The sequence below is a fragment of the Lasioglossum baleicum genome, chromosome 5 (genome assembly GCF_051020765.1).
Source record: "Lasioglossum baleicum chromosome 5, iyLasBale1, whole genome shotgun sequence".
NCBI classification, from domain to species: domain Eukaryota; kingdom Metazoa; phylum Arthropoda; class Insecta; order Hymenoptera; family Halictidae; genus Lasioglossum; species Lasioglossum baleicum.
Genome location: NC_134933.1, coordinates 4415779 through 4487867, shown reverse-complemented (window position 1 = coordinate 4487867; position 72089 = coordinate 4415779). Strand labels below are relative to the sequence as shown.

The window sequence follows — 72089 nt, the reverse complement described above, 5'->3', positions numbered from 1 at the left end:
ATTGTTTTTGTCGTCCCCACCATGGGGTCGCGTCGAATATTTCTCCGCGCGAGCAAAAACACAACAGTTGCGCGGGACTCAACTCAATTGCCATGTCAAAACGATGTGAAATGGGATTGATGTAATTTGGTTAGGCGCCCGGCCCCGTTCCACTTGTTCTTCCCGTGTTCCGTGTCTCTCTTCCACCCCCGTCTCGCCCCCGTTTCACGTACAACCCCCGCGGTGTACCGTTTATACGCCGACAAAACTGTCCTTCTCTCTGTCTCCCTCTCTGTACCGGGTGGTCCGTGACAAATGACTCGATTCAAGGCTGATTCTAATGACTTATGAAGTCAAGCCAAATGACCGACGACTCACCCTCTTACTTACACCCTCAACCCCGCTTCCACCCCTCGGACTTTCGATAACTTTCGAAGCTACGCGCCGGCACCGGACAAATCGAATAATTTCATCCCCGGCACCGTTTAGCCGCTCCGCAACGACGATTTATCACGTTTATTGTTCGATTCGCTGCGACATAAGGGAGCAAAAGCATGATTGCTCCACGATGCCATCCTGAGAGGCGATTATGATTGCTGCTCGTTACGGGAGCCGGTCCCATTATCTTTTCTTATCATATTTGCCGCGGGCGATCTCGGAGATGTGAAAAGTAAAGCTTGTTTTATCTGATGAACGAGTTACTCGTTCGATTTCGCTTATGGCTCCTGTATAATTCGAATTCCTTTGTCGTTAATTCTTCACTGAAGGGCACAAAGAACAATTCTGTTTATTCTTTATCTCGATTCAAACGAAAAGTGAGTAAGCCTAATTTAACATACTACTACTAGATAAATTCATCTTCCAAATAATTCGTCATCATTAATAATTTCCAATGATTTTTTGGAAAAGTAGCTTACATATAATATTTGAAAAATTTGTGCAGGTTAACGGGAGAATTTAATTTTAATCGCGAGGTGGCGCATCGGTGTGTTTAATTAGATCTAATGCACGATTAATAGGACAATTGTCCGCGGTACCCGAACTGTAAGTGCTATTTGACGCCATCTTTCCTATTCTCTTTCTCTCTCGTCGAGACTTTCTGTTGCGTTTCCCCTTTTTATTCGGGCCTCCGTCGCTCATCCCGAGCTCGGCTAATTAGCCGCCGCCATTTTTCCATCGGGCAACCCATTATCGGCCATTGAGGCAAGTACCGGCAAGCCGGAATAGAAGTTTAATGAGGTTTACCGCGGGAACGGGGATGGTTTCGCGAGCACACCGAAAACAGGGGGGCACGTCGATTTCGGACCGTCGGAAATTTTCCGCGACCATCGTCGATATCGCGTTCCGATTACGGACAAATTTTATACTCGCCTCGCGCGCGCCAACGAAATCTTTCATCATCCTTCAACCCTTCGACAGCGAAGTCGAGGTCTACAATTTTGACAGAGTATCAAAATTCATTAAATAAACAATTACTGTAATGAAACAGTGATAGATCCTTAACATCACAATTATAAGAATGGCTCGCCGTCCGAGGGTTAAAAATTTCAATTTCAAATGTGACATTATGAATGAAACATTATTTTCCAGATTGCCTCTGTCTACTGCGATTATTTCACATCCGCAGCGTAAAACTTCAAAAGATCCTCGGGAGGCTATATTAATTCAGCGCGAGAAAGGAAAACAATATAAAGAAACGGTAGGATAGCCAGCGCAAGGGGTAGAAAAATTAGCAGGAAGCCGAGGCATCAGCGTTCGCGTGGAATCCGGGAGATCCGAGCGAAGACCGAGTAACGAAATCACGCTAACGGAGTTCATCCGGCTCGTTTATCTCGCGCGCGAGCTGCCAGGTTGCACGGGATCGAATTTCGCGATGCGTAAGCCGGCAGACAATTTTCTTTCGCGTTCCCCGTTCCCGGAGCCGTTCAAAGTGGTTCTCGCCCGAGCCCGAGCCTGCGTGGCATTGTGATCGGCTGGCGGGCTGTGGCGGGCTTTCGCATGTCGTTGTCGGCCCTGGTGGTCGTTTATGCGAACGGAGAATTTCCTTGTGTACGAGTCGTCGTCCGCCTGGCTATATAAATCGGATGTTCGACGGCGTTGTACGCGGGGATTCGTCGGTGGCGAGAGGCGAGGCAAGAAGAGGCGAGACGAGAGCGCCCTCCGCCAGCCATGTTTGCGGGTTTATAAATTGGGTTCGGCGCTGGGGATTTTTCTATTAGGACAAAATTGGTTCTTTCAACCGCCACCAGGGCGGTCGGCCCCTCCCCCGCCTCTCGAGGCTCGCCGAACTCGTCGAACCTCTCTGCGGAGCCCTCGGTCCTCACCCTCCAGCCACCCTTCTCTTTTCGAATCTCTCTTTCTCTCTCTTCTGTTCGGCGAGCGAGAGGGAGTCTCTCTTTCTCCCTTTTTCTCCCCTCTAGCACTCTGTCCTCCGTCTCTTTTTCACCCTTCGCACTCCGCGTCCCTCGCGGAGGCCCGCCACCAAGGGGTGGCTCGCCGGGGGTTGACGCGCGAGGGAAGGGGATGCTCGCGGCAGCTCTCAAAAGTCGATATTTCCGTCACCGGTGTTATCGGTGTTTCCTACATTCTGTGTCCAGCGTCACCATAAACGAGGTTACCGATCAAAGTGCCGCCGTCGTCGACGCTACCGCCGCGCCGAGGCCGCATCTCTCTCTCTCTCTCTCTCTCTCTCTCTCTCTCTCTCTGCCATCAGCATCAGCGCCATGGATTCGGCCGCCAATCGCTTTCTCGTCCGTGGGATCCGAGAGAGAAAGAGAAAGAGTGAGTGAGAGAGAGCGAGAGGGGGGCTGCGCGTGATGGAACGGAAGGCGTCATCCCGCCACCCCCGAAACGAACGTTTTCAACCGACTTACCGTTTTCCCCGGCTGAAACGCAATAATAAATCCCGAAAGTTACGCTCGGAGCACGCCGCTGGCTCGGCAAGGTTGTGGAGAACGGGGGGGGACGGGGGGGTGGTCGTGACGTCAGCCATCTTGATGAGAATATAATTGCACTCTGTAATTATGCCGGTACAGCTTTCATTGCGCATTAACCCTCGTTACGGCAGTTCTCATGGACTCGAACGGGCTCGCGAAAGCTAATTACAATGCTAATTACCCGATGGATTTTTCAATCGTCGGATTCGTTGTCCTATATCGGAAAAGCAATGCCATGCTACGTGCTACGAGCTGTGCTGAACCGAGCGAGTCGAGTCGAGTCGAGCCGACCCGCGCCGCGCCGCGCCGCGGCGAGGCGGACGGAAATCCGTTTTAATATGGCGCGTATCGTACGAGCGTTAAACGGGGAAACCTAATTAGCGACTTTCAGCGAATCCCTCGGCAGAAATTGCGAGAGATTGCCGGGCGAAATAACGGTAACTCGGTTAAACGTGCCACTTGGGGCGGTCTCGAAGTGCTGCTGATCAAACTATCCGTCCGCGAGCAGTTTGCGAGAAACACTCCGGAATCGGTTCTTATTAGTTTGCTTATTCAACGGGCTGGCTCGGACGGGCTCTACCCTCTCGCTGCCACCCTCTTCTTCTTTCGTGCAGGGAATTCGCAAGGTAACCCGTTTGAGACGAACCTCGCAGTTTCGGCGCAATGTCTGCTGGAAAGTTGAAGACAGATCATTTCATTATGCAGACAATTACGCAGGTCTCCACGTATTTCTTATTACTCGACTGCGAATTTTATGCATTTATGACAGAAACGAGTAGATCAAACGCAACTCCATAAATATTTAACGAAGTTACAAATATTATTGTTTGCTTGCTTTCTGTGTGTTGGAATTAATGTAGACAGGTTTTGATTTGAATAAAGGATCAGCAGTCTAATTATAATAATATGGAAAATACTCCTAGAATACAAAACTTGCTGCAACAAAATGTGACGTCAAGTTATATTAGAAATAGAATTTAAAATAGGTCCGCAAAGGGTTTCAATCGAATTCCGAGCATTTCGTATTCCTCCTCCGTAAGAACTTACAATCCATCAAAATAGAAATTCGATCTGCGAGCGGTGTAATTGAATATTCGCGGCCGTTACAGGGAAAACGGCGTCGCTCGCGATGCCTGCTGCGAGGATCGTGCGGGAGCGAAGCGCCGCGACATACAAACGACCGGAATTCAGCAGGACACAATGGTCTCGTCGATCTTTCGACAGGGTGTCGCGCAAAACGGCCAAAATCGCGGCGAAAGCTCTGCGACGCGACACAACGCGACGCGACGCGACGCCTGCGTTATCGCCCCCGTTTCACCACTGCGAAGGCGAGACAAAAGAGAGAAAGAGAGAACGCGAGAGCAAGGGAGATAGAGATTCGGAGCGAGAGAGTCGTGCGAAGTGGGAGAGACAACGATTTGGCCTGTACAAAAAGCACAAAATTAAATTTCGGTCCCCTCGCGCACGCAATATACGAGCCTCGGTATATTCCGGCCGGGAAGGGACGCGAGGTCCTCTCCAATGGCGTTTAGCGGTACGTTAACTATCATTCGGTCTCGCCCTGGGGCCAATTCGCTAACCCGTGTTTACCGATGCCCAGGGCGCTGTTAAATAAACTACGGGGACGAGACCCCGGGTCAGACAGTCGTACACGACCGGTTAAAAGCGTATCTGCGAGCGGGGAATACCTCGAGGAAATCAGACGAGATCATTTCGCCTGCCACCGTCGTCTTGTACTGTGAAACATTTTTTTTTATTGAAATTTCTCACGACCTCAAGCACATGCTGCACTGTGTCAAAACGATTAATCGATATTTACACGCCCGGAAAAGTTACAAGCACGAATATACAAAAATCTCGTTAGATTCCTTTTTGAAGTTCATGCGTGGATCTGTGTCCAATTTTGTTGGACAAACTCACGAACAATCTCAAGAACTGTTGGTTTAATATTATAGTTTCACCATCCCCACACGGGTAATTTTAATTGAAACTCACACTCAAAAGTTTTTAAACCAACCACTAGATGAAAAATTTCGTATTAATTCCACAAAGAAGATTGCAGATCAGAGTTTTTCTCCGAAACAATTTATTCTCCATCGGGATATCAAGCAAAAGCATAAACAGGGTTACTCGTGTGCTTGCCGAAGCGTGAACAATTTGATTGGTGCCCCGATCTTCCGTTTCGTTAGGCAAAAGCATTAATTCCATCAAAAGCGGACCAATCGAAGGAGCGCAACGAGGAGAAGAGCGCGCTCGCGATTAGGCGTTATCAAATTCGAAATCGATTACTCGGCACATTGTCGCAAAATCGGATCGCTGCAGATGGACCGAGGTCGATGCCTGCTGCGTGCATATGTGCAAGATACACGGCAGAAATACGCGAGGCGTGTGCTGGAAGTTGCGACGTATTTATCCCTGTTGGATACCTTTGTAGCCGACACGGGAGTACCCTTTCGAGCCATGTGTTCCCTTTGCCTGAAAGTCTACTCTTGCCTTTTCCCTTCCTCTGCTTCTCTCTCCCTTCTCTCTTCCTCTCTGACCATTATTACTTGTTGCCAACGGTGATCCGTGCTGGCAATAATTGCAACGGGATTTTCGTCGACGGGTATCATTATGGGATCACCGACCTGGATAACAGGAGCTACCACCGATACACTTTGACTCTCCACCGCGGATATTTCAACCCCCAGCTTTACAATTTCTTTCGTCGCGCGTTCGTCCAAGCTGTTTTCTTCTTCACCATTAACACGTTCACTGTCGGATTACCGTCCCGAAAAATCCACAAATTAAACTCTTTTAATGAGACCGATAACTGCACCGAGGATCTTTATGAAAAATAAACATTATCTTCATCAATTCTATAAGTTCTTTCTATTTTTCTACCACTTGGAATTTTATTTACCAACGTTTTTTTGTCGTAAATGCATAAAATTTGTGGAAATTACGTAACCCATTGTCCTACGATTTTCTGTACAGCTACAATGGCTAAACTTCCTCTCCGAATTATTTCGTAAAAGAAGCGAATAATACTTACATACATCTAGTAAACTCCGTTCGAAATTTTCATCACGAGCCTGACTCATCATTATACGACAAAGAGTTATTGGGGTGAACCTTCTTGATACGAGGGTAGTCCCAGAAGTACCCGACCTTGACATATAGCTGGCGGTTGTTATTTGAAAACTTACTATAGCCAAAAGTACAATGTTTATAAAGCTTAAGTTGGAAGTCTGAAGATGCTACGTTGTTTAGTATTTGTTTAACAGCCACCAATAGCAGTTAGCGAGAAAGAAAGTGTTGTTCCATCAGGACAATGCACCAGTTCACACATTCGGTATCGCGGTGGCCAAAATCAATGAGTTAAAGTTCGAATTGCTTCCTCACGCACCCTATTCGCCAGATTTAGCCCCCTCAGACTATTTTCTCTTTCCAACCTTGAAAAAATGGCTCGGTGGTAAAAGATTTGCCAACAATGAAGAGGTGGAGTCTGCGGTTGATGGCTATTTTGAGGAGCTCGACCTGATCTCACTATAAACAGCGTATCGAACCTATTGAACATCGCTAGGAAAAGTGTATCGAGCTAAAAGGAGACCACGTTGAGAAATAAAGTTATTTTTTCCCCAATTTTTTGTGTTTTCTTTGTTAGGTTGGGTACGTCTGGGACTACCCTCGTACATCGCAGTACCTAACCGAGCCAAAAGCAGCTGATTCGGTGGCCGGCGTACTTCAATCGTGTCCATCAGTGACGCAGGGTTCTATCGGGCGCGTTCACCCGTAGTCTCTCGTCATCGGACAATGATATGCCACTCTGTGGTGGCTGGGTTAATTAATTAGCCATGGTGACGTCCCGATGAGCTCGTCTCGGCCGTCCTATATTGACGAGACGCCCCCGTGGTCTCATTCGGGATAGAGAAAGACGACTAGACCCGAATCTGAGGCAAAGATAGAGGCTACGGAGAGAGAAAGAGAGATAGAGAGAGAGAGAGAAAGATGTAACTTGCGAACAAGCGAGCTAGATACAGCGTCGGAGATGGTTGACTTGATGAAATCATGCCGCGAGAATTAAACGGGGGATACCCGTGGCGTGTGTCGTCGTCGTTGTCGGCGGCGGCGGCCGCGTGTGGAGCTGGAGGACTCGGCTCGAGCTCCAATTGGCGGGAGCAAGACAACGGTAGGAGTTGACTGCAGTGTATACACAGTTAATTAAGCCGGAGTACCATGGCCGGGGGTGGGCGAGGGGCTAGGAGGGCAGAGGAGACCAGTAGAACGGTAGACAGAGAGGAACACGAGCGGCGGCGCAAAGAGGAAACGGCGGAGGCCGAACAAGGAAAGGAGGCAAACGCAGTTGGCAGGAGCGAGAGAGGGACGAACAATTTTGTCCTGTGGGCTGCGAAGGTAATTTGCTCTCTGGATGTGCAGTCTCAGCGGCTCTCAACCGGATATCGCGAAGCGCGTCCGTCGGCAACGACGCACAATGGTCCAAAATCGTCACGGCAAAAAGTCGAATTTTCAATTTTGTTCGAAATCACTGAAACTTAAGGCTTACACGCCTAAATGTTCGCACTACATGCTGTTCGTTCTTATATTTTCTTCTGTTCATTCTTTCGTTAATGTTCATAGATTATTATAATTTGTTTTGATTTAAAGAGATCGGAGTAATTTACGTACTGCAAGACACATATGAATAGTGGTTATACGTCAAGTCATGTCTGACCAGCCTTACCAAACCGGTGTGTATTCTCCTCGGAATGCTTCCCCCACTACCGCTAACTGCGGCTCGTTTCTCGTAGTAGGAATAATGTGACGTCACAAATCTCCTCGTGCTATTGGTATGTGTCTAGTGGACAAAATAGGGCACAAATCAACTAATAATTAAAATGACTAATAGTCTGATCGATTGTTAGTCATTAGTTAAAACTTTTTGATTAGTAATCGCTAGTTATGATTAATCATTAGTTAGTTTAAATGATCAGTCATCAATCTTTAGTCATCAGTCGCAATCGTGCGATCAACATACATTAATATATATACTCAAACTATATCGGAATTTGCTGTGATCAAACGTGTCATGTGATCTGTATTTTATATGTTTATAAACTAATAGGATATTTTTTTGTTAGTACAATGTCTTATGTTAACTTATAGCCATTGCGTATTTAGTCATTAGTTATGTCATTATAGTCAGCATCCAATATTCACCCTTAATAAAAATTTAGTCATTATTCATTAGCCGTTACGCTCAAATACTTATGTAGTCATTACTCATTAGACACGCTCAAGTATTTACTTAGTCATTAGTCACTTTTGTAGAACGTACGAAGTTAATAGTCAATAATCATAATTGTGACTAGAGTTTGCCCAACTCTGCTAGTGCAAAGAGTCGCGAGCGAAGAATCAGATGGTGGAGTGTGAAGCGTACAGACTGTACGCTGGCAACGCTGTGTCAGACACAGTCGCACTAAATATTGTACCGACGATAGAATTTCTATGTCATAATGGATAATGTATAAATATCAATGCTACGAATTTTTTCCGCGTTTCGACGATTTCGAACCACTGTGCGACGTGAACGTCGTGCCGCGTGTCGACGAGCTGTTGTCGATCGGTGATTTCGAAATCCCGTTCGGCGCACCGTGTCGTTTAAAAGGAAAGTTATCGTCCCTTTGTCGATCCGCCGCTTTGATGACGCCCTTGGTCATTGATATTACCCCGTAAACAAGAACGACCCTTCGATCGCCGATGTTTTTTTCCGTGGCGGACCCGGTTTTCCCGGTTTTCCCGCTTTGCCGGCCGGGATTATTGCACGATTGTCACGCGCTTTCGAAGATATTACGAACGCGAAATTGGGTTTCCAGCCGGGCCTCCAATCTACGACCGCTCCCGAACTCCATTTGGAAAATAATATCAGCGCCAGCTTTTTCCACGAGTTTTATAAACGCCATTGCGCTGCGGACCACTGCATGCGCGAATCTTCGGCGATTTGATTCGATACTCAACGCTTTGATGGAGCCGCAGCTTTTTTAGCTTCCGAAAAGAAAGACGGACGAAAAAGGCAATACAAGTCTGATGTATCTATTAATGATATCTATAATGGCATCAATAATTTATTGTCGTGTATTCGTGTCGTCCACCGAGCCGATCCCGCTCCTTTGTGGCCGATCGTTTTCAGTTTTCGGGAGCGGCTTAAGCGTTCGAGATCTGTAAGAGCGTCTCGAGAGGCTCCCGCTGCGAGTTTTCCCAAAACCTGTCGCGCGATTCTGTGCGGTCAACAATGCCGATGCTCAAACAACACCACCCGCGGCTACTGTGGGCCAAACAAACTTTTCTTCGAGCTCCCGGAGACCGAAACATATCGACACGCTTTTCGAACCCATTCATTCACGCTTGTCCCGGTTTCGCACCTCGCCGACGAGCGTTACCAGCAAGCGGATCGAGGAAAATTGGAGCGGATCCTGCCGCTCTAAAACGTCCTCAATGGTCGATACAACGAAATTAGACTTATCTCGGTGATCAAGGATCACCTACAGCGCAGCTGCCACAGTCCGTCGTTGTGGGATCCACGTCTGCGTGAATGGACCCTACCCGATTCTCTTTTATTATCCCACCGGCCTCGAAGAATCATGTCCGATTTGCAAACTGTTTTCTCCGTGTTGCTCCTTTCGACGGCCGAGACACGCGCCATTGTGAACGGCCGATCGCCGATCTACAAGGCGCTCCACAATGAAGATCGCAGGAGAACCATGAACAGAATTTTCCGGTGGCTGTATACTGTTTAGGCAATTTCCAGTTTGCTCCCTTTATTGGGGACAGAATGGGGGACGGCCTTCGGGAGAATCGAAATCTTGGTCAGACTGCTTGTGGAATTATAGACGGTCTCTTTTAGCGATCCAGGCGAAATCTTAGACGATCCAGATTGTTTCCCAACTTTTTATTCCTTTGAACAAATGAAGAACTAGATGATAGAGAATAAAAGATGGTTAAAAGAATGTTTAAGAAAGGAACAACATTTTTTAATGTTTTCGGATGGTTTAACCCCCTCTTCGATCTGTACTTGCGTAACCACTATTTAGCAGAATAAATGTATACTCTGTCTTCAAGTATGACTTATTTTCTTGGTAAAACATTTTTTCGGCTCATCTAAACCGTGAAATGATGTAACGCGTTTTCCGCGGGGTTCAGCCCAAGATCAAGCAAGTTAGGCTGATTGGCATCGATAGCGAAGAACGAGGACCAAGAGGAATGTTCGAGGATCCGCTTATCTGCCGAGCAGGCTCGAGCTGTATCAGCTGCTCCCTCGAAACCGTCGAGCAGGTTGAAACGATGAGCTACCTGAGTTTTTCGGGGGAGACGACGAATCTTCCGGAGGATCCGTTGAGCTCTCGGTCGCCCGGATCAGCGTTCAGGAAATTAGCTAAAACTGGAGCTAAGTGCTCTGCCCGTGGCCTGTAACCGGGCCGTGGCACGGAATAAACGCGTCGATCTAACTCCTCGGCCCGGTCCCCTGGATCCTACGGGCAGATATTTATCGCGGTAAGTGGGATCCGGTTAAATGCAACTTCTGATCTGATTTCTACGGGGCCTAAAAGCCTTTTCTCTCCCTCGTTCTCTCGTGCTGGGCACCACGAGCTAGATCTCGTGACCGAGATTGCGCCGCCATGCCAGTGGAAAGCGGCGCGGCGCCGCTCGACGCGCGTTCCTTGTTAACGCGTGTAAATGCGACAAGAGACAAGGAACACGTGGGAACAATCGCGTACAAAAGCCTCCCGTGTGTAGTGGATCGACGATCTACCCGGTTTTATGACGCGATCCATTGTAACCGTTCGTACCCGTCGCTAAACTGCATTCCGGAGTGCCTCGTTGCAGATGGTTCCACGGATCTATCATACCGTTATTGTCTACAATTATTCCCGATGAATACACTGTCGAGTTCAGGGACTTGAAACTCTTTTTATACTTACACAATCGGCGGCTATATTAAATGGAGGCTTAAGATTTAGTTCAATATTTTCTTAGTAATAAACATCAACGATACTTTTTTCTTGACTTTCATTCTATAATCAGTGCCTCCGTTAACGAAATAACTTATCCATTTTGTACAAATTGATCTATAAAAATAGAAATATTGTCCACTGCTACAAAATTCGACAAAGTCTATACCCAGATCCGTCACATTCCCGAGGTTGAAGATCGAGATCTCTCCATCTCGACAGATTTCGATCTCGATTCACTTTTTCGGGTGTTTTTTTCACGTATATGGTTTTGGCGACAAAGAGACGCAACTAACAATAAGTAGAGGTTTTCGCTCGTTCAGAATGTGGCGTCCGGAACATCGAAATTGTTTCTTTTCGGTTCGCACACCGAAAAACCAGCGCACAAAACAAATCCCCGTTTCCCATTCCGCATTCGATTCCGCGTATCGTCGTTACCATTTGGCGTTTTAGCCCAGGGGGAAGTGTACGCCCACAAAACCGCGACACAAAAGATATCCGCCTGTAGCGAAACAGTAGCTGCTCAAAATCGATCCAACTAAATCGAGGCAAATTATACGTTGCGGACGAATTCATCGTTCTTCCGTTACAGAGAAAGCCTCCCGGTTCGTTCGGGACACGTCCCGATTATAATTGCTCCGCGATATAGTGCGTTGGGTTTGCCGGACCTCCTCCTAAACGGTAGCTGTTAGCTACGATTGAACTTTTCTGAATGGCCTGCGGCGAATGCTATCGCTCGTCGCTGTGATGCAACTACACGACCGAAATACGTGTAATCTGCCTTAACGGCCTGTCGAAATGGTCCAGTTGTAACATTCTGCCTTTCTTAGAACCTCATTTATTATTAGGTCGTTCGTAAAGTAATTTCGTTTGGCCTGTAGACTAGGGTGGACCTTAGCTATACTTGATGAAAATTATTTTTTGCAAAATTTTTTCCAGGGTACCCCCCAGAATTGTGACAACTGTTGAGAAAATGATCTGGAAAAAATTTGGGGCCGATTGGATCATGGGAAACCGGCGCTCAACGAATTTGAAAATTTTTTTTTTCTTAAATCTTGACATAAATATACGTTGTAATATATAGTTGAATTTGTCTTTTTTTTCTCTATAAGAATCCATATATAGCATAATCAGTTGTTAATAGAAAAAACATCCGTGACCTTGAAAACTTGAAAAAGTGACCTTGAAAAAAAATTTTTTTTCTCTGATGCTATATTCACCTCCTTATATACTACAACTTTTGTTTGAAGAGTTTTTTCATATTATATATACATAACTGACATAGATATAATAGAGTTTATTTTAAACGTTCGTAAAAGTAATCTTGTAGAAGAAAGATGAACCAAAGGACTTACCCAGGTGTTTAAGATACATTTTAAATTTTATCTGAAATATATAATAGTTGTATTTCTGATAATACTACAGTTTCTTAAATAGTTAATTCGTATATTTTTTAGAATTTTAGTTTTGAATGCCTTCCAAGTATAACTGTTCCGTCGTAAAGAACCGTAGTCCTTCAGAAAGTTCGTATATCCTTTGTAAAGAATAGCAGCACGGAGATTTGCCTTTCGCACCATTTTATGACACGTTCGTGTTCAAACGTAAAGAATTGTATTAATTCGCAAAGAACCGTTGCACCGTGATCCTCCGTCAAACCTTTATTTTATGACTAGCTCGCGATTATAAGGACCTTTCCGAAGATTAAGCAAACTAGCTATTTGGTTACCATCCTAGATGTTAAGTAGTTAGGTGTCGCCCTACTCTACCCTCAGGCTAACTCTCCCTTAGAATCATCGGTAGAAGTCTTGAACAATTATAGATGTCCTGATTGGAAAATCCAAAATCCAGCAAACCAATCAGGATATCTTGTTGCTTATGACAATCGATAAAAAGCCGCCCTCTCGATCCATAGAGGAGCCTCGAAAGTCAAGTTCACGTTCAGTTCAGTCCAAGCACTCGAACAAATTCGTGAACCGACGCGTCCGCAAGCAAATAGTTAAGAGAACAGTACGTTCTGGTTCTGAGTCTTCGGCGTGGTGACATTCAAATACGTGGTGAAAGTAAATTTCAAATGGAAGGTACGAGGAAAAAATTATTTTTACTCGGGCACGCAGGAACCCAAATTATAGGTGCAAAATTGCCATCCAACGGGCAAGTTTTAAGAGTGCTATTTCACAATTTGCGCAATGTGAAATTGAGTGTTCGCGGTAGTGCTCACTTAGTTATCCAGGAAGTTCAAGTGTTTTGGCAGAAAGCTAAAATTCCCATGGAAGTATTTAAGAATTGCATCGAAAAATTGGAATCATTGTATAAAGAATGGGTGAACTTGCATAAAATGTTTGGGCCACATCTAGGATGGTAACCAAATAGCTAGTTTGCTTAATCTTCGAAAAGGTCCTTATAATCGCGAGCTAGTCATAAAATAAAGGTTTGACGGAGGATCACGGTGCAACTTTCCCAACGACCTAATACATCTATTTTTGTAGATAGTATTTACAAATATCATTTGATTCTTCATAATCCTTTTAACCGATTGACTCCTCAATCGTGTGTGAACACTTAAAGAGACGTAACGTAAGACAAATAAAATAGACTAAAATATTTTGCTACAATAGAATACGAATCGTCTAATCTTTATGATAGCGTGAATATGTCGTACGCTGATCTCTTGTCTCTCACGTGTAGAGCTATTAAGCGACAGCGCTGTTCCTATTCAAACAAGCAGACAGAAAGACGTGAATTTTGCGAAGCGCCCGATAGCCCACGCGTATTATTCGAACTCTCATCCATCCGGGCCTCGCACAACCCGTTAAACCAATTCTAAATAACGCTGCGAGCCAGTAGCACCGCTGGTTCAATTATTCAACAATTAGACAGCATTCATTAGCATAAAAGCGTGGAGGAAACCGCGGGCCCGGAAGCGAACATAATTCGGCGAAGAACAACGAGATTATACGAGCGGGCGACGGACGCAAGAGGATCGAGACGAAGCAATTACCACGAGAGAGCGAGGAGTCGTCGCGATCCCCTCTACGCGACAACCATGCAACCGCGGTGCGCGAGGGTTAAACGGCTTAACGACCGTGAACGACTGTCTTCGAAAAATTGCTGGCGCAGGAGCCGGGGGGCTTGGCGCACGCACATCACGGATCACGGCGGGTAGAGGAGCGGGTAGCGCGCGCAAAAGTCGCGGGTGCACGCGAGACGCGGCGCCGCCGGATCCAGAAGCGTAGGAGAAGCTCCGCGTAAGCGGTAAGCTTTACCTCATTTCTGGCAATTACAGGGAATGCCAGAATCCGCCGCAAGAATCAAGCCGCGCCGGTCGGTGAGCATGTGTGCCGTCTCTGTCTCTGTGTATGCGGCGTCTATGTTCGGCCGAGCTGCTACCCCTCCTTATGTGTGTGCGCGCGCACAAACCCGTCATAAACCCTATAACCCTCGCACACAGGCGATCCGCACACGCGCACCGAGTCGACTCGAGCCGAACAGAGCCGAGCCGGTGTACCCGCCGGTGTCACGGAAGCCCGACTAGAGTCCACCTCTTCTACCCCTGCGAATTAACCCCACCACCAGACCGCAAGGGAGGGTTAACCGGCGCCCCTCGCAATTGAGCACCACTGCCTCGCCATGTTCTCGGCTCGCGACGCCCATTGGCCCGCCGGACGAGCTGCGGCGCCTCCGATTCGCCGAGCAAAGCCACGCCTCGCCCAACGACGCCTGGACCACCTCTTTCGGTCGTCGTCGAGTAGTTGTGTGCAGCTACAACAAAGGCCACCCCGCCGAGCCAACAGCCGAGTAGTCCTCGTTGGCACGACGCACGCACAACAGTCTCGACCCTTGCCGGCGACTATTTTGCCAGCTTTTTCACCGCACCACCACGCTGGCTCGATGACCGTGCGAGGTGACCGTTCCCAAGCGGACTGCGTGGACCCCGTGGGCCAGGATCGAAGGCACAACATCCAGAATCCTCGAGGAGTATAGTGTGTAAAGGGGGTATCGAACAACTGGTTCAAAGACCAAAGCAGAAAAGACTATTTGGTGCAAACTACCGTCGCCGGTGTCGACGGAGGAGTTCTCGATGTGTCAAGGTGTTGTGCGTTGAGGATCAGCGATGAAACACGTTCCAGGGGTGTTTCTAGCCGAGTGTTGACTGGACTGTCGGATAAAAAAGGGAGGAGCGCTTAGAGAACGTCGTGGATGACTCGGTGGCAGCTGATTTTCCGAAATTTGCGTCGGTTCGAAGAGTCACCAGAGGAAACTGCCGCGTGGTTGCGTGGTAACGTCCCCAGGATGTTTGCTCAGGCTGGGAACGTGTGTCCAGGACAATCGGTTCGTGCGTCGGTTCAGTATTAGTGCGTAGAAATAAGGATCGCTCGGCAGATCCTGTCGGCGCCGGGATCAGTGGCCTAAGTAGTATCGGATCGAGGGTCGGACTTGGATTTTCGACGATGGACTCGCAACAGCTCGTCGACACCGCATCACAGAACAGCCAGGACATCGTCCTGCCGAAACCTGCCAGCAGCACGCCCAGGCACAGCATCGACGCTATCCTAGGACTGGCTAACAACAAGCGAACTCATCAAGAAATGGAGGATAGCGCTCGGGACACCCAGGAAAACACTGGTAATGTTTCTACTCGCCGTCGAATACTCAAACGTTCTTTTACAGCCATTCTTTATATCATATGTATTACCCTCTGGTATTCTGGAATACTTGAATGCTTTAGAGGTTATCCAACTAATTTGCACTACACCGTAATCTCCTTGGGACATATGCGATAAGCATAATTCGATTAATTAGCTGATGATACGATAGATTACTTATCCTTCGTTAAATACTAATGTTCCTGAGTGTTTTATAACTAGATTATGGGTTGTATGTTTTTACAGCTACATATTTCATGAATTTTTAATAGCTTTTACTTTGTTCGAGTCTCGTAAGATTTTTTAAAGAGGATACAAGTTCCTCTGTATCAGCTTTGTAAATTAGTGGACAACAATCTAGTCACAACTTGGGTCAATTAACTCGCGTTTCAACCTTCGTGTCCCTCTGTCGTGTTTTCTCTTAAAATATTTAATTATCGATTCAATGCAATCATGCAACAAGAATTTGGTTTAAAATGCTGCTTAACATCAGCGTGCAAATTCAAAGTGTTTGCACCGATTGGAATCATTTGAATATATTATGGTTGAACAATACTGTGAGAAGTAGTATGGCGCGCAGCATTCTGTCCGACGGGCACGCACGAGGCTCGCGCGTCTCGGTTGCAACCCCTAAGCTACAAACCAGGCCACAGGATCCCAAATCCCAAAACGGCTCAGATTACCCCTGGAGACTTATTAACAAAGCAGCTTCGATCAATCATTTCATCCAATTACCGGTCTCGATGTTATCCGTCGTTCGATTGCGGACTTTGATTTGACAAGCGTCGATTCCCGCAAGCTTAAAATTTCCTGGGAAATATCCAACAACAATTGCATCGCCTAATTTGTTTCGTAGACGTTGGAGCATATTAGATTGCACCGTTTTCGAAGTTTTCTTTCTTTTTGCTAACGTGGTTAATAAGTATTCGAGCATAGAGCTTGTCATTAACATTGACTGAATTTGAATTATTGATTCCTGTAATCCTTCTACTTAAAATATCTTGGAAAGTATGTAACAACATCGTCTAATTTCTTTCGTAGCCTTTGGGAGATTAGATTGCACTGTATATTGAATGTGTTCTTTCTTCTTGCTAATGTGATTATTAAATATTTGAAGGGAGAGCTCGTCATTAACTGTGACTCAATTTGATTTGTTGATTCCTGTAATCCTTCTACTTAAAATATCTTGGAAAGTATGTAACAACAAATGCATCGTCTAATTTCTTTCGTAGCCTTTGGGAGATTAGATTGCACTGTATATTGAATGTGTTCTTTTTTCTTGCTAATGTGATTAGTAAGTATTTGAAGGGAGAGCTCGTCATTAACTGTGACTTAACTTGATTTGTTGATTCCTGTAATGCTTCTACTTAAAATATCCTGGGAAGTATGTAACAACAATTGCGTCGTCTAATTTGTTTCCTAGGCTTTGGGAGATTAGATTATGGTGTCTCGAGAGGTTTCTTTTTGCGAACGCGGCTAATAAGTATTTGAGTCGATCAGAGAGCCTGTTATTAGCGACACCATAGTCCCGATCGCGATTAATAGCTCGCTAGTTAAGCAAATTGCGATGACGATGTAGATAATCCACTCGTGAAAACCTTAATGTATCTTGCTCGGCGATTCCCGTAGCGCGACGCTAATTAGAGGAACGCATTAGTAGCGCGTTCGGCACCGCTCGCTTTGAAATCGGCGCTAGAAATCAGGGAACAATCGCGCGTCGCGTCGCGTCGGCGGGCACGCCGCGAGTTTCCCAAGGGGCATTTTCTCCTCATAGATTAAGTCGCAGCTCGTTTGTATAATTTTTCATCTGATTTGAATATCCGACGCGGTCTGCCTTCTCCCGCGGGGGAATTAATAATCACGAACAAGCGGGAATAATGAATAGTTGCGAGCGATTATCTAATTACCGGAACACAAAGTGGACGTGTCTGTTTAGAACTATTGTTTCGTCGGACCGATCGAATTTCGATCGGCGTAATTGAATGTAGCTTATCGGCAGAGAATTATGTCTCGTTCTCAGCTCTCTCTCTCTTTCTTCTCTCCCTCTCTCGCGATTTATTAATTAAATTGGTGTCCATAGCAGCGCAATCTACTGATAGCGAAAGAATCGAAGTGAAATTATAGGCCAGTTTATGTTTCGTGCTCATTGCAGAACCGGTGGGGTTATTGATCGGGCTGTGTTGTACAATTTAGTCAAAGCTCAAGTTCTCTATGTACCAGATTTAATAAGCTAATACGATAGAGGGACATTTATCAGACGGAGCTGGTGGTAGTTTTGTTCGAGCACTTCATCCGCTTCGTCGTAATCCTATCAGAGAGATTTACGACGAATCTACTTCGCAATCAGCTTCCGGCTCTGCTGTACATAAAATTGCACGCTACCAGTTAGCACCGTCAAACTAGATTTCCCAATTGATAAAAGTTGAGAAGGTTATTTTAATAGTGCTCAGGCGGATCGAATAGAAAGTCAACGGTTCGGTTCTTGTAATTACACACAGAACTTTTGTAACAGTATCAATGGAAACTGTACATTGACTAACACAAATAAACAGATGTCACTTAAAGAACTTTAATTTGTCCTGGAATTAAATGAGGTTTTGCTACTGTTATTGCTGCTTCTTTGATGTGTACGCGAAACAAACTGAAAAAGAATCTACAAATCTTGTGAAGCACAACTTCAAAATGGCTACAGTTTAATACCGAGAACCCTGGAATTTTTTTATTCTACTCTTGACAAACTCGCATGCATCAACAAGTTCATGTTACTAGAGCAATTGCTATCCCATAAGAAGAAGCAGCTTCCGTTAATTGAATTAAACTGAAGATTGTTTAATCGAACGTAACACGGAGATAAGTACTTCGAAAGTATGTTTGAGAAAATTAATAAATGGCTAAACGACTGTCTAAATGACCTTAAATGAAGTCCATTAAGGTTCCATCGATACAACCATCGAAACTGTCCCCTTTTAGACAGTCTTTAACTGTCAAAGCAAATTCTTAAGTGATATCTAGTACATTAAAATACTATACATAATACGTACACTGAAATTATGGTTTAATTTGAGGGTTAAATGCAGTTACAGCAGATCGTCGACACTGAGCGGGTGAGCTGAGCTGTTTCAATTAGCACAAACAGTTTCTAGACTAACTATACCAATTAGTCGATCGGAAAACTTTGCGTTTGAACTTTCGGGAGGCAGGTTTTCGGCGATTCCTCTGTGTGTCGCCATTATAGCAACGGTGCTCGCAGCGTCGGTTTCGAATTTAATTGAAAAATCGTTAGTATCACGACAATCAGGCTGCCGGCGACATGCTAGCCGGGCCACGTTCTCTAATTAGTAGCCCCGTAGACGAAGTTAAACGTAAACCGGCGCGCGGCTGCATCGGCCCGTCGAAACGCATATACCCGATAATTCCAATTTCGAGGACCGGGTCGGGTCGGGTCGGGCCGTCGTCGCGGACGTCGTTGTTGTTGCTCGCAGCAGCGGTTCGACGGGAACGATCGCGACCACCGACTGTCGTTTATGATGTCACTGTTAGAAGTATCGTGCACGGCCGCACCCGTTATCGACGCAACACTTTCGGCCGGAAGGGTAAAAATCGACAAAACAATTTCGTACGGGCGCTGGCTCGCCTCGTACTCTTCCCCCCGGGGTTGCAACGAAAAAGAGACCAAAAGGGAAAAAAGAGGAGCGTTCGAGGGTTCGCCGTCGAGTGGATCGAAGAGGAACTCGACGGGAGGGATGAGGACAAGGGGGCGAGAAGGGGTTGGCGAGGAGGAACGGGGTTTACCGCGCGAAATCGTCAACCATTCCGATTGATGGGAATTAGCGTGATTCGACGCCTCGGCCGGTTAAGGCCCGCTCTCGATCCTCTGTTTGCGATATATTAAGCTTCGTGTAATCTCGTTGGTCGCGGCCGGTGTCGATGATCGATAACTAAGCGTTTTTGCATAATGCACTTAACCGTTTGTCCCTGATGGATTCCTTGCAGCCTCGCTGCATCCTACGGACGGATTCACTCTCGATATAGAGATAGAGAGAGAATCAGAGAGAGAGAGAGAGAGAGATCAGATGCGGGTCGAGACTTTGCGCGACGAACAGAGTCGTCATCGGTGAGTCTCCGATTTATTTGACTGCTGTTGGCGTGCGTTTCGGCCCGAACCTCCTCGCCTCCTTTCTTTCTGAGACGATTAACGTGTCGCGATCGGAATGCTCGATAGACCGGTCCTCCTTCGGCTGTGACGCGCGGAAGCGCGGACCCGGTTCAGATGGGCTCGATCGATTCGCCAGCAGAGGAGAATATCGTCTTTGGGCGCTTCATTGTACGCAGAAACGATATCGCGCACCCTCGCTGGAATACTGACGATACTCGAAAAACATCATTTCTGAGGAATTCCTGTGAGAATGTTGCAGAGACACTGTTGGACCAGTTCTGAAAATCTCATTCGTTTGTCTTCTTAATTTGTTCGGTGAAGAACAGTTGTGTCGCTCTTCTTGACCCCGTTCTATCAGCTTTACTTGTTCATCAACTTGGCTAACGAAATACTTACTCTGAATGTAAATTTTCTGATTACGTTATTTACTATTTATAATGCAAAAGAAATGAGAATTCTAATATAGGAAGAATTGTATGCTCAAATCACAAGAATTTTATTAGGTGTCTGGCAAGTTGGTTTCCTTTTCGAATAATGCTAACATTGGAATTCCGAATAATTATTTAAAGAAGAGAATGGTACGTATAAATAAGTGAAAGCTTAGGTAAGAAATGAAAACATTATCAGAAAAGTGGAGTGCGCGTTTAAATAAGCGAAAGTTTAGGAAGTAAAAATTAAACAGACTTTACGAGCATAATACATATATTAAACTCAATCTCATTCCTGCAAGTAAGTAGCAACGCACTTCTCGGCGATATAAATAGTATTCAGCAACTCGATGGGTATGCAAGAAGTAGACCGTCCCGGTAGAAATGATCAAACGTCGGAAGCGAAAATCTTGGAAGTAATTAATGAAGTTCGATCAGCGTTCATTATCTTGAGTGTTGTCACGAAAAGATTCCACGGGATATGTACAGTGACGACTATGATCGATCGTCATTTCCTACCGAGTTACCGATATATGTAGTACTGCAATATTCACAATATTTTGCATTCAAGTTTAAGAAAAACCGCAAACGATATAGCATGATTTGATCTTTTAAAAAGTAGGTATTGATTTCACAAATTCGATTATTTATTATCACAATGTAGAAGAAATATGTAGGGTAAACGTATATAGAATTGATAGTTTGTTCTGCAAATTAGAAGCTAGCACAGAAATAAAGAATCTGTACAAGATTTTTTCCTTGATGCAGTTGAAGTTAAATACAAGCAAACGCGATTAAAAAATCATCCAGTAAACATCAGGCATAATTTGCGAAGTGGTTACAAGTTTCCTTGCGACCAGTGTAGATCTGGTTCCATGAAAAATGAAATAATTCGATTTTCAGAAATGATTTTCCTCGGTTTCGTTTGCCGGAGGAAGCTCGCGAAAGGTAAATCACGTCTTCCGAGAGTAATCGAGTCACTTAACTCGCTTGTCGGCGGTCAATTCAGGAAACGGGGGCCCGGTGCCCATCTCCGTGACGAGAAAATTGAAAGGAGAAATCAAGTAGCCGCACGAAACAAGAAGAAAGCACGATCGCCGGCCCCTCCCCCCGAAATAAAATGAAAAAGAAAAGGACGGTTGCTTAGTCGGAGCCCAGTCTTGTCCCGCTAATCGAATTATCATTAATTATGATACCGTCCCGCGAGAAAGAAGAAAAGGTAAAAGGCAAGGTCGGCCTCCGCTAATAAGTATGATGGTGGTAAGGGGAGGAACGGGCGGGTAGAGGGGCGAAAAAAAAGAGATAGATGGAAGCGGCTTTAAGTCAGTCGCTTCTTAAGAGCTGAATTGACGTGTCTACTAATGGATCGCGCCTGCCCCATCTACTTTCTTCTACAGCCTCTTTTTCATCCTCCTCTTCTCTTCCATCTTATCTTCCACCGTCCTCTTCCTCCTCCTCCTCCTCTTCGTCGTCTCCTGCCATCGCGTTGCCTGGCGCGGCTACCTTCGTAGGTTTAAAACGGATCTGTTATCCCTGTCGAAAACCTTCTGACCGCGACCGAGTCATTGGAAGAATTTATTAAGTTATTAAAAGTGAAAGGCTGTTGTGAACTTTTGCTGGCTGCCCGCGCCCAGCTCTTGGTGTCTTTAATATAACCGGAATGCTTGTAGGGCACCGTAATTAGGGTGGGGAGGATCGTAGATGCAGCTGATTGGCTTTCAACGTGCTATTAACGGGCAACAATATGGATTCCTGAATCGTTCCCGTACTGTCCGACAGAAGCACTTGACTACCCGTTCTACTCGGGAAATACAGTCGGTGCTATGCATTTCCAATCAACAAGTAGAAAAAGCAGTGCAACCAGACATTAGCCAACCCTTCTAACGCCATTTCTTATGAATTACTCTACACAGAAGTCGAATTAACTGCAGAAACGCGGGGAAGGTTCGCAGGTCGTTGCGGAGTGCTCATGTCTTGATTCTCTTAATTATTCCCTAGATTTATTTGTTCAATATTCTTCTTGCATTTGATCGCAGTATTAAAAGTTCATAGAATTGTAGGTTGTTGTGATGTCAATCCTTCTTTTTAGAAATTCATGCAATATTCAAGTAGGCGACAAGAAATCAATCTTTTATTCTATTTCCAATGAATCTATAAAAGTGTACACCTGCACAAAATTTCTAGGAACTTTCGATCGCAGATGTGATCCGATTGTAGAGTGTCCCGATAAATCCGCGAACAAGACGAATCGTTAAAAAGCAAGAGAAAGGGGGGACTGGGACTGTAGGAAGTAACGTTAAGTGTACCGCAATCAATCTTACCTCGTACGCGAGCCTGTGGATTAATGTACTTTCAAATTTCATTAATTTCTCGGGGCATAATGAGCCGGCCGGCGAACGAATAACTTTCCTTAACGCCGCGCGATAATGCCGCCGCGGCTCCGCGTCGTAATTGCATCAATTCCTTGGTAATTCGCACAATTATCCTTTCTGATTTTCCGGCCGGTGCGGCCACTAACTGCTCCTCAGCACGCTTCCAATTAATCACGCGCGGCCTTCGCCGATCCGCGGGTAATTCGAGCACGATTAATCGGGTTGTCTCCGCGGAAATTGTCTCCGGGTACAATCACTATTTATTCCCCGTCGGTCCACCCAAAAATTGCGCTCCTTTCATCCAGAAAGTTATCCCAATCTTTACGAGCCTGGACTATGTAGTGGAGCGATGAAAATTTGAAATTGGCCAAATGAAAGGTACAAAAAAATGAGACATCAAAGCACGAAGCACGAAGCACAGAAGACACAGAATCCAAATCTCAAGAATAAAGACCACTTTACCAACTCACCTTCTTTTTGCTTTCATTTAATTCAAACTACCAAAATTTATATAAGATTCTTATATAATAAGAGAAAATAAATTGTGTTAACCCTCGCAAGGTTAGGTCTAATAACACATATAATAAATAGTAAGGTGGGGTCTCTTAGACCCCGGCAAATGAATTTTATAAATAGTCTCGTTTTTAATAAATTTGGGATAAAGAATAACACAGGATAAAAAGTAAACAAACAGATTTAATTTTATGAGACCCCACATTACCTTGCAAAGGTTAATTACGAGGAAACAAAATTTTTTTATTGACTGCTAAAGCGTGATATCTCTCCTACCCTAATTACTAAAATTGCACTGATGGCTTGTTGGTCAGGTTTGAACAAGCGAGACACGGTGTACACCGAGGTGACGTATGCAAGTAAGAACGGAAGAGCAGAGAGTTAATAGAGGAAAAATGCTGCCACTGAAAGGAATGGCGGAATTAAAGCGGTCGGGGTAGAGGTAACGGCGCGGCGCGGCGTCGCGGCGCTCTGGAACGCCGCAGGTAAAAGTGCTTTGTTAGGGGGAGTAATTTCGATCGCGTGACAACGGCAGAGCAGCGGTGGGAGAGGAAGGAGGCACGGGCAATTACGTGTAATTTCATACCCATTTATTGCGAGGATAGCTCGTTTTTCGACTGCTTTTCGAGCCTCGCTAACGGCGATCCGCCAAATCAATAGAACTCGAAACGAGTCGGTTACCTATATCGAATTAATCGATCACTCGTATCGTTCACGATCAATTTCGATCCGGCAGCGTTGCCATTCTGAACAGGAATACCAAATCGATGGTGAACGCATCGCGTCGCCTGTACGCGTACAGGCCAGCCATTTTACAATTATTTAAACATTCATTTCTCAACTGGCACAGCAATTGCATCTACAATCTTTTTAGGGCTTCTCTTATCACAGAAATCAATTTCGTAAATGGTTTGCTTGGGACTTTCTAAAAAGTTTAGAAAGGAAGAAAATAGCTTCCTTTAGAAACGAAGAAAATAGCTTCGTTACTTGACAATGAGCCTGCAATGACAATTGAAAAAGTTTATTTTGCTTTGATGGATGTACGAAGACTTCTTGCCTGAATGTAGAAAAGAGTGGCTGTGAATTTCCGAGGGGGCACATAATGAAGTGAATTTTGATGGAGGTCAAACGGTGAAATAGTAGTTTTGCGAGCAAGGTTCTCAAGTCGATACACGGCATAACACCGATCGCTAATCGCCCAATCACGGGTAACATCGGGCTGCACGAACGCCTCGGCTTCCTGTGTCTCCGCCAACCCACGTTTAATCCCTCTGTCTGTGCCTGTATGATGTGTCTCATTGGATTCGTCTAGGTATGGAGACCCGTCTGCTATCGATCACGAAACGTTTCGGTATCCGAGCGGCAAAATAGCTTCCCCGACGCCCGGTGTACGATTGATCGACGACACCTGTGCGCCAATTACCACTCGTAGGCTTTGATCCAACGGTAATTCGGTTAAATCGGCGCGGCTCTCGCTTGTTCCCGATCACCTTGCTCCGTTTACGATTCTTCCCGGTTTCCTTCTCATTTTTACCACCATTCGAAATGTACTCGCAAAATTCTCAATCACTGTATATCTTGTACACCGATAGACGTGCTTGTCAAACCGAGTTAACCCTTATGCCAAGAAGCTGATACCCGAGTACCTACCATCAATTTCTTTTCAACCTCTTTATCATTTTTCTTGACAAATAGCAACATTATTATATTCGATGATCATAGAATTTACGAAGCAAATGCAATAGCATCGAATATTGTAGACAGTTTAAATCAGGAATAAAGCAAAGAGTTGAATTTCCATCCGCATTAGCAGCATTGCGGGTTATCCAGAATTTTTGACCCCAAAATCAACTGTCATTATCCGCGCTTTATTTCCGTCATATTCGAGTTTGATGTCGTCAATCTTTTGCGACAGCGAGAAGATTATCTTGGCTACCGCAAATGGAAAATCAATTTCAGAGTTCGAGTATACCGATTTTCTGATAACCTCTTCCGTGAAAAAAAATAATCTCTTTAGTCCGAATGGACAAACTACATATATCGAATATCTCTCTGAAAAATATTTCGAGTTCTACTTCAATAAAAAGAAAACCAATAATATCTGGATGTAAAAATTTTTGTAATATAACCGAATTTAACATTGACTCTTCAAGCTCTTGACCGATAACAACGCGAAATTTGAGGTGGAAAATATAGATTCCTGATTCAGGGACAGTTTCTATGTAAAATAAAATTTTCGTTTCTTTTTTAACACGAGACTTACGGATCACTGAAATTGATTGTTTTGCATTACTTTATAAAGATAACAAGAATGCATTTATCCAAATTTTTAGCTATTCTATCTTATAATATGCAACCGAAGAAATGAATTGTATGCATCTTAGAATCCCAAAAGGATCGTAAATTAAAAATATTAGAACCCGTCGTTCTGTCAGAATCCGTAAAACTTGTGAATAATTTTTTCAAGTTGAGAATAGAGTATCAAAATAGAAAATCTGTTTGTAGCCTTTCTCTGTTCCGGTGTCTGTAGTACGAGTGAAAACCTAGAAGCAGCGTTGTAACAAAGACTCCTCCTGCTGTTAGCTGGTGAAAATGTACTCCCCACGGAGGCAGGAATGATTCTCAAGTGGAAACTAGGCATTATCATTGAAGATCTGTGCTGGATCGAGACGTGCTCAGACTGTCGTAGACAGAGAGCAGGTCGAGTCCGGCTCAGAAATGCGTGTACGCGAGAATTCGTGTTCGTGCTTGCGCAACGTCGATGGAGAGATTGTAATAAGCATCGCATGCCTGGGAACAATTAAATTATTAGTAGGTACATTGTGCACGGCGGGGTGTTTTATTGCGTGGCGTTCTACCCCGGCCTGCTTTCCAGGCTTCGCTCCCTGCGGGCTCGCCAACAATTCTCCGAGGGCGCAAAGATTTCTCGGGATGAAACCACGGCCTTCCTCAAGCTTCTGAAACTCATAACACCACGGTACCAAAATCAAAATCGAACCTTTCGACAAGCAACAATTTTCTAAAATTAATCAAATGCTAATTTTCATATTGTCTAACACAATTTTTAACTTCTCGACACTGCTTGCGAAGGCAAACAAGTTTTGTGTCAGTTGCTTTGAAATTCTTTGTGAACATTTATACGAGCATAAACTTCCACTAGCCGCTAATTATACTGACAAACGAGCATTCGGTCATTGCGCAAACTTATGCAAAGTATTTACAAATCATTTTTTAATAGGAAAACCGGATTTTCCTTGAAATGCCTGATGAGCACTCGAAGGAGATTGAAAGAACAACAAGAAAGTAGTCGAAGGATGATCGCACGGATAGAAGAGGTGCTCGTAGAACGTGATCTCTCGATTCTCGATTGGCGAGAGTAGGGTATCAGGTTCGTCGATTATTCACGTACCGGTGTCGAATTATTAAATTGTCAAAGCTACGGCAAGAACGTGATCGGGGAAGAAGAGAGAACGAGAGGGCGAGAGAAAGAATGAGAGAGAGAAAGCGGAGGAGGAAGAGGGAGAGCAGCATGTCTTAAGAACGCTCGACGAAAGGCTCTTAAGCTGTCATCAAGTTCTTGCAACGGGGATAAAATTTCCTTCTAAATGGGTCAGCGTTCTAGCAATCATCTCGAGCTGGTTAATTGGAACTGTATCGAAGTTAGAAATTATCAAATCGAGTAAGGCCGACTTGCTCGTGCTCGACGAAATCAAATGAACCACTGGCTGACGTTTAATCTAACCGAATATGTACACCAAAGATTGAACCAAGGAAAGATATGCGTCGGCTTCTAATTATATCACAATAACTGAATTCTCACTTGGCAAAAGTTTTAAGTAACAAATTTTGCACAAATAAAGGAAAAATAATCCGGGCCAGAACATGAGCCGAAGAGCTAAATATAAAATTGTTCGATGTTACCAGAGGATAATAATCTTGAGCAGTCTCGGTGACGGCATATGACCGCAAAGGATTAACTTCGCGCGATCTAATTTTCGTTAAATAAATTCCTGGAGATAATACATTTTTGAGTGACTCGGAAGATATCCTTAATAAATGAACGCTTTGACGTTCAATTTTCTTTCACAGTGCAACTCGCATCAGTTCATTTTTCAGCCGGCAAGTCAGCACTCGGTAACTTCCATCGCGACGACGCGACGTTGTAATGGCTTTACATCGAGTCTCGGTATAATCCGGTGTAAAACAATTTGAACTTTAATCTCGGCGCTTTCAATTTTCCCCACGTTCTCGTTAGGGCGACATATTCCTTCCCGAGGGTCTGAGAAAAAGAGCCTCGGAAAAAGAACGGGCCAACAACGGTGTGCCGTGACACGCGGGGACACGCGTGTGTTCGCCCGCGTTCTTTGCCGCCGCCACCGGGATTATAATTCGCGGCGTCGCGTCGCCTTCATTATAATAGTAATCAACGCGGGCCGCCCCTCGTTATCGTTACTACTTAATAATTTAATTGTTCGGTGGCGTGCAGCCTTTATTGGGATATCTACGGCTGCATCGTGCGACGACGGTCGATCGCCGTTGTGTGGGTTCGCTCGTGGCCGCGCGACCGCTGTTTTATAAACGGGCTCTCCGCAGGAAGCCTCCGAGGTGCCACGGAAAAATTCAATTCGAGCAAACATCTCTAAACAGACGATAACAATACCGTCTGCCTCGTGGTTCCGGAATTTTCGCGCTGCCAATAGAGACAAAGTGGATTTCACTCTCCACGAGTCACTCGTTTCTCTTCGTATTTATCCAAGATTATTTCGTTTTCTTCAACATTTATTTGTAACCAACAAAATTTCTTTGCTGTGATTTTGCAGTTATTCGATTACTGAATTTTTACGCTGTCAATAGAGGCAAAGCGGATTTAACCCTCTGTGACGCTGTGCAACTTTCAAGCCACTCGTTCTTTATTTCATTTTGTTCAACAATTCTTTACTGCGACTTTGCAAATCTTCGAGCACTATAAATAATAACATCAGTGAATGAGTCCCACAAATTACTAATACCAATGATTCGATCGATTTGAAAAGTGAAAGAATGAGTCTCCAATTATGATGACCAGCGTCGAGAGAAACAAGTAGCATCTATTTTACAAACAATAGCACTTAGCTGCTGAAAATAAAATATTTTCCAACTGGGGCCGAGACCGACACGTGTAGAATAATAGAAGAGCACGGTGTGCTAAATAATTATGCGAACAAACCTGGCGAGGATAGAAACTGCATTTCTGGCACTGTTAAATTACAAAAAACCAGCAGAGATTGCACGATATCGATTAAACATCAGGTTCCTCCATAAAACCGATAGATATCCTAATACTTGTGGACGGGGGGTGTATATCCGTCGGTATAATAAAAACACTGGTTGAATGCGGGGGTGAGTGGGGGTGACGGGGGCGGATAGGGGGTGGAAACACTTCTCGTGGATCGATACGTGCGTCAGATTAAAGAGCGCGACAGGTGACAGTGGCTTTTACGAAGAAATTTCCGTCGAAACTTTGTGCCGCGCAAAGTGGCCATTGCGTTTCGTTCCGGAGATAAAAACCACAGAGAAAGAAGGGGGTGGGACGAGCAGAAGAAGTCCAGAGACAGGAGAAAATAAAAATCGAATAGAACGAGAGCAAGAGAGAGAGAGAGAGAGAGAGAGAGAGAGAGAGAGAATGAATGAATGAGAGAAAAGGAGATAGAGAGAGAGAGGACACGACGGCGAGACGCACCGGTGACGGTCCACGAGAAGACAAATTCTGTAATCCTCTTTGGTCGGCGAGCTAAGCCCTCTGTGTGACGGCGCATACCCTCTTCTTTCTCTTATTTCCTCCTCTCGTTTTGCCTTTCCTTGTTCCTCCCTGTCCTCCCACGCCGATCAAGGAAATTAAGTTTCGAATCGACAGCCGTGCTTAAATATAAACGACCGAGCAACATCGAACAACGCAACGTCGCACAGTGCGTCGGCCAAGAAGGCAAAAATCAAAAAATCAATATTTTTAAAATGTATATCTGTTTACATGAATCTATTTTAAAAATACCATTTATTCATGAACATTCGCCAGAAAAATAAAACTGAATATCGATTAAAACAGAACATGTTTCTTCCGTCATAATCCGACACGTCAATTTTTGTTGTGTTATAACCTCAAGTACGCGCATAAAGGGAAAACATTATACAACGTATTGCAAAGCGAAAAATTGAATAATTTGCGATGGATGCATTTAGTTCAAGGTGTGTACTAGTTATTTTGGCTCCCTAGTGGTTTTTACAATTATTATTTATCGTATTTTATTTATTCAAAGTGATCCGTTCGTTAAAACGCGAAATCGAAAATTCTAATAACTTTAACTAAGCTTTTCGTAAAAAAGGTAAAACATGTCTTGTGATTTTTGCTAGAAAATATTCGTGGGACTATTCTTTACCGAATTCTATAAAAATTTTCTGCCCAAGCTTGCCCCCCTAATTTTTAAAAATATTTATTTAGGAAGACACCCAGAAACCACGTACGCACAGATTTTCGAGAAATGGTTATTATTATGATTATTATTTATTATAAAATCGTACGAAAATAAACACGTTACTAAACAGTCAATTTTGACTTTTGAGTTTTGTTTTACTTGCAGTAATAGGTACGTATAATCAATACCACTATAGACGGTACGCCAACTTTGGATGTTTTCATCTTGACAACGGTTTATACAAAAATAATGTTTTTGTAGTGTTTTGAAAATGTCTTAACCTCACCTATTAGAATGCATAATCAAAAATGTACATTGCCGTATGAAATTTTAAAAGTGACCTTCATAGAGCTTCTCAAGGTTACAACAATACCAAACAAATACAATCATCATATACTCCTCCTTATACCCTATAACTTTTATTTGAAACATTTTTTTATATGACTTATAATTTTTAAGATATGGAATTTTGTCCAAAAAACGGGCATTCCGACGCACTATGCGTCGCGGAGAGGAAACAGGAATTTATTGGCCATTGGGTGCGAGAATTGGATCATGCTCGCCGATAAAATATAGCCTCGTGCTCTATTGTCTCCACAGATCCACATCGTTTCGTGCGGAGATTAGGTATCGGAAATGAAATTCCAAGTTTCTTTTACACTTGTTTACATGTGCCTAGACTGATTAAATTTATATGCAAATAATATCATTTCTACTAACTATCCTGAATTTTTATTGCTTGATCGTCTTTGATATGTCTTCAACAATCGTCGAAGCTATTCCTTATTGTCTTGTACACATTAAATGCATTTTAGAGTGAATCGATTAATTTTCATAAAAATTAATCTTTGTAAAAAGCATTTAAGCTCCCCACAATTCCACGGAATGAGAACTGTAATATTTTCTTGAATTACAATCACTTACATCTTCTGGTGAGAGTCTTTCAACTCGAAAAAGGTTTGAATAAAATTAAAAACCTGGTTTCCATTCTCCTGTTTCACGTGGTCGAGAAGTAAAAAGTAAATGATAATGACTCTTTCACAGTAGGCACTTACGAGTCTTCATCTACCTCCAAGATTATTCTAGAAAACCCTGATTGAAGAGACCGAGATCAAAATACAGGGTGCACACTAGTAACAGTATGCTCCCCGAAAAATTAAAATAACGATCTCCTCTGATACATAAAGAAATTTACATTAATGATAAGTTCGTGGAAGCTGGAAAACTGTCAGTAACGAGCCTCATTCAATTATCGAATGTCTAGGTGGAACTCGTTCGGTCTGGCAAATTCTCGTGGCTCAATCATTATGTACCCGTTGATCGGATGTCAGACAGTTAATTCGCCGTTCGCAGAAATCAAATTCGGTCAACTGGTTAGCCGCGCATGCATTAAACAGATCGTGGCCGAAGGAACAGACAAGTGGACGAAACAGGTGACGACAGTCGACGGTTATAAATAAGTTTAATGGTAATCGAAACACGGTACCTCATTAAACGAGTCTACGCTCGGGAACATGTATGCGTAATTATTTCGGGAGGAATTAGCGAATTAATCATCACGAATCGATCCGTGAAATATCAATATTAATTTCCAGATAGGCGCTCCGTCGCTTCAATTAAGCCTTAATCGGGAGAGCAATCTTTTCGAAGCATAGAACGTTGCTCTTTCTTGCCAGGTGCGGTGGGTCCTTGATAATATCGTGTTTGAAATTATAATTTTTCTGCGAACTACAAAGCAGAGAATTGGATTATGATAATTCTCGTTTCATTGGGAGATGCGTTGTGTGGCTACCTGGAATTGATTGCACAAACTATGTATAATTTTTCGCGAATATTTCATGAAAATTTTCAAAATGTTGGTATACTAGGGACAATAGTTACGTGGGTGAATAAGAGAACAAAGTTGCTTCTGAAAGTTGTCGGTTTGAAGGGTCACCGCGCCGGGACTTGGATTTCACGTCTCACTGGCGTAAACGTCCGCCGAAAGCGGTTCAATTTCGGGAAAACAGATTGTCGCCGGTATTTCGCGTCCACGGAGGGAAACCGATGGTATCGTAACGCAACAGTGTAAACGGTCGTAGCCCATTCGAGCTACTTAAGAGATTGACACGGGAAGATAGTAGAATGGACGAAGTGGCCGGGAGAGGAATCGTAGCCTTCTGGATCGAGCACCGGCTCTAATGGGCCAACACTGATCGTTGATAAATTTCAAAACACCATGGGGCCCCCTTTTGATTCTCCCCCCGCGGCATTAAGCCGGTCAAAGAATCGATTATGCTCGATAATGAAATCGTGTTAATGCTCGTGACCAAGGATCTTCTCGTTCCTCGTCGATTCTTGTCGGGCGAAATTTCTAAAAATAAACACGGGAACCTAATTTCCAATTAAGACGGTTGATCGGACATCTGTAGCATGTCTGGGGAACAAATATCCAAATTGGTCTCAATCGAGATCTAAGAAAAAATGTTTTTTTTTAAATGTGTTAAAAATTGGAATTTTAATTTTCCTGGGTAAAGTATTGAGCTTTCTGTTTTCTATGACCGTTATCGGGTGCGGTTAACGAGCTTTGCTTGCGAGGCTAACATTGTCAAGTCGGGAGGCGTTGCAGTGTTCCCCGCCATTAACACCGATTTCCAATTACACCGTGAAAACTTTCACTTTGCGACACGGTGTCGCCTGTAATCCACGAAAACTCGAGCCACTTGGAGCGATACACTCGGTGATCTCGATATAACGCAACAGCGACGGCGCACCACCACTCTGCACCTGCCCCGTAGAATTTAATCACGATGGTTACTCTGTCCGACCGAAACCAATTATTGCGCAGACGTACTCACACACCCGAAGCCCGCTTACACCGCCCAGTTATGCGGACGTTCTATATGCACCTACACAAACCGCCATAACCCGCTACGAATATAATATACCCACATTAATTTTACTCCGAACGCATGCAATTCCCCGCGTTTATTCGCGCCGAAACGCTCCGTAATTGTTGACGCTTTCTTACCGCCGCGCCGCGCCGTTCCCGCGTTTGCTCGTCGAAAATTGTCACATTTCTTTCTCCAAGTTGCAGAAAAAATTTCACATTTTACACTAGCCCTTCGGACTATCCTTTGATGGCTTATGCCGCTGTACATTAATCCAGCTTCAATTTTCTAGCAATTTTAGCGAGACTAGTTTTACTCCGAAAATGTGTAATGTGTATTTGCGTTCTGACAGCTATACTTTTAAATATCCCATCGATACGGTGACATATCTCTGTACGATTCTAACAATCTCAGTCGACGAAATAGGTGAACTGTGAAATAGACCTCTTTGAATGTAGCACAGTTAAAATAGTGCTTGTAACATCAGAATATTTAGTAGCTGAAAGGACATGACTGTTAGAGAAAGAGGAACCAAATAGTTTCCTCTGTGAAGTATTTTAACTGGACTGAGGATGTTCATTGAATGGGTCTCTGAAGATGAGAATAGAATATTATTTTCGTTTCGGAGTGTTTCGATATACTCGTATTTAAGTTAGAAGTGAATGAACAGGGAAAATAGAAGACGTTCGAACATTTTCGGATACGTTGCGTTGCTTGGAATATCAGTAGCGTTTATAAACGGTAACAATTTCGTGGCCGTTTCGAATACAGACTTCCGCCCCAATTGGCATCGTGCGCGATGATAGACGCGCGTCAGAAATTGAATTACTACGAGAAACCTTTACCCGGAAATAGCGGAGTTCGTGTCAGCAACTCGATCTCGCGTAATTGATCAAAAAGTTATGCTGCTCGAATAAACGATCAGCCATTCGAAACTGGAACTCGTTTCCATGTCTTTCCGACTGTTCCTCGGAATACGTTTGATCAAACGTTTAATAAACCAAATAACATCTGTCTCGCGTAGTGCAGGTTACAAATCTTTTTAGAAAACTATGGACGGATCACATTTATTCTTTTATAAACTAGTTATTCTAGAAATATGAACAGTATTCTCTGCGCAAATGGGAGCTATAGTATTCAGAGGACATTGAAAATTGGGGCCTATGCAAAAACAATAAGGTTGAAGCGAATTAGTGCACGGCTTGATAATAGAAAGGGTTGTGCTGACTTTGAAGACCACTGGCCCAATTATTGTTGAAGGATAAGAATCGGTTGGCTCCGAGGATGCTGACGCCGCGCCGCGCCGCGCCGGAGACGTCCCTTTGAATGGAAGACGATCGTTCGAGCCCGAAACAGAAGTTCGTTTCTGTGTGCCGAGGGGGCTGAGAACACCCTGAGGAATAAGGGTGCGGAACCGTGTCTGGTAGCGTGGGTGCGCTTAAACCGGAGGAGGCGAAGGAGCGTACCCCGGAGCGAAGGAGGACGACGGTGTTGGCACTCTCGGGGGCCATTATTGATTGTTGTTGATAATTAGCCGGTACAGGCGCGTCAATCACGAGGCAAGGCGAGGTTATTAGGCTGTTGGTTAGCACCGGGCCGATACCGCACACAGGCACAGCACAGGATACGTGCTCGTTGCGCAGCTGTCCGTGTGTGCTCGGGAACGCCGCCGCCATTGAGCCACCCGATTACCCCCCACAATTCGATCTAATGCGCTACGCTGCGACGCGAGAGAAGGTTAATTATGCAGTTAATGAGAGCCTGAATATATATACCCTACGGGGTGTCGGGATCCATCCGAGAAAAGAGAATCATTCGCCGCTCCGACGGATTTGATTGTTGGATTTGGTTATGGATCGCCAGCGCCGGAAAACGATCTTTCATTATCCTTCCGCTTCGAATCAACCGCGGTACATTCACATTTTACAAGCTGATAAAACGATTCGTATACACCGTGTCCCTCGAATTCTGCCCACGTGAACACTCGAAACAAGACGTATCTAAATTCGAAATGACTTCGTCGTAGCTAATGTTTCTTTTATCGATTTTCGAGTACATATTAATACGAATCTTTCCGTAAACGAAAATTAGCCTATCATAAAGTGCGTTCTTCAAGCTCCAATTTAAGCCTTTGTAAGTCCAGAAATTTCCACGGAGACACATTATAAAATCGACTCGAAGTTACCTCGTTTCAATTAGAATTTTGAACATGATTTTAATCTGACACGTCAAATGTTCGAAAATTTCAAACTTGTTCAAACGTAATAGTTATCGAGACCAAAATACTGTGTTCGAATGGTCGCGTTTGTCTTGTCGGCTACTGCAGCCTGTAAAATCGTTTACTTATTACGTGCCGCGCGTTTTACAGGGATGTTAATAAATTATTATCTGTAGGACGGTCAAAGGAAGTGTTTATTAGCTGCGATACTGGGGCGAACGATCGCCAATTGCTTCGCGCCACCCCGCAAAATCAATTTCTTCCCCGCTTACGGTGTTCATGTTCTTGGACACTGTAATCAGAACGGATAATGGGAAGGTGGCGTAATTTACATGGAGAATGGCCATGTAATAGTTGGTGGGAAATACGAGTTACTTACGTGGTCGCCTGCTGAAATTCACGCGTATGACGACAGCGAAATGTTGCGACGAGCTGTTCATCGATACCCGATGAAATCTGCGAAAACATTAAACAATTGTATTCAACTAGCACGGTATCCTCCGACATCGATCGTATAAGATACGATGCTGGAAATTGCTTCATTTTGTCGGACAGAACCGAGTCGTTTAATTGTCTCGGCGGATTCGCGACACACCACGCGAAACAACCGAAACCAAAGCGTTCCCTTTTTGCAGGCCACCGCTCAATTTCCTTGGCGTGACACTGAACATCGATCAAATGCTGTTGAAACAAAAAATCCACCGACATTCGGAGCGGCTCGCGGGGAGCTTGCGAAATTAAACATTTTTGGAGGCGCTTGAGAAAATGTGAAAAATTAACTCTGCTATGGTACACTACATCTTTCGCATGCTTAGAGCGTGTACAAATGTTCAAATATTTATCTAAATACTTTGAAAGATGTGGTCCAAACTTTCGAACGGAGCTGACAAGCTGAGAGAGACGATAGTGACGTTCGTTAAAAACAACGACACATGTCGCAATTGGGAACCTTCGTCGTTTCTAATTTCGTGTTCATTTCAAAATATACAATGGGGTTTATAAATGGATTGCGACTAACTTAAGATATTGTAGATAGATACTAGCAAAGATACCCCGTCAATTAATAAAATGATAGATCGCTGTCGCGTCGCCCTTTTTCTCTACGACCGAATTGATGTCATCTGTTTCCGAAACATCGCCAGAAATGTATACATAATGTATATTTTTATGCACATCGGCTTTTAAACTTGTGCCGTTTCCACTATCACACGTCGCGTCGCTGGCCGACAGGAAATCGTGAAAAACCAAGGCTGTAGTATATTTAGTGACACGCACTTCCATTCCATGACGGAATCGATAATTAATTATTCGCGTAAGACTCGTTAATGTTCTGTTAACTGCAATTTGTTGCGTGGATCAATTACAGCCCCAGCTACAGCTACTGCATTATGCAGCGTATAATGACGGAAATAATTACAAACCCCGGTGTAAATCAATAATCGTCAAAGAGGTCCACGATGTTGCGTTAAAAATTGAATGACCCGCGCGAACGGAACGCTAATAAAAACGTTTGCGCTGTACTCCCGGAGAATTTTCGCTGTGGAATTGCTGAAATGCTTTCGCGAATTCTTACCAATTTAGCCGGGCTATTTAAAACGGGCGCTCGCGATCCCGAATATTAATAAATAATGGTTTTCGATGGAAGTACGAGGTTGCAAATGTTTCCGACTGTTCTGTGCAATTTTTGCGCGGATTAAATTGGAAAATTTCTGTTACTGGCATTAATGTCTGCGTATATTACAAACGACACGCGGGCAGTGAAGAGATCCGGGGGGTGTCAGAAATTCAATATTTAATTGTTTTACTTATTCTCAATAAGACTAAAAGATTAATAGACAATATATTACATAGAATCTGGCACGAAATAATAGTCTGTTTACCAGTTTTGTTTATTTTCACAGTAAAATACGAGGAAATATAATATTTTCTAATATTAGAAATTTTTTAGGAAAACATTCAACAATTCTAATTCTTTTCTGATTAGGTATACTTCGTGGAATGTAAGTTGGTATCGCGACTGATCAAGACACGAATGAAAATAATTTTGAATAATAAAGAATGAGAAATAAATAATTGTAAATAAGATTCTTAAATTAATAAATGGTATTTCAATTAGTTGACCTCCTAATCAGGTTAATATAATAAATGATAAAATGAAAATTCAAAATAAGATTTTTCTTAGGAAATAAAATTTTCTTGAAGTTAAGTTATTATAATTTAGAAATGGTACACGAAAGTAAGATGAAATGCTTGCGCGTTCGTGGCAGTATCCTTGAAGGAGTTAATGCGTTAATTTTCAAATATCCTGGAAATGGTAATTTTTCGAAGTTTACGGTTAATTGTTGTGCATGGGACAAAGGGAAACTAGCGTGGAAAGTGTCGGAAGCGACGGAACAGGATAAATTGACGCGTTCGCGAAATCCAGCTTGCTTGCACGGCTGACGAGCGTTACAACACTTGTAATGGGTCGCATTATACGCGCATAATAGAGGTAATAGCTGGGACTGGATAAATCGATCACCATTACCGTAGCTATTAACCGTAACGACCGTTTCCGAGGAGACCTGACCACTCCCGTGGGTTCCAGGTGAGAACAGCTGCAACTCTACCGGCGGCGGCAGCGACGAGGAACTCGGGACAGGCTGCGGGGACGATTTAAACGGGAACGGCGGCAAGAAGAAGCATCGTCGAAACAGGACGACCTTCACCACCTACCAGCTGCACGAGCTCGAGAGGGCCTTCGAGAAGTCTCATTATCCGGACGTGTACTCCAGGGAAGAACTCGCCATGAAAGTCAATCTTCCGGAAGTGCGCGTCCAGGTAAGTCGTTCGCTACGATTCTACAGTTCCCAGACAAATATTACGCACTTCGTAAAGAACTTCATCAACCTCCTGTTCGCTTTCTATGTAGGCGGTACTTTATGCAGAAACTTTTTTCTGTCGGCTCCACTTTCGTCTCGGTTTAAACGTCTTCTATTCCTGTTCTTAATTATCATTTATTATTATTTGCTCCCTGTGACTTACATCCTTTTTCTATCGTTCTGTGTAGAAAAGAATGAAGCACACATTATTCTTGATGGTTGCTAGACAAAAAATATATTTCGTCGAGAAGATCTCATTAGGTAATAATTATTTATCGTTACAGTAAATACTAGAAAAACGTACAATCGCGATAATTGCGCGTTGATTTGCAGAGCGCCGATAAATTCATCCCGTAATCAAAGGTCGGTCGCGACAGATTATGTGGAGAATATGTAATTGTATAACGCAGTCGCGGTTAATCTACGTGGCATTTTGAAGCCGGTTCAAAGCGGCGTCAACGAAAATTCATACATTTTTAAATAATCGGCCAGGCGGCTGAGTCACGCGACAAACGAGAAATTAACTCGTTAGCCCTCACGACACCGCGATCGCATTACCGGGCAACAATGTAGAGCGGGAAGAAACGAGGAAACGGAAGAAAACGAGGAAAAAAGGACGAGCACAGGCACGGTGGCTTGTATCGAACCGTGTGCTCGACCAACCACCGACAAGCTTTATTAAAAAGCTTGGCGAGCCGCGGCGCTCTTTAAACTTCACTCACGAATTACGTTCTTTGACGTAGGCCCAGCCACTAATTTTCGCGAATCGAGTGCCGTTTTTTGCTATTAATCTCATGGACACTTTTCTCAGATTACCTGTCACTAATCTGAACATGTTTGTTCGCGAAGCAGTGAGCAACACATCGCTTCAGTTAACAATAAACCTACATTAAGAAATAGCTACTTGTTGAAAGTCTGATATAAAGGGTGAACCACGGAACGTGATCATTTTAGATTACTCTGGTATTAGCAGGCCGACCGAAAACTTTTTTTATCGAGTATAACACGATTTAGAAAGAGCTTCAAGCCTCGGATCCGTGCTGTCTCTTCGATGGTGTGCTCCTCCCTCTTCCCTCCCACCTTGGATTAGACTTAACTTCATAATTGACCTATTCTTGTGCAATCATCTCAAAGAACAGTAGTCTACACAAACCTTCACCACGAAATTACTAGCAGTTACCCCGATACTCAAATTTTTATCTTCAAATGTACCAAAGGCAGAGGATGTGCAATATATCATGCAATGATCGCAAACCCCATCGATTACGTGATATCAGCTCAATTTTTTTCTGTGAAGGCTTTGCAATCTTATCTTTAAAAAAAAATAAAGAGAATGCAAGCTTGCAGGCGGAGGAAATCAAAGTATCTTCGATCAACAAGGAATAATCGTTCCGTAGGATAATCAGCATGATTCCCAGCGATTCGTGACGTGATCGTTCGACCGATTTATTATCTCCGTTGCCTCCCCACCATTTTTCTCTCTCTTCGATGCTAGTATGTCGTGGGCGTGCACGCGCGCGCACAACTAGCGCGGTCCGGGGGTTAATGGTAGCGTTTCCGTGCAAACAATCGGAACAGCAATCGCCGCCTGACGCTGGCCCGACGTATTCAACTAAATTAAATTAATTATGTGCGTGACAGCGATAAAAGCACGCAGTCGCATGCGACGACGCATCGATTAGACTCCCGGGGCCACGAGAGCGTGTACGGTGCACACGCTGCGCCGTAGTTCGCCGCGGCCCGGATAATAACCTGCCTGCTCTCTCTCTCTCTCTCTCTCTGTCTCTCTCTGTCTCTCTCTCTCTTTCAGCCTGTACGAGCACCTGCTTTTTTGCCTGTCGAAGCGCGGAATTGATTTTTCACCGGGTTTTTACTTCACCCGTTCGATTGCCCGGCGACCGGGGAAAACCGTTGACAAATCGACCAGCATCGAGAGGCGATGTTATCGACACGTTAACGTGCCATCCACGGACCGCGAGATTCTATAAATCATTGGGAACCCCGATTCGACGATGCATCGACACTTCGGAGATCTATGATAAATAGTTTTGCTCGAGACAATTAAGGTAAACGTGTCTTACATCAACCCCTATACAGTAGTCAGCCAGAAACAGTGCTAGAAAAATAGTTGATTGTGCTGAAATTCGCCAAACACAGTCCATAAGAAGTTATCTCTGCAAAAAGTCCATAGAATTCTGACTAAATTAGTTTCAGACCTATTTGGGTTAAAGAGACATAAATATCAAACGATATCACGAACATACTGCAAGACCCAGAGCTGAGAAAAACCCTCGGATCCGTGGTATTTCTTAGCTCGCACGGTTCAACTACATATTTCTTTGTGATCCCGCCGACCGTGCCGAACGTAGAAAAAGGCAGCGCGTGTAAACACGGACCGCGCGGCCGAAACTTACTGCATCGTGTTTAGTAGTGGTTCACACCGATGTGCCCGACCCCGTATCCGTATCGGATGACGCGGCATGTTTGCACTTTACACTGCTCGGCGACCGAGACAGCTCGAGCTTCTCGGCCCTTCCCGAGATATTTAGTATTTTTCCAAATTCGAACAGATTAAATTCCAGTCTCACGAAATAAATACAATCAATCGATTCGATGCACCCAATTGTGGAAATTCTGAAACATTTCTTGAGGGGTGTTTCCAAATGGAACCGCTGAGGGTTAGCAGACGCAGGGTGCAGCGTAGGACGTTTCTGGGTGACGTGAAAGGGATGAAGGCCCGAATCGAAAGTGTTCCCGGCAGAGGAGTCTCAATTAAAAATTTAAATTGCGTTTAAAAGCTACCAGTGCGGCGTTGGGTCCCGTTGTGCTTTTTCAATCTTCTACAGGGGGTTGGTTCTCGGGCTCTTCTCTCGCTCCTCCAGCATCGACTCAGAATCGAGGAGAGCTGTAAGGTTGAGGAAGGGGGAGCACCGTGCCCCCAAGGTATACCTAATCGCTTAAGCTTATTACTCGAGCAGACTAGGCGAAGGAATCAGCCGCGTTCCTCGCGAAAAGTAAGCGGAGAGAGAGAGGGAGAGAGAGAGAACGCGCGCGAGCGTGGAGATGAACGGAGAGAAACGCGGCTGGTTGGAACACGGTTGCGAAACGTGGAGGCGGACGCACGTTCGGTTTCATCATTTTTAATTGATAGCGCACGCCAATCCTATCTGTCGGATTTATTAGGCCGGTCGACGAGATGGTTTTGCGGGAGGGTGGAAGGGGCTGATAGCGAAGGGAAAACGGAGCTTTTATTGGACGAGCCGAGCTGTTTCGGTGGCAGGGGCACATAGCTCGGCGGTCACATAGCCCGATTGCGACCGGGAAAGCGCGTTTTCCAGGTTTTCAGCTAGCCTACGCCGCATACGCGACCCCCGGATTGATTGCGGAGATTGACGCTGTTTTCTCGTGATAATTATCGTCCGACCCACGGAGGTTTTATTGGCTGCGTCCTGCACGCATCCGCCGATATCGAAACGCCGAATTGCTCATTAAGCTCGTTAAGCTTATCGTTAGCCTCCTACGAAAACGCTTCCCCCGCCGCGAAAATGATCCCGCGAAACGTCCAACAATATCTATAGAATCACCACTAAACTATTCGATGTCGCGCATACAATTACCAAGCGAAGGAAAGTATGTAGTAACCCTTTGCAGTCAGAGCTATTTTAACTCGAAAATTAAACATTTCTTCCGGCCTGAAATTGATTCGATAAGAAATTGATATAATACCTTATGAAATACTTAAATGTGTAGTAATTGATTGGATACCAAGAATAATGGTACAGCAATTTTTAGTGGTGACTTGTTCTTGTTCTTTCTTATCAAATATATCACGTAAAAATGACAGGAAGATACAATTAACATGACAAGGTACTGGCACACTTTCCAATAGTCCGAACGATGAAGTTGACGACGAGAAATGAGTGAAGTATTATGCCAGAATCTTGTATACAGCTATTTTCGAAGTGCGTACGAGGGGTTAAAAGGCAATTTTCACGGTTCGTTATTGGAAGCGCTTGGATCTAATTGGCATTACGAAAGAATTGTAAAAGTACGCCAAAAAGGTGAATGGGTCTCGGTAATTGGTGCACGGTTCGGCGGTTCTCGCTCGCAAGCTGAATCGTCAATTATAATTATTAAATGTTCGCTTCGATTCGTTAATGGTCTTGGCTCGCTGGTGAGTTTTTTTCCATGCCCGGTAACATTTATTTCCTTTCCATGTTTTGTCCGCGGCGCACGGACATGAAAAGATATATTGAAATTGACAGGAACGAGCTTAATGAAACGTACATATTTCTACCCGATATGACGGCTTCAAAGGGAGGTTAAATCTTTAATCTATCGCTCGTCGCTTTTCAATCTTTTATCGGTCGTCGACGATCATGTATGTGTATATTCTTCCTCCGTACCCGAGCCGCATGCATCATCGGGACACAACGATTGTTGCGCGTTTAAACATTCCCGTCACGCGATACGAAGTTTCACCGAAGAACGGGGAATAAGGCATAACCGACTAATTCGACGATTTGCGCCGAGTGACTAGGACCCCGATGGGAATCGATACAGGGGTGAGTTTCGTTGGAAACACTTAACGAATTAACTGCGCCGAGAAACACCTGCTGATCGCGACGCCTGAATTTTCTGGGGGAAGTTACCGGAACACCAGGCGGAATCAGAGTTCACCGACTATGTACTCGCGTTTATGGCAGTCGTGCATTTTTTTTCATCTTGTACTACTGTTCTTTCAAAGAGATATCTTGTACTACATGTATTTTCAAAGAGTCATTTTGTACTGCTGTATTTGCAAAGAGGCATCCTGTCTTACTGTCTTTTAAAAAGAGATATCTTCAGTCCTATACGCGTCAGTTTAAAATGGGCGACGCGTCTATCACAACACTATACGTTAATAAAACATCAAAACTGTAGGACAGTTCGATGCTTTCCAAACAAAACCCACAGACTATATAAAGTATACATTATATTCGTTACTCACGGCGTACATTAAAACTATGCATTATAAATCAGAATTTAATGAAGTGCCTGACTGTAACCCCAACCAAATATTTGCATTTTTCTTCAGCAAAGAGTTCGCAAGAATGACGACAAATAAAAATCGTCGAGGACTTTCGGAGGTGATATTTAATAAAAGCCCAGACCAACATAGTAAAGCAACACAAAGCGAAACAGCGTAATAGTATAATTTCGCGGACCGAAGAGGAAGTCGGTGGCGTTTTGCTCGCAGTACCTGTTGGAACTGCATTTTCCCCGGCGACCATCGCGAATGGAATCGACAACGGCGGGAAGCATGGCGAAGCCAGCGGAAAAAGCGGACAGATTGATTTTTCGCGGTAGGCCAACTAATTTGGATTCGAGAAAGAGTGAGAAAGAGAGAGAGAGAGGAGGGTTGGGAGGGAGGGAGGAGCGAGCCGGATGGACAATCGTTCCGCGCGCTCGCCCGTTCGACGATTGCCAATTGGAAAAATACTCCAATTCGATTACAATTTTTTTTTCGAGGCTTTTGCTCACCACCACCGGGGAAGGAATTTCAAACCAGTTGCCCACGACGAGAAATACATTCGTCGGGGCTGGGTCGAGGGTGGTCGGGAGGGTGGGACGAATGTGAAACTAATATCGAACCTGCAATCGTTTCTAAAAGCTTTTGAGAGCGCAATTTAAAAGCGATCTTCCCTGTTTTTGTTCCATTTAAAAAGAAAATCCGCGATCCCTGTATAATACTACGGCCAGTCAATCAGTAAGTTACACCCCCTGTAACCGTGAAATGCTAAATCCGATCTAATAACTCATTATGTCGGTCTACCACAAATTCGTGTTCCTTCGTGACACTTTCCAGTAGACTACTAATTTTATGCATCTCTGAGAAAAAGAAAGCGCTAAGCTAAAAGCTGAGCTTCATTATTCTCGGTTTACTAAAATAATATAATACTCATTTTTATTATATTTTAAATGCATAAAATCTTCAGTCCGCTTACAACAGTATACGAATTTCTAACTCGTACACATTTATTGCACGATGCTTCAGAAGTGCTACGTTGTAGTACACGATTGACTGATGCAATCGAGTTCAAACTTACACTACATCGATGCTAATACTGCTTTTATATAACCATCTATCGCCAGAGATATAGCTCGGTCAAAACAAAAGTTAAAAGAGGGTTTCAGCTTACTTTCGACGACAGTGCAGAATTGTTCGTGTTGAACGTAATTGCGCTGACTTGTTAGACGATTCTTGAACGAAGTCTCGTTCAGTTGCCGAGGCACGTTCGGTGCGAAATTGTCGAATGAAGTTTCGCTTGATTTTTGGAGCACATGAACGTGTTTGCCGCGTAACGGAGTTGTCAGGCAGGAAAATCATTCTTGCGAGAACGCACGAAATAAAGGGCTAAGAGAGTGCTTCCTCGCGTTGCTCGACGTTGTCAGCGTATAAATCCCCGGCATAAAGGCAAGAGAAACACGTGTTCTACCTGTAACTACTTTCTTGTTCGCATACTACGTTAATGAAGATGTAGCGAATACATCCTCTTGAACCATCAATCTTGCTTGGTACAATCATCTCGCTGTTTTTGGGACTGACAGCACTTTATGTTTCACCGTTACGTTCTCCTTGAGCATATTCGTTCATCAGGGTTCAGAATTTCAGTTTAGTAGATTTTGATTGGTACCTTCATCACGAGTCTGTCTCGTAAACGGCAAGGGGTTACATGAATAGAACAATGTACAAAATCAGAAAAAGCAATTCAGTCCAAAGGATATGGTTCATCCGATTCTATCATATCGATAGTCACGTATGAAAATTATAGTTTCGAGGTATCTAACGATTCCAATTGATCAAACGAAATTCCATCTGCTAGAAATAATCACATAAATACCGATAATATCTGATTCGTTTCGCCAGCCATCATTTATCGGAATCGACATCATAACGTCTAACTTATAGAAGATTGAATAACATGCTCGCTAGCGCATCGCATAATGAATTTCATAGAATGATTCAATGTACTCGTAGCTCTCGCCTACTAAATCAACCGGCGCCGCGCCGCAGATCCGAGGGAAACGCGGATCAGCTTGCCGTGCCCGTGGAACAGAGTTTATTATCATATTTTGCGAAACGATTAACTCGGAAACAACATTGATTCATGGCGTCGCGTCGGGTAGTTGTTGCGCTGCTGTATTCGAAAAATCACTCGGTGCTATACAGGGTCTGTCCGGAAAGTAATGCGACCACATTTGTTTTGAAAATCTATTGAATATATGAGTACAAACCTTTAAAATTCTACAAAGTAGGATCCTTGGGCGTCGACACATTTTTTCCAGCGCGATTTCCATGCTTCGTATGCTCCCTGGAAGGCGTTATCCGGAGCCTCTCGCAGTACCCTCGTCGGAGCCCCGTCGAGCACTTCCAACCAAAACTTTTCCGTAGATTATTATGGGAAAAACAGTAAACGGTACTTCTTAGATGGATCACAACACTTCTTCAACCCCCGTACAGTCCTGACTTGTCTCCCGCCGACTTCTCCTTGTTTCCAAAAATTAAAAATGTGCTAAAAGGATGCCATTTTGAAAGCGTGGAACGCGTCAAAGAGGCTGTGACGAGGGTACTACGACAGGTTCCAAAAAACGCCTTCCAGGGAGCATATGAAGCATGGAAATCGCGCTAGAAAAAATGTGTCGACGCCCAAGGATCCTACTTTGAAGAAATTTAAAGGTTTGTACCCATATGTTTAATAGATTTAAGAAAAAAAATGTGGTCGCATTACTTTCCGGACAGACCCTGTAATACTGCATTAAGCGGGCTTTTTGCTAAAATATAACAGGTCAATCAATACGTTTAATGATGATTTTTGCCAAATTGCCTAAGTGGAAGTCAGTCTTGTTTTCCTGCACCGAGAATATCGAGGTTTACCTAAATCTTCAAATCAGCATCTTAAATAAATAGAACGTGTGAAATTTTTAAAATTTCGTTTACGTGTAATTGAATCAAGTGTTTCTGGGATCGCGTATAAAGTAATAGGAATAGGATTGCCGGATAGTGGTCGAAAACAGTTGAAGTCAGGTTTTCGATCGCTTTTTCGGTAGCAGTGGCGTTTACTGGGCCGTTTAGCTCGGTTTTATTAGGGGTACGTACGGGGGCGAGCGAAATCGTGATCGTTAGCGCCGACACGAGGCCGGCACGAATCGCAGGTGACTGTCTGGGTTAAGCGCACCTATATCTACGGGGTGTCAAATTAGTCACGCACGCCGCCTCCATCCAACCCCCGACGATCAACCCCCGTAACCATGGCTACTGCCGCGAATTTCTCTGCACGGCGACGCCACCACGCTTCCTGACGCAATTGCGCACGCAATGCGGAAAAACGAGCGCGGAAATTAGCGTTCGGTGGATCATGCGCGATTCCACGAACAGCTGTCCTTTGCGAACGATCCGTTCCTTATCTCCTCTCCATCGGGTGTGCAAATTCAATCGCGCTATTTTCACCGCAGACATTGTTCGCTTACGGACAATTCATTTTTAGTTGATTCTTGTTTCACGCAATTAATATAAGAAATGTTTTCATATTGCATCTAGGTGCACGGTAGTGCACCACCAAGTTCTTGCACTACCTCCTTTTACACGAAACAACTTGGCCGTTTTTTAGAGGCTTATAACTCGACACTGGAGGCAGATGGAGAGATGTAATTTCGTACACTTGTTAAATGCTATCAAGGGTGCGTTCCGTTTCACGCTTCAAGCGCATACACTGTATAGTGTAGTATAAGAGTCTCTATGCATACACTATACAGTGTATGCGCTTGAAGCGTGAAACGGAACGCACCCCATATCTCAATATTGACAAAACATCAATCTTCCAACATTAGTAGGTTCCGAGATATAGGACCTCAAAAATCACTAAATTTGTCACTGACTGACTGACTGACTGACAGATCATCAAAACCTTTTGGGTACTTCCCATTGACCTACAAGCTTGAAATTTGGTACATAGGTCCACCATAACAAACACTCAAAGGAATTATTATCAAAGTTTGAAATTTTACACCTTAAAGGGGTCGTATTAAAAAAAAAAACGAAATAGGTTATGTATGGAGAAAATGAAATATGCCGCTTTTCCCATAAGGAACCCTGTAAATTCCGGAAAGAATCATCTGCTCTCTTCAAACGTTCGTATAGCGCTACCTAACATGTTTTAGGGCCATTGGTTTAAAAAGTAACGGCCAAGTTTGACTAATTTACCCCTCCATGTGACTCTTTAAAAATTAAATAGCGTTCTTTTTAACTAATTTTTATTTTTATTTTTCTAAGCTAACGAACTTGGCCGTATTTTGTTTGATCTCACAACTTTTTACGGCCATAAGAACTTGGCTCCTGTTTACAGAATGTTTTTGTTGGGATTAAAATCTACAGTCTACTGATTAGTGTGTCATGAATATAATACCGAATAATTTTTGGTAAGAAAAGTCAGCATCCGTCAAACAGTATGGTAACAAAAGCACAAAATTTGGGAAAGCATTCGCACAGATAGAACTACAATTGTAAATACTATTGAATAATCGTTTCTCCTCCATGGGTCTCGCAGTGAATTATGTATCCGTGGTTCAGGCTGACAGAGTCCCTTTGGCCGCACCCCTCGTGGTCAGCAGACCGAGAACCATAAGCTCGCAATATTAATACCCATATGTGGCACAATAAAACTGTTTAGCAAAGGGCACGCAGTGAGAATTCTCGCACCAGGTCGGCTAATGGTATGTTCGAATGACTAGATCGATCTCGGATATATAAATCAAGATAATATCCCACTGAACTACTGTTGTCCCCATCTTATCTTACCACCCCATAGTCTTCCGCGTATGTGGACGAAAATCATAAGTTTGTATGCCTTCAGAATTGAACACGCTTACACTATAAAGGGACCGGTTAAAATAACGGATTCCAAATTCTTTCGTTTACTTTAATTTACAATAATTTACGTATACGTATCCATTTTTATTCTTCGTACTTCTGTCTTTTCAAATAAATAGCCAAGACGTTACATACATACGATTCAAGCTCTCTTCATGTATGTAATTGACTAAAAAGCAATACCAGTCGCTTTCTCACATAAAGTAAGTCTAAGCTGAGACTGGCCCGTTGCGATCGCGTTAGTAATGACCCCGGCAGGCGGACACATCAGATTCCGATGGTCCAGCACCCTAAGCTTTCCGAAGGCCATTCGGAGCTCGATATCGCCCCGGAGGAGAAGACGTTCCCGCGGATACAAATGTTATTACACGCTGGCGCCTCTGATCTTCCGCGCGAGCAGCCAATGGGCTTTCTCGGCGGGCCTCCTCCCCCGCGTCGGATCGTTTTTCTTGTGGGTGCGATGTTTCCAGGCGGAAAATAAGATAATGGCCTCGCGCTAGGCGCGAGATCCCCGTCGACAGGGGGGTTTGGCGGGGGATCGTGCAGAAAATGGGGCGGCGGGAAATAGCGAAGATCGTGGGATCGGGACACCTGCTGCGCGCGAGGGCGTCACGGAGGAGCGGGCCAAAGAAAAAAGAATATAACGCGACATGATCGCCGAGGACAGACACGCTTCCAGTCTTGGGACGTGACAAGCTGGCGGAAAAACGTCCTGCATCTCGCGTGCGGCCTCGACGACAACGAGTGTCAATGCGGAGGATGAAATAAGTCAGGCAACTTCATCGCGAGACTGATCGGAATCGGGGATTTTCGACAAGATCTGCCGCGTATCGATCAGCGGCGATTGATCCTCCCACGCGCTACCTGGAGTTGTCAGTGGCACGGTCACCGGTATTTCAGGCTGACACTGACAGTTTTAGCTACTTCCGCCCGGTCTCGTATCTTCTTCAATTTCTTTCTCTCTGGAACTTGAATACAATTAAGTTGCGGATAGTCGAAACGTTTTCAATGAGTATTTTTCCATCGAACTCGATACGAGAAGAGATTCCGAGGTGTCGAATCCAGCAGCAAATAGTTTGCATAACGTTCCTGAGAAATTGGTTTACGGTGGTAGGTAGCTCGGTGTTCCCCGAGCATTGACTCGTTCATTGGTGGAAGATGCGGTCTTCTTTTCGTCGGGAGTGGAGCACAGCCGATGACAGAGGAAACCGTCAAATTGGTTAACGACGATATTTCCCAACGCAAGTATCTACGGGCTATCAAAGTGGTTCGAAGAGTACCGGAGAGTAATGAAATCACTCTCGGATTCGATTCCTTTCCTCGATCAACCCCCGGAGCATCGGTGGTATCGGGGATAAACGATTCCCGATGGAGAATGCTCTCCTTTTTTTTCCCTTGCCCCGTTGTATCGACGAGTTTCCTCGGTTTCCTTTCGGCTTCGGTGGCCCGTCGCGTCGCGTTGCGTCGCGTCGTCGTCCTCGAACCGAGCGAGAACCGAGCGTGTGCGCGAACGTCTGTGTGGACGCGAACGAAAGGACGAACACTGGCCCCGTAATGGAGTTTCCAAATATTCGGGGAGCCCTCGCTCAATTTTGAACAATTTGCATTTAGGGTGAAGTGCAATTAATAGAAGCGGGGTGTTGTCCCGCGCCATTCCACACCTATTAACACTATATTCCGCGGGAGTTTAGCATATCGGAGCCGGGTGGCGGGGGTTGGCGTGGGAGGGGGAAGATAGAGGGGGCAATATTGAGTTACGCGACAGTAATTATAATACTCGTTAGACGGCGCTGCAAGACTTCACTCACTTCGCATGCTCTCGCAACCCCGCAGGATCGAAGGACGTGTTCCTGCACCGACTTAGGAGCCTTGACAGTCTGTTACCGAGAAACTGACGAAGTCTACCACCCGTCGAACCCCTTTCACCGTCGCTTTAACCCTTCTTTGGGGAAACGGGTGCACCGGTTCTCGTTTCTATGTTTCCTTATCATCGCTGATCGATTTGCCCGATAAAACTATCGTGGAACCTCCACAAGACAACAATCTCGTTCATTCCCTTTTGCTGCTCCAAGAAAGCATCTATGAGTTGAGGTACAACAAAATGCCTCAAGAAATTCATTAATTCGTTAAATAATAATAATAAACGTATCGATGATCAAGCTCCTGCATCTATTTTGAAATAACATATTGCTCTTTTACTCCTCCATAAATAAAACAGTCGATTTCCACACCTAATAGAAAGACTTGCGGATTTCGCAGCAACGAGTTGATTCGACGCGGCGACGCGGGCGCCGACGAACCTCCAATTACGGGAACGGTGTTTGAAATGTATGTCACGTGGCATGTGCCCGTAGTTTCAACGATTAGCCGGTGGTCGAAAACGGTTGCGCGCGAGCGCGGTGGGAAAGCAGAAATCAGCAGCCCACACCCTCCGGCTTGACCGGGGCAAAGAAGTCCTGTAACAAGAAAGACGAAGGTCCATCGGTTTTCTGTAAATACGTCCGGGAGATTAGCTGTCCGAGGTTCTGAGGTCTGTGGCTCAATTAAGCACTCCGTTTAGCGCTTGACTAAAAAGGGTTGCCGGAGACCCTTGCTCAGCCCCCTCGAGCATCAATCATGTCAGAGCAACCCTTTTCCCGAGGGCGGTTTTGCTCCTCTATTGAGTCGAAGTGTTGTGCTCAAACACAAAAACACTTCATTTGGCAGATTAGCCGTTAAACATCGTGGGGTAACCGTGTGCTCCGGTCCGAGAAGAGAGGGCCGAGGCGGAGAGGGATGAGCTACCAAGGCTGAAAAAAGACTGGTCTCCGCGGGGCCACGGGTGCAATTACAAGGATAATTAATCGCGACGAAGGCGGAGGAGAACTGTAACGAGTTCGGGAAGAGGACTCGTTTCCACTACGCTCGATCGAGCGGAGACGATAAGAACGATCGCATGCGTGGAACTCGAGCCTCGAACGATCCTTGACACGCGAGCATGATTAAATCTCGCTAATTGCGGACACGAAGTGCCCCTTCTTCCAATTGAAACTTATCGTCTGTCGAACCACCCGCCCGGCTAGATTGAAACTTATGTCTTCGAGCCTCTGCGAATTCCCAAAAGTTGGCAGACTCTTAGATCAGCGCCGATACCATTGCAGAGCTATAGTCTGGATTCTAGGCTTCAAATTCTAGGAAGACGATTACGCCGGTAAAAGTTTGATGCTCGACACCTTCGCTTCAAATTTACTGGAAGATCATTGATAAAAACATGCACATTGGTGCATAGATATCTAACGAAACCGCCTTCATAAATTCAATGATCATAAAATAAAAAATCTAAAACCAGCGAATTGTCCAGCAATGGTCGGCGTAATATTAAAGGCGGAAGAAACGGAAGCTTTTCCCACGAGCAAGACGTTCCACGAGCACAAGACGGTCCGTCGCGTTAGGATCGAAGGACGTCCATGTAGGGCACACGTACAGAGGATCCACGCATATGTGCCTGCTCGTTTTAACATTCCATATAATGTTATGAAACCTTTGTCGGCATATGGTCCTGAGGCCAGCAATTAACAATTAGCTCGCGGTCCTTGTAATCGAATTACGAAGCCCATTGTCGGGCTCAGGTACAAACGTATTCAGTTCCACTGGTTGCTGGACCCTCCCTCTCCACCTCTCTCTCTCTCTATCGTCGTCGGGCCCCCTCGGGCCCCTTACCTCGCCCCCATTGGTTCGTCTCTTTTTTCCGGAGTGGTTTAAGATCGAATTTCTTGCCGCTGCATGCTCTCTGCCGAGACCCCGAGGCTTCGGGGTCCGGAGTCCCCGGCGCATAGATGCAAAATGCAACCGTGAAGGGGATCCCTTACAAAGGCGGGATAGCCGAGCCACTCTCTCGCTCCCTCTCCGGGCCAAGGGGATGAATGTCACTTCGTGAAAATATATCCGTTTCAGGAGTTCGAGATTTCTGCTCTGTCCGGGTGTGTATCCGAGCAGGTACCGGGCCGACGCGACGCGACGCGCGCGCCTTCGGCCTCTTGATCTCTGAATGCGCACTCGAAATCGCGCTAGGGATTAGTAACACTAAACTGCCGCCGCCCTATACTGTGATCCATCCCTCGAAACTCCGTCCAACATCTTCGCAGACCCTTCAACCCCTGAAAGATAACGAATCTACTTCTCCGACACAAATCCCGCCGATCGAGACACTCGTAGCATCTTCTGTTTACATTCCCTGGCAGACGCTCCGAGTTCTGCAGAGATGAATCAACCCCCTGATAGCGGGAGGTGGGGCTATTTTATGTATTTATGGCAAACATGGGTATGCACGATGTAGCCGTAATAGTTTTTAAAAAATATGGGGAAAGAATGAATTTATTAGCATCTGTTTCGTCGCCGCATAAGAAGCTGGCTCCCGTAAAAAAACGCCCCCAAGAACACAGTTAATTATCCGACCCACTTCCCGGATCTGAATCGAGACGTCCAATCGCGGTGAAATCAAAGCCGCGGGGGCTTTCATCCGCCGCTGTCATTAGGCCCGGGTTCTCGTTTTAAAGAGACTCGGTTCTGAATGCTCGGTCGAAACAACGGGACCCGCGTACCCCGGCGTCGCTTTCGACATAATCGCGAGGGTGTTTCGCGTGAATAAGGCACGCAGAAATTCGGCAAATTAGCCTTATGGCCCTCGTATTTTGACACCGCGCGTTCATTGTACAAGCGGACTCCCTTTTTCGACGCCAGCCGCGGAATCGGACTCGGATGAATGCACCCTTTGTCACCGCCGGAGCCATTTACCGGGCAATATGCCCGCGCGATCCGCTAAAGAGACTCGCTTGCCCACGAATCTTCACAGGTTCGACCGATATTTGCTGTGAATCGTGGAAGCATTGGCTTTGGATGAAACTTTGGACGAACTACGCCGGATTTGTATGCGTTTTCGGTGTGGCACAGTGTCCGGGCAAATATTAGGCGAGTATCTCTTTTTATCGGTGATTATTTACATTCGGGTGGGATCAACCCCTGTAATCAACTAATGCGCAAACATTTGCCTCTACTCTCACCGAACTTTATTATATCTGCGTACAAAGCAGTGCAAATAAAAAATTGCTTGTGCTTCAATAATTGTGATATGTTGAAAGTTGAAAGTACTAAACCATCGATATCTTCAAATTCTTTCGCATATAATTCGCAGTTCAGTCATCACTGAATAAACTGAATAAATGTCAAAGTTAGCTGACACTCTCTAAAAGTAGGATAATTGAAAAGGTGGTCGCGAAGAAGAAGAAGTGGTCACAACCGGTGCATTCAGGCTGAAACGATCAATAAGCGTTTCACTAGACCAATTTCGTATTTTCTATTTCGAGCTTGCGTCCATCATGAAATAGCCAATTATGATCGTCGGATCCCAGATACCGGTACACACACCGAACACGTGGAAGAAAGACTGAACACTCGACAATAGGAAGGATTACCTTCGTACCTGAAAGATTTTATTTAAAATCATCCTCATGAATATGTCACTACATTGTGTGTCAAGGGGTTAAACTATGTTTTCACATTACACCCGTCCAAACAGAACTTCAAACCAATAAAGCATAGCGTAGCCCGAAGCGAGCAAATCTAAACGATGCAAAACCCTTTGGAAACACATAGTCGTTCCTGTGCGAGAAATATAGCGGGTGATAGCGGGCCACGATAACGATGATTAAAAGGTCCGGTCAGAAAAAAGGTGAAAAGGGGATGTTAGGAAAGCGTGCAGAGCCGGTTGCAGCAGCGTAGCTGCACGTGAAAATCCGTCGCCGATGTAATAACTCTAATAACTCGTAATAAAGCCCGGGCGGAGTCATATTAGCGTCAGGAGCACGCGTGGGCGCACAAAGGGCGACCGCCCTCGACAAACACCGTGACTTTTGATGATTATTAACTTCACGGGGCCGGCCACGTCCGACCAGGAGATGGGCAACGGTGGGGGTTTGCGGCAGGGGGGTAGAAACGCGAAGGGGAGAGGAGATCCATAGGCTGTGCACAGTAATCTGTTGCCCCGAAGGCTTTTCTGGTTCTGCCTCCTCCGCCTCTCTCTCTCTCTCTCTCTCTCTCTCTCTCTCTTGCTCTCTTTTGCCCTCCCACACAACCCCCCTTCAGAGCCTCGTGTCTACTACCACCCTGGGAACCAAATTAATAGTTAGTTCTGCTGGATATATCTCGAATTCGGTGTATTCCCCGGCGAGACCGACTTCGGGCTTCCCTTTCCTTTCGCCACTCGTCTCCGGCTGCGTTTGACATCGGTTACTCGTTAAAGGGCAACGCGATATCTCGATCAAACGAGTCTCTTGCGCCGCTCGAGCCGGATTAATTGAACGGGACCGAGGAATTGTTAATCCGTGGACGTTCTGCGGAATCCGCCTCCGTCACATTTTCGCGTAAACGCTGCTTCGACGAAAGATTTCCCTTATGCAGAATGATTCGGGAAAATCTTGGATGAATTAAAGCAGTATAAAGCACTATCGCCTAATCTAAATAAAATCTCGTTTAAGACAAAAATGAAATAGGAAATAGCTGAGTAATTGCTTGTAATTCCTTGTTTCAGAAACTTTGTCGAACAAAAACTAGCAACCTGCAACGAATACGCAATTTAAGCTAACAATATCTTATTATCCGACTAACTGGAGCAACCTGAAGGTACTTTGTTAAACAATACCGTCCGGCGACGTTCATAATTCCGTGGAATTATTTTTCTTTCGTACCAGCGAGCCCGGTATCCTCCGTTCGATTTAAACTCCCCTTTTCCTTCGACGTCGACAGGGTCTTAATAAGAAGGATCGAATTTCAGGGCACGAATCGTGTTCTTGACACTTCCGTGTTTCTCCGATCATTGAGAAAGTCGATCGTTCATAATCCTTCTCGGAAGAAAGACAGAAAGGAAACACGAACGAGAGAGAAAGAGAGACCACCGTGTGGAAAAGAATGAAAGAGAAAAAAGGAACATGTTCAATCCCCTACGTAATTGCCAGTATATTATTCTCGTTGGCGAACGGATCCTTCTTTTTTTTTTAAGAATTACGAGAGCTTACCTTCACCGTCCATCTGTCTGCCTTTAGATTACCCGCAATTTAATAATCCTTTGTCTTCTAGATGGCTTCGACGAGCTGTATTAATAACATTCATCCCCCTCCCACTCACTGTGCATTATACCTCCCTTAAATGGGTGCCTCGATTAATGGCGCGAGAACACGCGAAATAGAATATCCACGCGAATTAGGCCAATTCCAAGTCCGGCCGATTATGCGGATCTTTATCCCGCGATTAATATCCGTCGCACGATACCTTTGATACTTCGAATAAATTCACGATCATTAAATAACCGGCATATCCGTATATTTATTCTCGCGGCTCGATGAATAGCGACAGACTGTGCAAATAAATATGTTTCGCTTCGGTGCATTCAGCGATTCAGCTCTGCAGAAATATCCTTCCACTATTCTGACACGGTATTTTTAAAAACTTTCAATAATTAGTGTACCTTCGAACCTGCTTCCTCGATGTCCGAAATAAATCCTCTGATCTACCCCATTCTTCGTTCCAAGTGTACCAACAATGACTCGTATAAAAGTGTCACAATCAACAACGACGGAAAATATAATACTGGATTGAATGAAAAGCTCGTTTGAATTTCATTCAACATTTTTACACGGTATGTTTCACTGAAATCCGTGCATTTATTGTTTTTCTTCTGTTGCCAGTTCAGCAATTAAGCAAAATATTTGTAAATAATTTTTAAATGGTATTAACTGTAGGAACAACATGTCCAAACAATTGGAGTTGACCATTTGCAAATAATTTTTCGTTTCGATTGATCGTTGTAAGAGTAATATGTGTAGATGGTAGTTTCAAGATCGTGCTTCCTTGAAAAGATCGAGGTACGTATATCGTTCGATGACTTTGTGACAGAGAGAGATCGTGATCCAGCGTGAAAAGAACGCACAACAACTTATTGTTCGGGAACGGGCGAGGATCCTCTCGACTACCAGTAGAACGATCCGTGGCGTATCCTCGGCATACACGGAGCCGTTTAGTCTCATTGTAAAAGTGAAATCGCCTCGTGTTTGGGATGTTATTTGTAGCACATTAGTATTGTATCGCTGTACGCCGGGGTTAGGTCGGGGCGTTGGAGTGTTTAAGGGTGATTACACGCAACGACAGGGGTGGCTTTATTGGAGGAGCTCGCCAGTGGCGCTCAGCCTCGCTAGACATCCTTTACCGAATCCAAAACTCTGTCTAAATTACCCTATAAAATCTGTAGAAATTCAAATATATCACTACTCAATTCAATCCGAGATTAATTGAAATTATGTAATTGTCTTTCTATGAAAATAATTATCAAGAACAATCGGATAAGATCACAAAAAGTTGCGTTACGGATTAAGTCGGAAATGGTATAAGAATCATCATCCATTTTTCTGCACTTGCAACCATGACCTCAAAAAATACCTTCATCTTTGCCGTTTACAGTTCACTGTCAGCGAACAATTAAATAATGAGTTTGCGGAATTGTCTACAGAATTGGAAACTAATCTTCAATTTCGGTCGACAAACTTCGGTTCGTCACCGAGCCGAGTCCGGGGACTCGAATAAATTCCGTTCGATCATCGGCGAGTTACAAACTCGACTGAAATAATTGTCAACGACGCGGTGCCACGGCTGTAAAATCGCGTCGAGGATCAAAATCGTAACCAAAGTCGACGCTATCGGCGAACCAGCTCGGTCCGTTTAACTAGATACCGACCGACTACCACCCCCGCCACCACCCAGCGGAATTGATTTAACTCGAACGCTGCACGAGTCACGCCGCATCGTCAATTATCCTCGGAACGTATCCGCACTGCGGATTCACAGACGCTGTCCTTTCGGCACGCTCCGAAACCGAATTGGAATGAGAACGACTGTATAGGATTGAATTTGCACGACAGTTTGACAGGCCCGGCCCCGGGGAAGGGGAGATAGTATGGACTAGGGTGGAGAACCAGGCTTTGCCCCGGAGGGGAGGGGGTATAAAAAGCACGGTGAATAATAGACTCCAACCCTCTCCAAACATCTCCCTTCTCTATGCATACCACGGTGCTCTGGACCGGAATCTAGGCTTATATTCGAAACGTGTCCGCCCCTCTTCTCCCCTCTCCCCTCTCCACTCTCCTTTCTCCTTCCTGCATCCTCGATATAGCGCTTTGATAGACTTGTAAGACACCCGACGGAAAAATAACCATTCGCTCTCCTATTTCCTCTACGTCTACAGGAGGATCTCTCCTATCGCGGCGAAGACAAGATTTCTTTCCTACGTGTACTTATTTATTTGTTAACACATACAGTACAATTTTAAAATGATAGCCTATTCCGATTACGAGTTTATCTGCCAGCATCTTTTCCTGACACAACGAAGACAGGATCCAGGTTCCGTTCATTTGCAAATAGATTGGCCTTGCATCGTGTGGCCGCTTAAATTAGTGAAGCCACTTGCATAAGTTGCATAAGTTGACGACTTTACATTGCAGCAATCAATTTTAAATGACAATTTTGATTACTATTTCATTTGCCAGCATCTTTTCCTGACATAACGAAGACAGGATGCGCATTATAAGTAGACTGCGGATGTGATGCACTCTCATCACAGAAATATGTATGTAGATCGAATAAGGACAATGAAGACATTTAAAATGACTAAACAAGGAAATGAATGCCTGTATCGTTCCAGTATCTCGCAATTAGTGAAGACAAGTTTTCGTGAGAGGAAGGAATTTGGTAGAATACATGCATGGAATCTAGTCGTTACAATATAAGAACCACTCAAAATCGACGGGAAATTTCTTTAGAACCCAGCTCAACCGATTTTTGACCACCCTCGCGGGCATGGCAGGGCGCCGATTATGCTCGCGCGTCGCGCCACCGCGAATCAAGTGGATCGGGACAAAGATCGGTGAAAAAAACCAGGACCACAGGAGCGTGAGACGCGCGGTGTCACCTCTGCCGGTCCGCAACTCTTTCAAAGGGCCGTGTAGGACCACCTTGATCGGCGAACAATGGCCGAAATCTGTTAATACCGCGGCGGAGCGACAATGCGTGCGTCGTGGCGTGAGGCGGCTCTCGAATACCTTTTTACCGGCGCTAATCCGTGTTTGAGAGCCGAAGAGCCGTCGTCGGAGCGAGGATAAAGCGATCATCGTCCCGGAACGATGCGCAGAGCAGGGAGAAGACGGCAGGAGCCAGCGATGAAAGAAATGGCGGGACACGGCGAGGAAAAACTGATTTTCGCCCGCGATACGTTGCTGCGCCTTCTCATCGAGAACAGAGAAAGAGAAAACTAGAAAGAGAGACCGTGGCTCTCTCTCGTCAACGCGTGTCACAGTACAGGAGGACCGATCTCGGAAAGCTGTTACGCAGCCGCCGGGTACGACATTAACGTCGATATTTCCCTGTACACGACCACTCTGTTTCCCGGTCCGTCGCGTCGCGTCGTCCGTACGCCGACCGACATTTTCCAGGTCCGACTGGCCAAGCGCCAACGGCAAAGTGGTTTTCTGTCGAAAGTAACGGGGCTTGGCGTGAACGCGTTTTCGGCGGCCACCGTTTCCGAGCATGTGTTACCCGCGTGTCCCGACACACGGCGCATTGAAAATTCGGCGCCGCGTCGCGCCGCGCCGAGCCGGTGCCATCGGCCCAGATCCCGAATCGAAATTTAATCGCCGATCACACGGTTTTCCGCAGAATTTTTCACTTCGGGGAACACTGAACACTGAACGCTACGCTGCGAATAGAATTCTGTTTGTATTGATAATCGAACGCAGTTTATTTCTTACTAATTTATTTAATGGTATCGCTTGTCTAAATAATTTCGCAGAACAAAACTGCCACTCCCTGGGATCGCCGAGGCTCCCGAAGCCGTCGCAGTCGTCGGACCTGAGCGATCACGCGCGCGACGCGCAACGTCCAATTTTAATCCCGGAATTACTTCCATTTTATTCCAATTTTCTTGCATTTAAACCGTCTAAGCGAGTTTACCTTCGCAATATCATTGCCGGGGAGCGTCGCGCGGGTAGACAAGGACGAGGCGGGGGTGAGCGCGGGACGGTTCTCGGGGTTGGAAGGAAGAAAGCTCGAGAAGGCCGGGGAAGAAACGCGGGGAGACTGGTTGGAGATGGAAAAGGTGGAAGTACCTACTCTAATAAATTTACGACGTAAAATGGTTAAGCCGTGTTAGCCCTGTTCTTTATATTTCCGCGAGAGGAGGAGGGCACGAGAGAGAGAGAGCTGGATGGCTCGGCCAGCAGCGACTTTCCTCTTTTGGATGGAGGAGAAGGAGGAGGAGGAGGAGGAGGAGAGACGGTGTCGAGAGAGGAAAGACGAAGTGAGCGACGAGAAGAAGCGAATATATGTATAAGAGATACGAAGGGAAATTCGCTTATTTTCCCATCATTTCTACGTGGCATCTTGTCCACGGGCTTGCCTCATCCACGCAGCCAGGAAAGAAAATTGCTTCTCGTCCTCGAGAGCGGAATATCGTCCTGATGAGCCCGGGAATGCCTCGATATCAATCCCCCTTCGCTGTCCTAACCCCTCCCCGCCCCTCTCGCCCCCGACCATAGCACCGGTGTCATCCGGCTTGCATCGCTTCTTCCAACGTTTTCGGCCGCTTCTCTGTCGTTTCTCGGAACATTCAATTTGCTCTATATTTATTATTCGAACGCGACACACCTGCCCCGCCTCGTTTCATACAGAGAGGGGTGGTTTCGGATCGACGGATGAGCCGAGGGAATTCAGGGAGTTAAACGGGAAATTATGGAGTAGATTACATAACAAAACGAGGCACAGAGGTACGGTGTAACCGTGGCGGAGATGGCGCGGCGGCTATGGGAACGGTGCGGTGGGTTTTGGTTGAAACGTAGGCTACCGTGCTTCATCTGCGGGAGACGGAGACGATGATACCAACTACGACGGAAGTCCTCCAGAGGAATCCGGTTTCGAGGCCAAAGTATCGGGACTGCGAATTGGTTTATACAGCGCATCCTGTATACGAGGGCAATCTAGCAATTTCTGGGATGGATTAAACGATTAAACCAATGACTACGAAAGAAAATGATTGACAACGGACGTTTTTTACTGTTTGTGTTATCTGACATCGAGAATCCGATATGTCTGGAACAAGTATTACGATGCGAACATAAATAAATTCAATTTGGACGAGTAATAAACATATTCTAACTCTAAGAACTTCGTGATAAACGAATCACATTAACGATCGTATCGTATAACAAACTATTTACCAACAAATTCGCTCTGCACTCGTTGAAACATTCCTATCAGTTTAATTTCCCATTACATAAGATAGGCTACGTACTACCATAATTCGAAGCCGCTCCATTCAATCCTCAAGAATGAAAATCATCAAAAATTCGAACCAGAGCCGTTATCCCAAAGCAGCCCACAAAGACCTATCCTATCGGCAGAGCCATGACTTCGCGTTTCTTTCATGGCCAAAAAAGGTAGCCGCTAAGGTAGCGATGGTCCTCACCGTCACGGATGGGTCCGTCGCGTAGCGTCGGTCCATTTGCAGCCCACGCTGTTAGCTTGGACCACGCAGATTCGTCGCGGACACGCTCGATAGGGCCTATCGGCGTGTCTCCTCAGCGCTGAATAATTCATAAGGCGAGAAGCCAGCAGCCGATGGTTATCGCGACAGACTTTAACCGGCTGCCAACAGCAGCCATGTTACAATAAAGAAATCAACATGGCCGACCGAGCCTTTCATCCCTCCTCGTCAGCGGCTGCCGCTCCCGGCTTTCTTGGGTCCACCTTGAAGCTTCTCCTCTCCTCCTCTCCTCCTCCTCCTTTCTCTCTCACTCTCTCCACGTCGCTCACTTTCGATTTCGCCCGGCAGTCTCGTTACCCTCTTGATGTCGAAGGGTGGTCCCCGCGAGCGGACTCACCCTACGAGCTCCCTTCTTACCTCCTTTTCTTGCCCCTGCCTCCAGGGGTGGACCGCCCCGCCCAGAGACATTTCTCTGCGACCCTCGGAAAGGGAGCGAGCCGAAGAAACGAGCGCAACCGACCGGAAGAGAGACAGAGAAAACGATAGAGTGAGAAAGAGAGAGAGAGAGAGAGACGCTCTCGACGGGAGGGAGAGAGAGACAATCCGGCGGGGAGAGGCTCGAAAAGGACGGCGAAACAGAAGACGAGGGAGGTTTGGCAGCGACTTTTCTCGCCCTGTACACCGCCGGGCCAAAGGAACTCCATTTTCTAGCTACTCCGCCGTTAGGGGATGTCTCTAACCCCCTTCAAGCCCTCTGTCGTCTCGCGCGCGCGTAAAAATTTTCGCGTTGACTTTCCTCCTCTGCTCTGCCTGGCGCCTGACTTCCCCGCCCCCGAACGCAATTTTACCCGAGTTCAACCGCGATTTCCAGATTGTGTTGACGCTTCCGCTTGCTCTTATTTACCACGGGACTTCTTTTGTACCGGAATATTGGATGCAATCTCGCGGTGACACTGCAGCCGGCAGCGGATGATGATTTAATAACGCGGCGTTCCGCGTGTTTTCGTTGCAGGTGTGGTTCCAGAACAGGCGGGCAAAATGGCGCAGACAGGAGAAAATGGAGGCCGCGAGACTCGGGCTCAGCGAGTACCATCACGCTACCAATATGAGGTAATTCTTGGGAAAGTTCGCTCGTAGGGGGAATTGTTTGTTTGTTGGAAATTGTCGTGTGACTGTATGAGTGATAAGCTGTCTGTTCTTTCGTAGAAACGTGGCGGGACCGGCTCTGGGCCTGCCAGGGGACCCTTGGCTCACCCCTCCGGGACTTTTGAGCGCGCTTCCCGGATTCCTGGCTGCACCACACTCCGGATATCCCAGCTATCTGACGTCCCCGAGACGACTGCCGTCGCCGCCAAACGTCGCCGCTGTTGGAAACGCCGTGCCTGGTAAGACGAACCTCCTAAGAACATATTCTACTGCGGAACTATTCATTACGCAAAGTCAGATTTATACATTTGATCGCAAGAAAAACTATTCAATGTTTTTAGAGACCTTTCAAATTGTCGTATTTTTGCCAAAAACGTGTCTTCAATTTCCCATCTTCTATGTATATCAGAAGATAGCGAACGACGGATTACCGAAAGTAGAGGCTTCGTGATTTGAAATAAGCCCGTGTTTATTATTGCATGTTTCTTGTTTATGAAATTACAACCCTTTAACCCTTCGACAGCGGAGCCAGTTGAACTGAATTGACTCGGTGCGTTTAGACTTAAGGCCAAACGAACTAGCGCATTCGTCTATGCTCGTTAAGTATGGGTTTATAGTGGAGCAACGAGGTGAGCTGTGCGGTGAAAAAAAAGAAAAACAAAGAAAATACATATGTACTTTTTCTTTAGTATGTGTCGAAATGTTGTCACGAATGTTGGTTTGTTTTCACCGCGCCGGTATCATCGATGCTCGCCGCTCCACTATAAATGCACCCTAAGTAGTATTCGCGGAACGTTCAGACTGCTCGAAAAATAGTCAAGTCCGCCGCCGTTGAAGGGTTAAAAGTAGACAGTGGAAGGAAAATGGAAAATGTAGTGTTCAGATATTTGTTTGATTCACAGTATATCGGTATTCGCAAAACACTTGAACGGAGTTGCTGCGTTTGATCAACAGGGACCCTAACGGCAGGGATGACCAGCATAGGGAACGGCGGGCACGTGGCAACGGCACCACCGAGTCCTCCTGGCCACGACCCACGCACGACCAGCATCCAGGCGTTGAGAATGCGGGCCAAGGAGCACGTCGAGAGCATCACCAAAGGGTTGCAGATGGTCTGAAGTTTAACGTACAACCGAGGAAGGCAAGACGCAGCGTGCTGCGGCCGCACGGTAGCCGGCGTCCCGACGCCGCGGGCGTGACGAGAAGCGAAACCACTCTACCTTCGACCCTTCGGCACCGAAGAAACTGTCCAGTCACAGACCGGATCGGCGAACAAGTTCCCCCGTGGCCCCCCTGTCCAAAGGTGGAACCGCTCGAACTGATCGTTTCTATTCCAGCGGGACGTTTATCGGATATCCAGCCCCATTGGAAAAGAACAAAAAAAGTACAAGGACCTCGACGAGGAAGGGACGATTATCGCGAGCGTTCGTTTCCAAACGGTAATCGAAACAGGCTCTCCTGCCCGGTTATTACCCGACCGATTGGTAAATCAAATTCGTTACATCGTTCCCGGTCCGGTTCCGTCGCCGAGACGGGGATTCGACCTTCCCGATCATGCTACCGGGCTCCGACGTCGCACTGTGCCGGAAAACGCAGGAATCCTGACCGGAAGTTAATATCAAACATGGTTCTTCAACTCTCTGAACATGTTGCAATCCGTTCAACAGATATCTGCACGTAATATTTTCACAATTTTTTCATTTAGATGATGGTTATCTGGAAAATATGGACGTTCGAAACGATGATTTCGTACAGTGCCATTCGTACCTATTTTCGTAAAATTTACTGCAGATTTTTATTGAAACATTTCATTTGCTGATAATGCACTAATTGTTGGCGAGGATTTCGGCGAGTTCCGTCGTTGTGCAATGATCCCCCGAACAGCGGCGCGTAGCGATCCCCGATAATAGTGCAATAAAGAGGTCACAGATGCGGAGACTGTTTTCTATCGTCACCGGGTGGAGAGAAAAGAGTAGGTTTAAGGCCCAAAGACGTTCCGTCTAGCTCGAGTCGTCAGAGCTACGATGGACCCCCCGTAACTTCCTGAACCATACAGCTCAGTAAGTAATATATTGCATATAGTTTTAAACAAGTCGAAGCTCGACAAACCCACACACCGACGAGGACTCTATTTTGCCCGCGCGATGGATACGGGGAGGACATTTCACACACACGCACACACGCCTGGTCGTTGTCAGATCGAGCGCGTTAGCTCGTTGCGGTCATTTAATCAGATTCTAACAGTTTCGAGATTTTGCAATTTTCTGCAGACGGGTCTGCCATCGACTAACGCGTCGACGAATCGGATGTCAATTTCGACGATTTCGCGCTGTGTTTGAATGGCAGCTGTCAGTCGCGGAATTGGTAGATAAGTGCATCCACGGCAGGGTTAACACTTTGACTGTCAAATTAATAACGTTATATGTTTCAACGAAAATGTTAGTTAACTCGCCCCTGGCGAAAAGTGTTCGGTTAAAATCGTGACTGTCGAATCCAAGTACTCAAATTAGATGCTTATTGTTCGGTCTGAATTGGCAAACAGAAACGTTGCGAGGTGTCAGATGTTTATTAAAATTTTCAAATACATATTACAATCATCATTATAAAGCTAGTTCGCTTAATATCACTCTAACGGTTCCAATATTTCACTTATGAACTAATAAGATAATTGATTTTCTTGTTCTTTCTTTACTTTCTCACTAAAATGTTTTCCACGTCGAGTACGTGAACAATTACAGTAATCTTTGTTCGCTGGTTTTTTAAATCGAACACTCATTTCCAGATGACAAAAATACTTATCGCGGAACGAAGCTCTAATGTCGTGGAACCAAAACATTAGAGCTTCGTGCATCACAGTACATATCCACAAGTACAATAAAAGAGAACGAATCTAAACAAAATTTCTTTTGAAAGCCACTCCAGAAGAATGGGAAGAAGAACTCTCTTGAATTTTGTCGAAACGTCGATACCGTCAAAGTGTTAAACGAGACACCCGATCAAGAACAATTCGAAGGCCGTGTCTCGATGAAATAAATTGGTACAAATAGTCAGTGAGCGATTGTCCTCCCCGTAAACCGATCCCCGTACCCGAACTACGATTAGTATAATTGTTTGATAATTATATACCTCGGACGAACGAGCGAGACCGATGGACGCGCTCGCAAAAACGTTTTCGCGGAGAATCGTCAGTTGTATCTGACGGACACCGGACGGTTGAGGAGCGAGGAACATGACCGACGAGGATCGATCTGCCATCTTGGCTTGACCGAGAACAGGATCGTCGAGTGTTCCTGCAGGACTCTTCCGGGATATTTCGTTGGCTGGATCTACAACCTCCAGGTTCGCTGGACCAACGGCTACCGCGAGGCTAGATAACTATCTCTTGTAGCATATAGATTGGAAACCGCGGACACGATCAGGCAGACGCATTTTGACATAAACAATATTCTGCAGTATTAATACGTTAAGGCGAACAATTGTGCATAATTACATAATAAACGGTATGCGAGGCCGTTCACACGCGGCCGAGGACTGCCAGGAGCGCCATTACGGGTTAAACATTTCGTCTTCTGCAGATGGTTACGACGATCCTGGGATAACACTTCTCCCAGTTTCACTTTGAACCTTAAATCAACAAACTCTGTTTCATGTATAATCGAACAGAACTTTCTAAAAAAACGTGTGATGGTTAAATACAAAGAAATATACTAAATATTCGATTTTATTAGCTCTCATACGCTCCTCGGAAATAGTTGTATAAAATATTCCCTAATCGTCATCCACTTTCGTTTTACACTTTCACTTCGCCGATTATCTTCCGTTCAGAAACGAAAACAAAAATGAATAACAACGTAATCGTAGAAGAATAGAGAGTTATACAGTGTTTAAAACAGAAAATGGGTGAATCTACCGGACGAGCGTGTGAGGGTTGACTAAATTACTTCGGTGTTGCCGGATTTATATGTATAGATAGTCCGGCAGTGAACGCGTGGAGATTTTGTACTCTAATGGCAGCCGTGGCAGTCGTCCTCCGCGTCGATCGTCGAGGAGAAATCAATTAGAGGGTGAAGAACGTAGACAGTTACCTGCCCCCGAACGTCTATTTGTATATATACCTGCTCGTGATGAAATAAAATTTGATGTACATATTTAATCACACCACCGTATCGTTTGAGACCCCCATGGAGATTGAAATAAAATCGCAGAAGCCCGACACAACAGCTGATCAGGATGGAATTGCACGTTTTGTGAGAGCCCTTGATGAAAAGTCCTTTTCCTTATCTGGTTCTGCTCGTTCTTTTGCCAACGGTCGGCCTCCAATCGGCTTTTCTCGCCAAGGCGTCGGTGTTCGACCTCTCGATATCGACCGGTTCGATACGTGTGCGTTAATAACGCGCGAGGACTGCCGCAACATGGTCAACGGAAATATAAAAAAAATGAATCGTCGGGGGGGGGGGGGGCGGAGGCAGAAAATGGAAAGCGCCGGAAAAGTAGGCGGACAATATTCGCGAGACGGATTTTTAATTGTTCCCTCTGCGGGTCGCGCGTATTTGTTAAAGAATTAGCATTTCAAAGAACGATTTCAATTAAACCGTAATTAATTTCGCGGAGAACGTCGGGCAGAGCCGGGGAACAGCCGTGCATCTCATTACTCGCCTTACTTTCGACTTAATTGAAATCGGAGATCCGCCGGGACAAATTGAAGGTGTCGGCGCCGCGAGCTGAGAGGTGATTATTAAAAATTGGTCGGACCTCCCAATCAATATTTCGTCGGCCGTTGCCTTGTCTGTTTCCGGTGCGTGGTGATTCAGGCATATTTAAGGTCGATTTACACTATCCGCATAGACACGGACATGCTTTAATGTTAATGCATTCGAATATTGGTGATATACTTTCCGATCCTATCAGCACAAGCACGTATCGGAATCTAATCATAAAAAGCATATAAAAAAACTGTTTAAAAACCACGCTTATATTAAAATGCACCAAAAAGGAGAAAATAATCTTTCTCCTGATTCTCCATAAAATACCGAATCCAGTTAAATGATTAATAATATTTTTCCCCAAAATTTTAAGCAATTTGTTCAAAATTTCTACCGTTGTAAAATTACCACGAAGATTACGTCAATGCAGCTTAGCGCTCCATATTTATTTTGATTGAAATTTATATTATTATAAATCTTTCTATTTATTCCGACATTAATTTTATAACAGAAGAAATTTGTGAACTAATTGCTTAAAATTCTTGGGAAAAATATTATTAATCATTCAACTGGACTCGGTATTTTATGAAGAACCAGGAAAAAAATTGTTTTCTCCTTTTTAGTGCATTTTAATAGAAGCGTGGTTTTTACAAAGTTTTGTATAAGCGTGTATGCAAAATTTCAGCAAGATTGGACTATGGGAAGAGGTTTAAAATTCGATTACAAGATTTGCCGCATACGACAACACGGGATGTTAATATTAGCGTGGTAATAAAAAGGATTCATTATACTGAACGGAACAGTTATTATGATGCACTTGGTACGTATATTATTCATCTTTCTTTCATTGATTAAAATGGTTACCTGTCTTGGCTACCTGAAATAATACCAGCTTACAAATTTACTTTGACAAAGTTTACTTTTTACTGGCTGAACTACCTGAAGTGATCGATATCAATTATTTCGTTGTTAATGAACTGGCGAGAACTATTTTAAATGGTAACGCTCGGCGGCGACTTTTTCAGTCGTTCATTTACACCGTTTTCAATTTTCGAGCGAGACGAGTTCAACAAACATCGCGAACAATTTTGATTTCACTTGACCTGATTGTCCAGCAGACTGATTTGCAGACAAACCACTGAATTAACTTATAAGATTCACAATAAAAGAAGAAAACGGTAATACAATATTTGATATTTCTTTCAATTTGGAATACAATCTTTCTGAAAAAAATTGCGAGGGTCGCAACTAATAAGCTTGGAGTATGCACACAAGTATTGCTGATTTAAAGGAAATTTAAACAGTGGTTCGACTACCGAAAAGGAAAGGTTCTTCATCGAGTTTCCCCGGAGATGAAACGGCCAGGAAGTTCAAAGAAACCGAGCTCTTGATCCGCAAAAGCCGGGAAGATGTATATTCGAACGGAAAGTGTTAATAAAAAGCCGCCAGACTCCCCCGGCAAAATATTGCCCCTAGAATCCTTCGACGGGACGAATTATTGATAAACTACCCCCTCCTAATTCATGCACATGCGACGGTACGCCGTATACAAAGGATCCTTTGAAAATCTCTGCGAGGCTGCATAAAAAAACTCGTCTTCAATATTCCCTAGATGACTTAGGCAGGGGAGCCAGCCGGTTATCTTTCCCGGAGCTCACGGGGAACCGACGAAAAAAGAGGAAACCCGAAAAACTGTAGAGTAAACGTTGACGGTGTAGAGTATAGAACACCTGATCTCTCTTCTCTCTCTCTCTCTTCTCTCTCGAAAGCTTTGTAGAATCTCGAGTATGCGTACTGATCAGTGGAACACGAGTGTTCGGATAATAGAACAATTATCTGGCTATGTGATAGATTAAATGTTTCATGTCAAACACGTACCTATGGTATATAATAGCAAATTCAGACATCCTCGGTTCGGATAATCAAGGTTCTATTGAATCGTGGATTGAACAAGTAAATATGCTTCGAAAGATGTCACGTTGGGTCTCATTTAAACGAGAAAAATGTCAGAAATAACGTAAAACAAGAAAAAAATGTTGTCATTAAAGTACCATTGTCTCACTGATATATCTAACAATAAGTTATGGAGATAGGGTAGACGCAGCGATAGCGGGGATAAATTTTGCAGAAATACCGTGGATATATCTCGAGGCATTACTGTACTTAGATTTAACCTACTGAGAAAGCAAGAAATAGAGAAGAGGCGTCAGCGACGGGGCGTGAAACGATTCGACGTTAACAGCACCAACAACGCCGGCTAGCTGGAACAATGGTGCTGAATGGTCCCTGAACGATTAGGTATTCCAATCGTCGCGCGTTAGGGGTCGCTGTGAAGTGCGGCGGAGGGTTGGAAGGGGCCGGCGGTAAGAGGGTGGCAGAACTCGCCCAATAAAATGGTAATTCCTGTTTGCAGAAGTTAACCATGCGAGCGAGCCTGGAGATTCGAGTCCATGCGTACTCCCTAACTCCAAAGGCTAATAATACTCGGGTGAGAGAGAGAGGGGGAGGGGGGAGGGGGGTGCACGAGAACCCGAGCCTGCCAACAGTGATATAGTTGTACGGAAAAGGGCAGGGGCCGGCGATCATCTTGAACCCCGGTGTAGAGCTCGAATGCGTGAGAAGCACGTGGACAAGCGGTGGAACGCGAAGACTCCTGGAACACCGTCGAATAAAAGGGCAAGTGCCCTGGCCGCCACCCTTTCGAGTGAATTTCGAGTGTCGTATCGCGTGAAATAGTTGCCGTCGATTGTTTAGCGCCGGGGGTAACCGGCTCGGCGCCCGGAAAGCTCGACGCGACACGTAACTTCGAAACTAGGTTTCGAATTGCACCCCGATATTAGATTCGTGAGCTCAAGATTTACATTTCAGTGGATCAGCGAAAGTTTTCTGTCTGACGGTGGTGCCGAACGCGGTGGAAGTAAAAGGCTCAACTTTGGAAATACCCGCTCCTGCATTAGCACGATCGCTTACGCCTCGTCGGATAAAGAGAACGGGCGCTAAGAATCGCTTTGTCTCGGGCTGCTTTCGTTTTCGAACGGAATTTTTTCCTTCCTCCTCGAATGAAGAGATAGCTGGCACGTTGTTTGTCTCGTCAAACGACAAACGGGGTTCGAGGCAGTTTCAATTTATTACAAATAATTAGACTGCGGACCTTGACGCCACGATAGGCCTTCACGAATGAATTTACCGTAAACGAGGAAACTTCTAAAGAAAATGAAAATAACAAAGACAGCGTAAAGCTTTTTTCTATATTTCACTGTTCGAAGTTTGAAAGAGTCAATCAATTTTACAAACGAATATTTATAGAAGCCTGTTAATAATTATTTCAGCGAGTCTCGAATGTCTCGTTCTGGAGAGCAACATCGGCTTTTTAGGTGGCGGTTCGTTAGCTATGGATTATTCGCGGGAATGAGGAAGTTCGAACGGTGCGCAACGTATATCGATAATTGATTTGGCCCAAGTGGCCGGCCACCAATACACGATATATTACGTTAAGCACACGGCGCAGAGATTGGAGGCGGCAGGCAATCTCTTAAGGGTTGAAATTGGCGCGGAAATCGTGGCTTTATTAAATTTGTTTAGGGACAGGTAAGGGGAACGGGGCGGGTTAAGAGCGGGGCCGGAGGACCTAGATTCTGGGAGAGCCGTCGTCGTCGTCTGTCTAATATTGCTCGATGCTTGGCCTGCCTAACCTTATTGCCCCGACAAAGTAAAGAACCGACAAGAGACCCGAATAAGACTAGTTTAGGACCGACCAGATCAATGAAACACCAAACCAGCGGGGCGGAATGCTCAAACAGTCCCGAAGACAATTCGGTGGCTGTGATGGAAATGGATACCGAGCGTTCAGGGTATAACAGGCAACCTCTCTCTCTCTCTCTACCCTCTCGCTCTCTCCCTCTCTGCCAACCATCCTCCGTCGTCGCTAATCTGATCTTCAAACTACAGTTTCTTGTTCATTTTCCCCGGAAATTAGCTGCAACAATCTTCTATCTACCGTCGAACTTAGCGAAGTGCTAACATTTGTTTATTCGTATCGACCGAGATGGTAATCCACAGGAATTTTGACAGTTCGTAAACATCTGAACACTTCAATTTCTACAAGAGATGTAATATAAATTGTCTTGTTATTTAAACATTTTCGGCTTCTACTGCAATTATTCGAGTACAGCTAAAAACCGCAAAGAGAATTGCAGATCCTCCATAAATCGGGCAGTCGACTAATAAACTAAATAAATAAACAGGGCTAATAAAATCTGTTCTCTGCGCCCAATATTTCGCCACACCCCCGCTGCGAGAACGAAAGACATCCTCGTCCAGCCGATCCAATTACGTCGACGGTAGTAAACCAATCAAGGTCGGCGACCCCTCCCAAACCGCGGAAAACGGTCACGTCATTCGAAATAGATATCGCGGTATGGTCAAGGGGATGGTCGAAGGGGTGTGCAGTTAGGCTAGACAATGGTGAGTCGGTGGGCGAGTCGGTCGGAGAGAACTACGCCGGCTGTTTAGCATTATTAATTAGAGCCAAAGTCGTTCTAAGTTGGCGAGTACATAAGCAGAAATAATATTTGCGCTGGCGTTCATTAGGCGGCGGCGGCGGCGGGGGTGGGACACGAGATGGCGCCACAAACGGGCCGGATTCTCATTAAAATAACCTTGCCTTTCCTTCTCGACGCGACACTCTGCGCGCCCCTCTGCCGGAGGAGGAAAAACAATAAAAAGCGTAAGAGTACAGGCGAAAAGAATGAAACGAAGGGGTAACGGGGGCAAGGGGGGAAGAGGAGGGGTGGAACAAAGTGAACGAGGATAGGCAGACCACCCCCGTCGATCCCCTCCGCACTGTTCCTTGCCTCTGTTTCACCCTCTTTGTCGGAGACAGAGAGCAGGAAGGCGAAGAATGGGGCGCAAAAGGGCGGACGGTGGGAGAGAACGAGTTACGGGGGTAGTTTGGCTACCACTAGGTAACTTAAATGAAAGTCGCGGTTACCCCCTTAACGCGAAAATACGCTGAGGGAAAATTTCGTTTTTTCACCCTGATTAATGTAATACTCGACGTCGCTGGCTGCCGCTGCTGGCCACGTTAATTGGTCATTCTCTGCTCGGCTTTGATTCTCCTCCTTCTACGCTCGCCACCTGCAGATCAACGCGTATCTCGGCTGCACGCCTGACCAACTCTCTCTCTCCCTCTCTCCGCTTTTCTCTTACTATCTTTGCCCGAGAGACAATTCTCCGAGACTGAAAATAAATTTTCTGCTCATGCTGAATTAAAAGCCTCTGCAGATTCGTGTTTGAAGGAACCGTATCTCTCTCTCTCTCTCTCTCTCTCTCTCTTTCGACCCGAGTGAAATCTTCCTGCTCAACCAGGCTAAAACGAATAAGCGCGCGGAGCTCTTATTAGGTCTCAATTAAAACATGGATAATTTTGAGCGACGTGAATTACTGGCGATGCGCGCGGCCCATTGATCGTGCGCTTCTGCGCTCGCTTTTTCTTTCACTCGCTGTGGTATCGCTCGCACGGCGATGACGGTAAGCGAAGAGTATTTTAAACGTCGTTTTATTAGGGCATCGCTCCAGATTAATGCAATTTTAGCCTCGGGTCTGTGTGCTGGCGGAATGTTTCTTCCAGGTACAAATTAGCGGATGGTTCTGCGACTTGTTTGTGCTGTTGCGTTCAAGCACGAGCTGACAAACGTGCATTTTTTGGTACGTGTCTGATCTGATACGGATGGCTCGATTTTAAATTGCGGCGACGTGCCGATTCGACGCGAATAATTTTCGTTCATTGGGTTGCTGCAAGAATGATGAACTCTTACTTCGTATTTTGCAGACGATTTTTTTTTAGTCAATCGCTAAACCTTTCAGTGAAGCTTACATTAAAAATATTTATATAGAATATAATAAATATATACATAGATCTATTATTACTAGACTGTGGATTTCGTACATTTATGACAAAAATGGGTCAGCACAATTTAAAGCAGCGGTCATATTAAAAAGATTTCAAGACATCAGCGTATTGGTTTCAGCGGAATCGGATAATTAAAAGAAGAAAGAAATTTTTATTTCACTCCTGTGTCTTGCAATCAATGCGAACATTTTTATTTTGCACAAAGATCCGCAATCTAATTATTACATTAAAATCCCGTTGACGATAGATATAGTTTATAATAGAAACCGTTGGAAACCTACAGATTCTTGAAACCCATTGCAACCTTTATTCCACAGTTTTGAGTGGATTTTTATAAAAATTGATATGATGTTCAGAGATCGACAGAAGTTCCGGACTGCGAATCGTTTCCAGTGACCGTAGGAAATAAAACATTTATCGTTGAACGCATCAACGTCCGGCAATCGGGGA

The 72089-nt window shown here is 45.0% G+C and overlaps 1 protein-coding gene across 4 annotated transcripts; it reads left to right on the top strand.

Annotated features, from left to right (window-relative positions):
- The first annotated feature begins 14544 nt into the window (after positions 1 to 14544).
- Positions 14545 to 65441, top strand: LOC143208655 (retina and anterior neural fold homeobox protein 2). 4 transcript variants are annotated; one of them, XM_076423251.1, is made up of 5 exons: positions 14565 to 15526; positions 37140 to 37372; positions 60892 to 60989; positions 61068 to 61264; positions 61928 to 62086. In XM_076423251.1, exons 1-5 carry the CDS (start codon positions 15352 to 15354, stop codon positions 61951 to 61953), a joined length of 729 nt encoding a protein of 242 aa, XP_076279366.1. In that variant the 5' UTR covers positions 14565 to 15351; the 3' UTR covers positions 61954 to 62086. The 4 variants fall into 4 exon arrangements, with proteins under 4 accessions (XP_076279363.1, XP_076279366.1, XP_076279364.1 ...); XM_076423249.1 differs by having other exon boundaries at positions 14569 to 15526; positions 61980 to 62292; XM_076423250.1 differs by having other exon boundaries at positions 14641 to 15526; positions 61086 to 61264; positions 61980 to 62292.
- The last annotated feature ends 6648 nt before the right edge of the window (positions 65442 to 72089 follow it).

Bases quoted from the DNA above. Each gene is read 5' to 3' on its own strand.
- LOC143208655 (XM_076423248.1), top strand. From the start codon at position 15,352: ATGGACTCGCAACAGCTCGTCGACACCGCATCACAGAACAGCCAGGAC. The intron at 15,527-60,891 runs GTAATGTTTCTA...TTTTCGTTGCAG, and splicing joins GGACACCCAGGAAAACACTG to GTGTGGTTCCAGAACAGGCG. The intron at 60,990-61,085 runs GTAATTCTTGGG...GTTCTTTCGTAG, and splicing joins CATCACGCTACCAATATGAG to AAACGTGGCGGGACCGGCTC.